General features: G+C 40.4%; 1 protein-coding gene and 1 long non-coding RNA gene across 2 annotated transcripts; both read right to left on the bottom strand.

The window, feature by feature from the left end:
- Positions 1-33180: 33180 nt before the first annotated feature.
- LOC142140350 (uncharacterized) lies at positions 33181-36346 on the bottom strand. Its single transcript, XR_012688426.1, has 3 exons — positions 36262-36346; positions 35019-35136; positions 33181-33271 (listed from the first exon to the last, which is right to left on the bottom strand). It is a non-coding gene; the product is annotated as an uncharacterized LOC142140350 (long non-coding RNA).
- A 13-nt stretch (positions 36347-36359) lies between these two features.
- On the bottom strand, positions 36360-42064 carry LOC142139912 (ciliary microtubule-associated protein 3-like; the record flags this gene model as incomplete). Its single annotated transcript, XM_075197776.1, has 4 exons — positions 41882-42064; positions 41374-41516; positions 37908-38006; positions 36360-36398 (listed from the first exon to the last, which is right to left on the bottom strand). Coding segments are annotated over exons 1-4 (297 nt in total), but the record flags the coding sequence as incomplete, so codon positions are not given.
- Between the last annotated feature and the right edge of the window lie 28779 nt (positions 42065-70843).

The raw sequence follows: 70843 nt of genomic DNA, 5'->3' as shown, positions 1-70843 counted from the left end.
AACTGACCCAGCAGTTAGAAAATTGGAAGTACTGGAACAGTATAAGAAGAATAGAACATTTTCACTGTTCATGCAGAACTGCATATGTTAGTAACTACTGTATTACAGCATGTACTATTACAGTTCTCTCTGGATCTATACTGTATCAAATCATGAACAAAATTTACATTTTGGGAGTCTCTTTACTTTTGGATTATTAAGGGGATTCTCCACTAAAGTGTGCTTTAATATTTAGTGTATGACGGCAAAAAATAAATCTACTCTCACGCTCCTGTCTACTGTAGCAGCCTAGCTCATCTTCACCCCATTGAGCCTGTCGCTGTAATCTGACAAGAACGTCATCAGGATCACTCAGCCCATTAGGCAGCCTTACCTAACAGAGTTGGAGGAACCCTACCAACAGCATAATCCGTCTCAGATGATTATTATGGCAATGATGGGCTGTCAATCCACTCTAACTTACAAAATAGACCATCTGCCTGTATATGACAGGACCTTGTTAAAATCCAACAGTCAGAGGTGGAGCATAGTGTCTGTAACCGAATACTGGGGTTGGTGAGCTCAGTTTTTCCACTCCAGGAACATCTACCTGGCCATTTTTGTTTTTCGAAATATAAAATTATAGAGATCTGTAATGCCTGAAGCCATTAAAATATGTGGACTTTGCTTAATAGTAGCAACCTCACCATATTTCCAAATTAATCTCAAAAATTCTGTATGGAAAGATTCTTCCTGGATTAGTTCAATTCCTTAGCAGTTCTGGATTGATGCTTCTACATGCGAGTAATTTGGTATTAAGAGATGAAAGGTAGCTGCGTGGCCTGACAGCCAAGATGGATGGTCAAGCTTTTTAATCACTCCGTCCTTGATCAACTTTTATTTACTCCCATTTGGTTCTTAAACAACGGAACAAGATCCCAATTATCACCATGGCTGCAATAAACACCAGAGCCACACTAGAACCGTTTGTTTTTTTATTTACTACCTTCAGAGGCTTTATTTGCTCGTTCAACGGTTTTGGCGCGAATACGCCGATCGAGCCTGAGGGAAAATTTATACTCTCCTTGCACTGCGACTAATATTCTATGATATCATCACAGCTGCATCCTTACCAACTAAATCATTGTTACATCCAGAAGGAGCTTGCAAAAGTGGAACGGAAGGAAGCCCGCTCTGGTCTAGGGCTCGCGGCTTCACATCTGGTGCCGCTGATCTGCCGTGCGGAGAGATTGAATCCTGCGCTGGTCTGAGAACAGGCGTTGGGGCTCCCCCTGAGACACTGTGTTTCACGGGCGGGTCTCCTGTGCGAGAGAACATCTGGCTGCAATCGGGTGCTATGATCTCTGGGGTCCCCGTTACATGTGCCTGGTGTGAAGAGCGCGGCACTTGGCTCCCCGACGGAGTGGTGGGTGCCCCTTGGACCCAGGACCTGACAGCACATTACCGCTTCCAGGAGCATATCTCAAATAACAGAAACACTAAGTTTTTTTAATCAAATCATTGAATCTCCTTCACTACCCCTACATTTCAACTTTGCTATTCTCAGAGTTTTACCCAAACAAGACAGGCAACTAGATGACCAATCTCCCTGCTCCAACATTGATTACAAAATCCTAACTAAAATACTAGCGGAAAGGTAAAAATTTATCTTGCCCTCTATCATACACACAGATCAATCAGGTTTCATTTGGGGCCGGAATTCTGTCATGAACATACGCAAAGTTCTGACGGTTTTGTCACACATTCAGCACACCAAATCTCCAGAGATCAGTATCCTTTTTTTCCCTAGACGCTGAAAAAGCTTTTGACTTAGTGACGTGGGATCACTTATACGAATCTCTGAGAAGATTTGGTTTTCCAGAAGCTTTTATATCAACCATTCAAACACTATACCATAATCCCCAGATGGAGATCATTTCAAATGGACACATATCTTCTCCCTTTAAAATACAATGAGGCACGCGCCAGGGGTGTCCCTTATCCCCACTACTCTTTACAATTGCGTTCGAGCCATTGGCTATAACCCTCAGGGAAGACCCTAATTATTCAGGTATACAAATTCATTCAGAGTCATGCAAATTAGCGATGTTTGCTGACGATATGCTATTAATGGTTACACGCCCAGAAAAATCTATCCCCACAATTGTAGAGACAATTGAAAACTTTGGATCCTTTGCAGGTTATAAAATTAACTTTCAAAAATCTGAAATACTCCCTATTTCGAACATTGCAATGATTCCAGACCAAATTAGAGCTATTTAAAATTTCCGTTTAGTTACACAAAAATTAAAATACTTGGGCATTTACATTCCATCATCTCTGAGTGACCTTTATAAATTCAACTATTCTCCCATTATTAAGAAAATAGAATTTATGCTAGTTAATTAGATAAACCTTCCTTTGTCGCTACTCGGTAGAAATGCTGTAATGAAGTCTGTCATGTTCCCCAAATTGACATACCCGATGCAGATGTTCCCTCTGTCTTACGAAAACTGATATACACAGATGCACCAAACTCTTTACTTCCTTTCTTTGGGGAGGTAAGCGACCCAGAATTCACAATGTTAAACTTAAACAAAATAAACAAAGAGGTGAGATTGGTTTCCCGGATGTGATGGTTTTATGCTCTCTGCTCTTTTCCGTTATGCTGTAGGTTGGGTATTGAGGCAAGAATTCTTTATTAATCTGCCTCTAGAAAAGGAATTAGTGCACCCATATTCACTGGCGACACTCCTCCACCTACTGAAAAAAATAATATCAGAAGAAATAATGCAAAACATCTTATTTGCAGATACCTACAAGGCATGGAATATTATCACGAAACACTTAAAACACCCTCTAATTACGACACACTGCGTTACTATTTGGGGCAACCCTGCGTTTTCTCCAGATCTAGAAAATGCTGAATTTTCCACTTGGAGAACCAAAGGTATCGCCTCAATAAAAGATGTATTCGACCCTGGAGGCATCCTACTCCCTTTCCAACAACTTAAAAATTTAACCTGCTCAATTCCCATTTTTTTATGTATTTGCAGTTACGCCATTACATCATGACACATACAGAGAACAAACTATCTCTCCCCGCAGCCAGCTCTCCAGAAGACCTTTTACATTTCTCCAAGAGACAAAAATTCCAAATTAGATTCCTCTATCAGGATCTACTACCATCAGATATACCCAAAATTTGGAATAAGACACATAGATCCTGGCTGAAGGATTCTCCTGAATTTAGTCCTGATATAGATCTACTCAAACATAACGAAAAAAATCTGAAATGGCTTCATTCTACAAGACTACAAGAGACCCATATAAAATTTCTTAATTGTACCTGTATATCACAAAATCAAAGGAGATGTTATGTTCCGGAAGAATCAGGGTTCTATCCCAAATGCAAACATACTTATGCATCTTTTTACCATAACATCTGGCAATGCAGAAAAATCCAGAAATTCTGGAATAAAATACTAAGCTTTTTATCTTCTGTCTTGGGTACTCCTCTTCCAACTGATAGAAAGGCCATTTTCTTATGTCAATTTGAAAATTGGGTACATCTTATTCCACCCAGAGAATCACAGGATGTTAAATCATTTATTACGGTCACCATCACAATAGCTAAACTAGTCATTTTTCGACATTGGATTAAAAAATCCCCCCGCTGGTAAAATCAAAAATCAAAATTACGCGCTGGTAAAATCAAGAGTTACAATGTTTAACTTTTCAAATTGATCTTTATTGTTCTTAAGACAACAAGATTTAAAAGTTATAAAGTGAACAATTATCAACATTTGTTAGGTTAAACAAGATACTGTTCAATCCTATGTAACATTCTTGTCAGTGAATATTTCTTGATTGGATATTGTCCTTCTTATTTTATTCTGTAATTGGACAACTTCTAATAAAAACTGTTATAATAATAAAAAAAAAGAGATGAAAGGTTGCCAGAGCTAATGAGTACAGGCCTGGACTGACATGTTGCCTATTCCTTCTGCACAGTCTTAATCATATGTTGTCTTTCCTCTGACCTTAGTCCTGACCACAGTCTATGCCTATAACATAAAAGTAAAATATTGTATTAATACAAAGGTGTAAGCCTCATACCCTTTTTCTGGTCCAGAGTTATAAAAGTTCAGAAGTACACTCTCTTCTTAAAAGAGGGTGCAGGAAATTGGGGTTTCAAAGTTTTTGTTTTTGTTTTTTTGTGTATAAATTGGATTGTTATATTTTTAAATGGCTATATTCTTTCCCTCTTCCTTCTCCTACCTCCCTATTGCCCTTCCTTTCATGGGTGGAGTACTGCTGGCTTTGGTTGCTCCATTGAACAAATGATTGCAAAAGATTGAGGGCAAATGTATTTTTGCTGAAAAGCAAAGGGGTAAGAAAAAGTAAGGTGGCAGGGGGCAAAATAATGTTTTAATGCGACTCTGAATGATCATCACTGTGACAGTAGTGCAAACTCTCGTAATGAGATTAATTTAATATGACTTACAGGGACCTCTGTTAGTGGTCCCTGCACTACTATAGATGCAGTGGCTGCAATGTTATTTTTGCGGACTGCAAGTTACTTGTTGGAAAAAAGGTTTCCAGAAGCCATAAGCAGGTTACACTAGTAGTTGGGGAGTATATTGATGAAGTGTGAAATATATAAGCATTAAACATGGTAAATGGTACATCTCTGAGAAGAAACATGTCATATGATTAAAGAGAACACTTGGAAGCTTAACGCAGAAAATATACTGTCAAAATGAATATTTTGAATGTCGATCTTGATCATGATTAATGTGAAGAGACCGAAGACCACAGTTGAGACTGTGCAGAAGATGGTGTCCTAGGAAATGGATTCCTGATGAACCATTTGTACATCTGCTCCATGTAACTGAACAGATACAAAAATGTCCTTTTCAAGGATGCAATGAGATATAATGCTGGAAGTTATAAAGTTGTCAGAAACCTGAGTCTTTGTGATCCTCATAATTCTATTTTCATAGTATTGTTTCTTTGGTAAGTAGTCCCAAATCTTCTTCCCTCCACACACACACGCACTATCCATGTGTTCTCTCCAGTCATTAAACTTTATTCTTTTAATTGAACGTGGTTATAAGGATTTTGTAGTAGCAGGCCTTTGTGAGTATTCCATTTTCTAATTAATTTTTTTTCAAAAAACATTAACTGTTGGTAACTCTAGAGGACTGACATTTGACACCTCTGTTCTAGATTCTGAGTATATATCACAGTGGGTCTTGTGAATTTACAACATATGACCCCATGTTTCTGTGATCCGCAGTAGCCAGGAAACTAAAGGTGACTAGAATCTGCCTAAAGGCCAGTGACCTTTGTACTTTTAATCATGCTGAACCCACACCTTGGGACTCCATACCACGGCCTGAGGCACATTCTTTGGGGGGGGGGGGGGTATTCGAAAGAAAGCACTTAACTCACCTATTCATCAAATCTTACAACAAAGCTTGTGAAAACTGAAAGAGATAAAACACTGGAGAAAAAGCTATATTGGCTTCCATTTAATGGCACACCTAATAGGGAGATTCAACTGGCCGCGATGTTCAGCTGTGCACATTGCTAGCTATTGCTGCAAGAGATCTTTGCTCATTTTTCCTTTCACCCCTATGGGATGCAAGGAAAAATTAGCGGAAATTTCAGCCTCAGCATTAGTTTCAATTCTCTCTTTGAAGTGTTCCGGAGCACACATCACGCTGAATTGAACCTCCCTCCTAATGTGAGGTTAGACCAGTAACAAGAGGCTAGGTTTACATTGGGACTTTCTATTAGTAGGTACTTCTGCATTAGGGCCAAAAAGCATAATAATACTTTTGTCTGTGTTGATAAGAGTTTGTAACTGCTTATCAAGATTTTGACTACCCAAAAAGGTATCTGCCATACTGCTTCAGGATGGTAGAGATTAGATCCCTTTGCATAGATCGCTGTGTCATAAGCAATATGTAAGTTGCAGACTTATGTAAGTATACAGAACTTAAAAGACCAGGACCTCATGAGTGTGGGAGATGGACCTGGGAGAGATGTTGGCTAATGATAATTGGGAAGAAATAAATGACAACACAGCAGCCAGTTCCATCTGTGAGAGTAAAAGAGATTTCTTATAATACCAGCTACATATGCACAATCAATACTGACAACTGCACATTCTGTTTAAATTACTGCAACCAGCACTTTGCTAAAGGTCAATTCAATTAGGAATAAGAGACTTCAATCTTGTTAATAGCAAAGATGGAATTTTGTTTCTCTGCTAGTGCTTCAAGAGTCTTGTTATGTTTGCCTGTTTATCAACTTCGGCTTCATCCTTCACGACTCTACATTCTCCAACCCATCGACTTTGACTTAGTCGCTCACAATTCTACCATCTCCAACCCATATATTTCAGCTTTGTCCCTCACGACCCATCGTCTTAGGACTAAGAGGCTTGGCTGGCCGTGGTGTTTATTTGATAGCTACTCCAGCTAAGTAGTTCTCTCCTGGGAGCAACTAGCACCATGACACTGGTCTGTTTATGGTACTATATCTCACTGAGACTAAACTGGATCAACCAAGATGTCTGACAGATGTTGGAAAGGTTGCCCCAAAATAGCTTAAGTCCTAAAAACTTTCAACCTTCTGGCAAGACATTTAAAACCTCATAACCTCATAACTACAGTACTACTTGTGGATGTTCCCACCTCCCCTCTCTAATTAGACATATTTGGGCAGCCTTCCAGCTGATGGCAGACTGGAAATTGCCCAGCGCTTCTGTGAGACAAACTATCATTAACAGAATTTGATATAGCTCTGAGTTCATTACATGTATTCTGTGTAACTCTTCCAAATCTTTTTACAAAACCTGGGAACCCTGCACCTCTTGCTTTATGGCTCACCCCCCATTTTTAATATAACCCTTAAAGTTCAATGGTCTCTTCCTGCTGGGTGCTCCCATTACAAGTGCATTTGTAGTATACCTTCTCCCTGACTCTTTCCTCTCCATCCTTTTTCTGAAAAATTGAAGTCATGCAAATCTAATGAGTTCTTCTAGACATATGTCCGCTTGTACTCAACGCTTTTGATGTACAATGTTTTTATGTATCACAAACATTTGGTCTACTGCATATGTTGTTCCCTGCTGATCTGCTTGTAAATAAAGTTTTAGACCAAAATCATCAAGTTTCAGATGCTTTTCCTGGGCTTCAATTATCTTTATTGTTTCATATTAGAAGAGAGAGGATTGTTAGTTATATATGAATAATCTGGATAATTGTGCGACTTTCATGGTGAATATAGAAGAGTTTGGCTCTCCACCAAAAACATACGTCTCAAAGTGCCATGCATGAAGTTGGCTCCACGCTTTATTGGCCCTACAGTATTTCTCGAGTCATCAATCCTTTATCTTTCAAGTTGCGGTTACCTGCTTCCCTTCGTATTTATAACTCTTTTCACGTTCCTTATTGAAACCATTAAGGATCAATTCTCTTCAGTATCGTCCTCCACTATCCCTAGGGTTCATCAGGAGGCGGAGTTCGAGCTTAAACAAATCTTGGATTTTAAGTATTATAAGGGTGGCCTGAAATATCTGGTAGATTGGAAGGGTTACGGCCCTGAAGAACGGTCATGGGTACGGTCCAAGCACCAAGGTTATTGGAGAGATTTCATAAAACATTTCCTTTAAAGCCTAATAATAAGCGTGCAGTGCCCACCTTTAAAGGGGGGGGGGTACTATCAAAGGCCGGGCGATCGAGCCATATACCTGATCCCTGGCACACTTACCTGCTTCTGCCGTCCTCTCGGTCCGGGCTGGGCGCCGCCATCTTTCCGGGTATGCGCATGCGCAGACCCGATCTGTCAATTCCTCTGTCCCTCTCCCTCTTGGTTGGAGTTTAGGCTCCAAAGTTTAAAAGGCACCTCCTCCCTGTCTTCAGTGCCTGATCTTCACGTTACCTTCCATGGGTTTCTGACTCCTGTACTTCTCCACGTCCGCAGAGCTGACATTCTACTCGCCGTATCGCCTCTCTATTCCAGAGAACCTGCTGACTACTGAACTGTATTCCTGCCGCCATCCTAGTGGTAATCAGTCGTCAGCAGAGCTGACACTCTTCAGCGCTTCTCTTATGTTCCTGCATAGCCCGCTGGCTACATGCTGCAACATATCATCACTATTCCTGAGTAACCTGCTGACTACTGTATTGTATTCCTGCCGCCATCCATGGGGTAAGCAGTCATTCGCAGAGCTGACACTCTACAGCGCTTCTCCTCTGTTCCTGCATAACCCGCTGGCTACACGCTGCTACATATCATCGCTATTTGTGAGTAGCCTGCTGACTACTAAACTGTATTCCTGCCACCATCCCGGTGGTGATCAGTCATCTGCAGAGCTGACACTCTCCTCTTGGCTGCTTACTCATGAGGCTTCTCTTCCCAATATCTTGACTAGTCTTTTCCAGTAAGGGCCACAACCTGCAAGGAGGTGCAGCTAAGTGCAAACCGCCTTGCAGCTGGTCCCTGGTGAATACCTCCTCCTTGTTAAACTCCGCGCCTTACTGAGAGTTGTATTTAGTCTCCGGCTGGTTCTTGTTCATTACCATTCCTGCTGCAGAACCGTGACCCAGACCCGTTACACTTTGATGACCTTGTATGATACATATATCTGGTATGCTTAATATATACACCTTTAGGTTTTTGGGATTATTGACCTGGAAATTCTACACTATTAGGCGCCCTTGTTACCTTCTTCTCTTCTTTTTGTATCTTATAAATATATATAATATATATATATATATATATATATATATATATATATATATATATATATTGTGGCAAGAGCCCGCTGCTGCTGAAGCACACGCGAACAACTTCTTTCTTTTTATGTAGTTTTATTTGTCAAGATGGTAAATGTTTTGACACCGTATACTTTCACAGCAATTATGGAGACCCTAAACGCTAGCTATACATAGACCAGCTTTCTCTCAAGACCAGCCAGCTTCCCCAGCGTTGGTCTCCCTGAACAAGTGATATAAACAAGCTTTTATACTTTTGATACTCCTTCCCCAGCCTTAGCTTGATGGACAGGTGACAAACCCACCTTCTCTTTAAAAGGAAACGCCCATCACTGGCTCTGTTTGCACTTACAGACAGACACACCCTGTCTGTTTGCAGAGAGGAAGGATTTCAAATCATGTAAGTTAACCAAACTTAAACTATTGCTTTTCATACATAAGTCTTTACATTGAATCTAGGTGCGTTACTGCACAAATGTTTTACTCTATTTCCCTGCTTTCTCTGCATATTGCCAGCTAAATGCCTCCTTTTGTTACAATATATATATATATATATATATAAATATATATTCATATGTATGTGTATGTATGTATATATAAATAAATATATATATATATATATATATATATATATATATATATATATAAAATGTATTTATTTATTTATTTGCACACTATAGAATTCCACTCTGAAGCTACATTTTACAACCAAATATGGCCAGTATCAAACATATCAACAAGTCCATAGATTCATTACACCTGTGTACACCCTGCGTCTGTACCGCAGCACACGTGAAGTGGTCAAAACTGTGTTGTATCATGAAATGTAAGCACATGTACATATATGTACTTAATATATATGTACTTATTTATTGGCGTGTTATGTACACATTTATTTTATGTTGTTTCATATATCTTTATGTGTATTTAATTTTCTTCTGCTACTGCCTTATTATCTACTATATAAAAGCCTAGTGGCGTGTGTCTGTGTGTGGGAAAAAAAACCAAGCTGCAGCGCCACTTGCTGGGCGAAGTTATACACTGACCTACTAAATTCTTTGTGTGTGTGAAAAAAAAAACTCAGAAAGGGCTGAAATTTGGTATACTAAGATGTTTTTAATTTGTTAATTTAATTTGTTAATTGTTAAAAGTGTTTATAAAGATTTTTAAGGAGAAGTGACAGTTGGGAGTGGTTGGTGTCTGCCGGGGGTGACAGTGGGGAGTGGTTGGTGGTTGCCGGGGTGACAGAGCGAGAGGAGTGTGATACTCAGGACCGCTGAGAGAGATCCCTGTGTCTGGATAGACATCTGGATAGATGTGGCGATAAAGATGAAGGATGAGGTGATGGAGAAAAATGATGAGGTGGTGACATGTGGACAAAACCACGTTAAAAAAGGGCGCTTACGTCGGGAAGTAACGCTCTTCCCCTGAGGAGGCCTGGGCTATGGTCCAAATGCATGACAAGAACCTTTTTAACACCTTAAGTAGCTTGATTTGACTTGAATGCATGAGTATCATGCACGGGTTAACTTGTATAAATATAAAAGCCTAGTGGCGTGTGTCTGTGTGTGGAAAAAAAAACCAAGCTGCAGCGCCACCTGCTGGGCGAAGTTATACACTGACCTACTCAATTCTTAGTGTGTGTGGAAAAAAAAACTCAGAAAGGGCTGAAATTTGCTGCAGCGCCACCTGCTGGGCGGAGTTATACACTGACCTACTAAATTCTTAGTGTGTGTGGAAAAAAAACTCAGAAAGGACTTAAATTTGGTATACTAAGATGTTTTTAATTTGTTAATTTAATTTGTTAATTGTTAAAAGTGTTTATAAAGATTTTAAAAATATATATATATATATATATTTCTTGAAGGAGAAGTGACAGTTGGGAGTGGTTGGTGGTTGCCGGGGGTGACAGTGGGGAGTGGTTGGTGGTTGCTGGGGGTGACAGAGCGAGAGGAGTGTGATACTCAGGACTGCTGAGAGAGATCTCTGTGTCTGGATAGACATCTGGATAGATGTGGCGATAAAGATGAAGGATGAGGTGATGGAGAAAAATTATGAAGTGGTGACATGTGGACAAAACCACGTTAAAAAAGGGCGCTTACGTCGGGAAGTAACGATCTTCCCCTGAGGAGGCCTGGCCTAGCCCCAAATTATTATTATTATTATTATTATTAATATTTATTTATAAGGCACCACAAGGCGTCCGGAGCGCCGTACAGAGACAAACAAAATTACAATACAATGGGAGACAGCACAGTACAGTAAACACAGCAACTCAGTAAGCTCAATGCACAGCTAGAGAGGACAGGGAAGGGGGAGGAAGGATCCGCAAACGACGAGGCCCAAGAAGGAGGGCGTGGAAGACAGGGAGACCCCCAGGGGGGAGGAGGGAGCGAGAGTGGACGTGGGGTGGAGGAGGGACCCTTGAGGAGGAGGGCTAAGTAGCTGGAGAGCAGAGTTAGAAGTGGTGGAAACAGGAGGAGAGATTACCCTGCTCAGAGGAGCATACAATCTAAGGGGAGGGGTGGACAGACAGAGAGACGCAGGGGAGAGAGGGAGAGTAGTGGGACAGAGGCAGAAGATAAGGTAGGAAGTTAAGTGGGAGACAGAAAGGCTTTAAGAAAAAGGTAGGTTTTTAGGGCCCGTTTGAAACTGGACAGATTAGGGGAAGTTCTGATGGAGGGAGGGAGCTTGTTCCAGTGGAGGGGGCAGCGCGGGCGAAGTCTTGGATACGCGCATGGGAGGAGGTTATAAGGGGGGAAGAGAGGCGACGGTCAGAGGCAGAACGGAGAGGGCGGGATGGAGCATGAATAGAGAGGAGGGTGGAGATGTAGGGCGCAGTGGAGTTGGCGAGGGCCTTGTAGGTGAGTGTGAGGAGCTTAAAGAGGATTCTGAAGGGGAATGGGAGCCAGTGAAGGGCTAGGTAGAGGGGGGAGAATGCATGACAAGAACCTTTTTAACACCTTAAGTAGCTTGATTTGGCTAGAATGCATGAGTATCATGCACGAGTTAACTTGTTATAAATATATACACTAATGACTCCTGGGCTACTAGCAATTACTCATCTTGCACCCTGTTGGAAATCACGTGTACAGTGTACAGTTGTGAACAGAGTTGCCAGAAGTACACTATAAACAAAGCAGAAGCAAGAAATGAATGTCGGTGATGGTATTTCCTGTTTCTGGATATATGTTTGTGTTTACTGAGGTTCAGCCCTTTATTTAACTAATGTTTGCATATTGCTGCAGGGACGGCAGATATCTGTACAGTGTGTATGGCGTCAACATAGTTTGAGACAATGGGTATAATAGACGAAAATCACAGATCTGACGGTAAATCATGTAAGATATGTATAGTGTGTACGCATGAATGGACATGCTGATTGGGACTTTCAGTTATTGGTAAAATCGATAATGATATTGCATTGGGAGAATATTTCTGTAGTGTATATCCAGATTGACTGTCATAGTTTTGAATTGTTGCAGGTGAATTATAAAGCATCACCTCTTCAATAAGGAATGAAAATGAGATATATTTTCTGAGAAGTGATACAGGAATCAGCCTAAACACTGCAACAAGGAATCAGCTATATTATTTGAATGCAATTCTCTGTTACCATAAAACCATTAAATAATAAACATTTATGTTACTCTCATTGTGTAGACAAGGATTCTGAATGAAAGGTAAGGTTACACAACTGTTAAGGTGGAAAGGGCCCCTCATATTATATTTTACTCGTTTTACTAGTTTTTCTGTAAACAATGTATTCTGCGTACATGGGGGGCAGTTGTGACGTATTTCTCACTTTTCATTTTCCTTACATGCTGAGTGAACCAGTTAGTGCTGTACGCTTCATGTTAGGGAAGATGGGAGGGAGATGCAGGTGGTTGGAGGGAGGCGTTAACTATGCACTCCCTGGCCACACCCTCTCCGGTTGGGCGACACTTCTCTCAATAGACCCTTTAGACTTATCAGCTCCAGCCCAATGTGACCCTTAAACTGGCCCTGCCCGTAGCAGCCATACCCTCTGCAGTGGCATTAGTTCAACCACTGCTAATACCATTTATGAATCAAGCAAAAGTGTCCATGGTCAGGGACCTAAAATAGAATAATTAATACTGTTAATTTAAGTTGTTTAGATAACAGTAGATTAGCTGCAGTAACTTTCAATAGTGCTCAAAACAGAAAGACTGGTGTGTATATAACAAAGTCTTCAACTGTAACCACTTCCTTCAAATTTGTGTTAGGTTCCTAAACAGAGTTGATAGATTAGATAGATATGTATGTGTAAATGTTACTATTAGTTCCTTTATATAATGCAACAATTTAGCTCTAGTGGCCCTTTAAGTCTAGCTGACACCATGACAACAGCATTAGAACCTCAGTCATCATCACTGCATGGCAGGTGGTCAAGGTGACGTCAGTTGTATATATTCAAACTGGCCGTGAGCTCTGGTGGCAGACAGCTCACACATCACTGTGACTGGCGAACCTTGAGATTCATTGCTATACTGATCGATTTATTATCTGCGTATTGTATACTACATAACTTATTTTATACACACATTTATATATATATTTATTTAGATTTTATTACATAGTATTTGTATTTAGATCAGTTATCTGTAGTATAACATTTATAAGAAACATTGTAGTTTCATTTAGTTTAGTTGTTAAGTCTTTAGTCTTGTATAGTATTGTGTACCTTCCTGATTTTCCCTTAATTTCTCAGTTTATTGCCCATTTTAACCCACAACTTCTTTTTAAAAAATTTCTTTGACCTCGTTCTTTGCTGGGTGTGACGGAGTTGCTGAGAATGGACAAGAGGTAAGTGCAATGAGTCAGTTACTACAAATTGTAGGTTATGGGGGGGAGTAGTAAAAGGGGTCACGGTGGTAAGAGACTTAAAACATTGTGATGGTAGCTGTGAGTATAGTTGTGTGAAATATTATGCAGACACACAATGAGACTGATTCATTATGCAAAGTAAAGCAAAATAAATGACATCTTTGCACCTTGGAAAAACCATGTTGCATTGGAGGGGGATGTAAACGTAAAACATGGGTACAAATTTATAATTAGGGTAGGCCATTTCCTAGATCAACTTTAAATGTCAGTGTAAAAATAAAGCTATCAAGTATTTGTGTGCTACATGAAATAACAGCCAGTATTTTTCTTCCCCTTGCATTTTAACATGGTTTTGCCAAGGTCCAAAGTTACTCAATTTTTGCTTTACTTTCCTTAATGAATCAGGCCCAATATCACTAACTGGGTGATAGTTGTGAAATAAAGTTTGGTATAGACAGATATAGATCAAATATTCTTCATAAAAATGTAAGTATATATAAAACATGCATCCATGCACTCAGTCTGCCTATATGACCCTCAAAATGTGTCCATATGCAGAAATTAGCTCTCATTTTGTGGGATAAAATATTTAGATAAGAGTGAAAGGAAGAAGCATACACATTTATGGGGGAATTACCTGACTTGCGGGTGGCTGCAGAGTTTCTTTCCACCTGTAAAACTATTGGATATTTATGGGTTCTCAGGGGGTGCCAGTAATTGGGAGTTGCTGCTATACTTTCACTGGGACATCTTTATAACCATCCAGGTGCATTTGCTGTTGGTATGTGCATTATATGCCCCAATACCCATGTGATATAAATACACAAAAATAACACATGAAATACTGACAGTCTAGTGCCCTCTCACTCTCATTAATCATTTACAACATTAATAAAACTGGAACAAGTAGTACTTTGGGACGAAAATGTTAAAATTAAAGGAGAAGGTTTTAAAGGTTTAGTAGCAGAATTGTGAAATTAAATTTTTACTGAGGATGGAACAAGTCGTATTCTGGTAGAACAAGTGAAAAGTTAAAATTAAAGGAGGAGGCTCTAAAATGTTAGTAGCAGGATTTTGAAGAAACATTTTTATTCTTCTCACCATGTGTATTTCCATGGTACAATGCTGCAATGTTGCTCCATGTCCAATTTACATCTGCAGTTCACAAAAGCAGCATGTGGCCCTCATGTGCTGGGTTAGGAGATAGGTGCAATTCTGCATAAAAGCATTGAATTACAGGGTGCATTTATGATGTTAAATCACTTCCCTTGTAATTAATTTGTAAATAAGTATTCATTCATTATTACTCTATATAAAAGAGAAGAATTTATCATAACAGGACAACAGAAGACAACCAGAACCCTGCAAAGAGAAGAAAACTACAGGGAGACCAGAGCCCACATTGCTCCGCTGACCATTCTCCTAGCCTGGGACAAGTGGAGAAAGCTGCACTTTACATATTGCTGGGTATGACTTATTGTCTTAACATGTATTAATATTTATTAACAAAACAAACATTTATTAGGACCATAATAGACACTTGGCAAACAATAAGTTTGTATATGTACAATGCATCCAGACTGATGCTATGGTACATGGGAAATCTGGCAGAAAAATGTTAGCAGTAGGAAAAGCACCGATGGGGGGATATTTATGTATTAATTTGCAAAAACAACTAATTTTAAAGTGTGAAGTAGAACGTGTACAACTATCAGCTTATCACACAATATCGCCTTAGGTAATGACAGACGCTGTTTTTAAGAACCAAATGCACCTCTAATGAGAGTGCCCCATATTCGGGTTGCAGTACACAAGTCCCTTTATAAACCATGGTGTCCATCATCTGTATGCGTCATTCAAGGGATTTCAATGGGAACATTCTGGAAATGCTTCTATATCTAATATCTTGTCTGTGGCAAATTGAGATTTTTTCTTCCAAATCACATTATATATTTCATAATGAAATATTTTGATTGGAAGCCAAATTCAAGACAATGGAGTCCACAAAGCTTCTTGTTTAGAAGGAGAAACATTTCAACTATTTTTTATATTTTAGTATAATGGTGAACATGGAGAAATGATACAAAGGGTCACAATACATGTAGAGGGGAAACAGCAAAACAGAATTGTCAACATAAATGATGAAATATAAAAACAATAGCTATATCTTCAAATAATATCACACTTTCCAAAAATAATACCAGAAGAAATGATTTGTTGGGTCAGTCCATTAGGCGCATTAAGTACTTGTAAGTAAAAATAAATATAATTATCTATCTCGAGATCCAACGTTCCTAAAGTCAAATTTGGCTGAGAGGGGGTCTTGGTGCTTAAGGACAATCATTGGATGGGGTATCTAGTGTTTATATTTCTGGGCCCAGGATAAAAGTTTGCAGTGCAGAGAGGGGACAAACATCACTATATTCTTGTGGTGTATGTATGCAATTAAAGGAGGTATTTGACCCAATAAATACCATTACAAGTAAGAGGCTGCTAGTTCCTTTGAGACACCTGTCCCTGCTGTGTTGTGGTATAACAGATGAAAGAGCCCATTTAATCCATTCTGGGCTATCCTGCATGGAGCCCATAGTCCTTAGTCAGCACTGTCCTGCTACCCTGCAGTCTTGATTCACAGTAGGCGGTCAGAAAGGATTCAGTCAGCACAACCAGTAAAGAGGTGCGGCAGCAGCTACACAATCACAAGAAGCATGAGTGGCTCAAGGTGCCTGTAAAGCAGCCTGGTGGTGACAGCTATACCCTCCTACAACTGAGGATATCACGTTGGTATCTAGTTAGCACTCAAAGTTGGTGAGTTTCTGTTTTGGCCAATTCGTGCCAGTCAGAGTAGTGAGTGATAACTAGCTTCTGACAACCAGCAAAACCCTATAAAGTAAGGTGGCAGAGTAAACCCATCACATCCCAATGTGATTTCAACTTTAGTATGTCAAAATTCCTTTGGAAGGTTTTGTCTAATATGCAACATTACTAAACTTATAACATATTGAATACAATTTTATAGGTAACTGTGTAGAAAAGCAGATGTCCATATCAATCATTGAGATGCTCTCATTTTCTATTAGTTTATAGATGAAATGAAATGTCTGAATGGCAGCTATGGGCAACACCAACTCTTCTTCACAGTTACCTGCAAAAAGTTGATATAAATATTCCCCACTATATCATATAACGTCTGAACTTTTCCTACTTATCATTGTAGAGGCACCTGCCATCTACAGCTTTCTGGAAATGGATTCATGCCTGAGAATGTCGGACAAGGTATTTCTTTCAATGTTACTTAAGCATTTACTGTTTTCTTATATTTGTACTCAATAGTGTGTAATATATAGTGATCAGTCTGGTATTACCTTTCACCAGGGTAGTGCAAACAGAAATAGTGAAAGGTAATGTCTGATTGTTTGGTGGTGGTGTCCCCAAATCCTACAACCATGCTCCCAATTCTTGGAAACACACCCTTTTACTGAAGGAAATGAAACAGAGCCAGCGGACAATAGGTCTGATAGAGTATGTACACATGCATTTCTCCATTCTGACTATGTAACTGGTATTTGTATTCTAGTACTTACTGGCAATGGTGTTGGTGTACTTCCAGAGAGCCGGCCTATCTGTGAAGGAATACACCGGTGTCAATTTTTACTCCGCACTGTAAGTATTAACCTTCGCTAACAAGTCATATACAACTGAAATATGCCCCAGAAGAACATGTTAGCCTGGGTCATGGATTATATAGTCACCAAGCAAATAATTTACTGTATGTCCAAACAATAAAGGATATTGTGTTTGAACTAAACTAAAGAGCACAAATGACACAGGAACTATGGGTGTGATTTCAGGGCACAGCAATGTACAGACTATTTAAAATATAATGAGAAAGATTTCCCTTCACTCTACCTAATTTGCTATAAAAGAAATATAGATAGCTTTCAGTCCTATGGGACAGCAGTCTGGGGAATATTTAATATTGAAAAGCTTATCATAGCTAGAAGTCTAATCTTTTATCTCAGTTTATTGTGGCAATTTACATATACTTATCTCAGTGCTTCAACATTAATTTATCACCATGGCAGCTGAGAGATACTCAGCTGTGATAGAGAGTGGTAAAAGTTACTTATCGTAGATACCCCTGTTCTCTGCTGAGCACATATGGGGTGCCCAGCACACGCGTGTAACTAGGAAACATGGTTTAACAAAAAACCTCACCACATACCATCCAGGAACGCAATAAGCATATCTATAGCTAATAAAGCAAACTCCCGGCTTTTGCCCCTTCTCCTCTGTCCTTCCCAATCTCCCACCCTTTTGCTAAACAACCCTCTCCTCATTTTATTGATAACCCCCCTACCCTTTCTTGCTTCGCTCATGCAATCATATATCATAACAATCACACAGACAAACAATTGTACTCCTAACTTAATGTATTTTGAGTTCGATCCATAAGTTTGTTATAGCCACTAGTGAGCTACATAGTGAGGATAATTCACTAGGCTTTCCATATATTTAGTGTTTAGTTCTGACCCTGTATATGTTCAATTGTTTGGTTTGTTGTTATCTTTCTGTCTGTTATTTTTGTACTCAATATTGTTAGGATAACAATAAAAATGTAAATAAAGAGATGAAGAAATATACACTCTTATATATGAAATATGCTATATTATATCTACTCCCCCTCGCAATAAAGTATTATATATTTCTGGCGCCAGAACAATAGCCCATAACAATTCTCAGTAAAAGTTTATTTGATAATGATATTTTTCAATGCATTCTTTCTGTTAATGCCGTCCTGAGTTGCTCTAACAGAACAGGAATCATGTTGGATACTTGGATACATTATAAATTATAAATTAGACTATCGCTGGAGTGGTTATTGTTGGTGGAAATCTCATTAATACATTAAGCAGAGTAAAAAGATCTCTTCAGAGCATTTCCACCAGAAAAGGGCTCTACCTCTCTGTCTCTTCCACACCACAGTCTATTCATAGCCTGCACTTAATAGAAAAGGAACTGTGAAATATCATCATCATCATCAGTTATAAATATATGGCAGTTCTTCTATAAGCTTAGCAATTAAAACATGTTATGGTCTTCTGTTTCTGTAGGTTGCTTGCAAATAAAATGGAGGAGGAAGAGCGCTGGTACCACACAATCTGTTCCTATGCTGAACGACTTATACCATTGAAGATGTTCCTGAAGAATACTGACGCCTTGTGGAACAGAATGCAGCTCCGAACACTTGTAACTCTGGAGCAATGTGAAGAGGTGTGTAAAATAGTACGAGAAGTAGAAGTAGAAGAAATTCATGGACCACTATGGGGTTTAGCGGAAAAACACCTCTTGTATGCACTGTACTGTGTAATGTATTTGGGTTCTCCTGACACAGTTATAGTATATAGGATTAGCTGGCACAGTGGTGGATTAATTGTAATACCTACGTAGTAGTGCTTAATATCAAGCCAACATAAGTGTGAGTTCTCTCACTTTCTAAATTGTTATTGACCTTGCTCAATTAGAATGCCATGAAGAGCACACATTATGTGACACAGAAAGCTGTGCAGGAAGTGTTTCTAAGAAAAGACTAGGACACAGCAGAGATTGAGGCGGCTGTAGTAGAGAACCAGGAGGTAGCAGTAATGTGACGATATTGTACTGTATATTTACTGATGAACATTGACAGTTGACAGTTAAATAGCTACCGATGGGCATTGAGTGGTAAATAATTACTGATGGACCTTTGAGTGGTAAATAATAAATTGTGAATATTTGAGGTAAAAACAACTACATATGAGCATGAAGAAAAGTGGGATACTGATCTTTCTAGGGGATTCTCTGCAAGTGAAAACAGTAAACTACCCAACATTAAGGAACTATAAACAAAATGAAATTGTTCCTATGTAGGTCAGGGTGTCTCTTAGTATTTCCTAGTACCATGCTCTGAATATCTAAAGGGTAAAGCATTGACTCACAGGGCTGTGCATATTGTCACTTGGAAAAAGGTCAAACATTTTTCAGGGATATTAAATTAAAAAGGGAATATTTTCCTCATTGTGCATGGAAAGCTTTTTTCAACATTTTTCTATTGTCAATATGAAGTAAAAGCATTGTATTCCAGAGCAATGGTGGTCAACAAAAATGTGATTCCCAATAGTATGTTTTGCATATGTGTCAGTCCCGGAAAACAGTTTATGAACCCCACAAGATGTGCACCTCTATTCTAGAGCATGGATGTCCAACTAGCAGACTGTGAGCCAAAAGAATCACAGTTTTTTTGTTTTGTTTCTTATTAGGTGATGAGAGCCGAAGACCACTGGGCTTGGCAAAGAGAACATAAAAACCATCATGGCGAAGCGATAAGGAGACATGCCAGAAAACCGTGTCATCTCTGTAACCCACCTCAGCCCTTCAATTTCCTTTCTGCTTACTGTAGAGTATCACATTATTACAAAATCATAACAAAATATTTCAGCAACACCAATCAAAAATAATCAAAATTAATTCATCAGAAAATTATTATTAGAAATAGAGTATAAAGCTAAACATGTAGACACAGATACAACATTATAAGAGTAAATACATCCTAGAGAGACTGAGAGAAGTGTGTTAAAATTAAATAGTCATACACAATGCCCAGCGGTGATTGCAGGGACTTTTCTAGATTTTTCAGATGTATTTTTGGCCAAACGATTAAACTAAATGACTCTTATTTCACAAATACTCAGCTATAATAAGATCATATATGATAGGAACAATGTAAATCCATTATATAGGATAGATAATATATTATAGTAAAATATGGCATGCAGTACAGCAGAAAAAAGATGATTAAAATAGCAAGTAGCAACTGAAGTAGACTATATTCATATCTTTAATGAATTGATAGAAACAAAGTTATACGTAGCTGTAATATTAGTTTATGTTAGGATACATCAGAAGAAGACAATGTAAGTAGATTGAACTAAACAGAATAAAATATATTAGAGTATTAAAGCAGCCAATAAGAAGATCAATCAGGCTACTTGAAGATAAAATATTGTATTGCATAAAGCACTATGGGAAGATGTGAGAGCACTGAACAGATTACAATAATGTCAGATATAATAACATTTTAGTAAAAACTATGATAAAATTTAGCAAAGATTGAATAAAAAAGAAATAGACTCTTAGAAGATAAAGAATAATGTTAGGTAGGATAGGTTAGGGCCCTGCTGCAAGAGTCTACCTTGACGTGGTGGCAGGCTTAATAATCTTTTGGTCAAAAATATGCAATTGTGTGGTAATGGTGCATCTCTTCAACTCTTTTCACCTAGTCGAATAAAAGTAGCATATGGATCACATCAACATAAATATGGTAGAAAAACAACTAGCACCAGCATAGTACCTTTCTCCAGAAACACTTGCTCACATTCTTATGTATTCCTGGGTGACCTTCATCACTGAATGCTATTGCTTGCATATATTCTCTTAAACTATGCTTGTTTACTAAGAATACTTAAGTAATTTTGTAATTACATGTCTCCATAATGTAAATCACTTTGCTTTAATAAAAAAAATCATAGAAAATAAACTATTTCCATTTTCTCATACTTGCTTCCTTATGCCTTTCAGTATTGATTTTAGAGATCTGAGCAGACCCCTGTATTTTGGCTTTGGTTTTGGTTCTAAAAGCATGTTATTGTTTTGGCTTTGGCTTTGGCTATAAAACTATTTTCTTGTTTTGGTTTTGCTTTTGCCCAAAAATTCTCATGTCTTTTGAATTGGAGAATAAATAGGGATTTAAATAAAATGTACTAATGGGCATTTGGTTAACAGTGGTCATCTATCTCACTGGTGACAATGCCATTAGCCTTATTATCATCCTCATCCCAGATGTCTAGATCAATTAATTTGTCATTTTAGAAAAGAAGATAGACCAAGTAGGACAGCAGTGGCAATAATTAGATGGACAGTGACATCACTACTGTGCATCTGTAGACCAAGGCTATAATGTAAAATACTGCAAAAAGGCATTGTCCTTGGGCCCTCCCACCTGGGCGTGATATATATGTTCAACAGTTACATGATCAACATTTATATGGTAGACACCCCAATATAGACAGGGGTGTAAAGTCGACAATAACGATTTTGACAGTATTATTAGGTCGAAAGTTCAAATGTAGACATCATTATTAGGTTGACAATAGTATTCCTAACCCTATAATACTGTTGACATTTGAATTGTCAACCTAATAATACTGTGGACACCTGAATTGTCGACCTAATATTGTTGACTTCTGAAAATTGACCAAATGAATGCTTAGCTGTTGACAGCGTAGCATTTAACAGAAGATGATAAAGCAAGACAAAAATGTAAAATAGAGCAAACTGGACTTGTCCTTGGGCCCAAGCACCCTCCCACCCATATGTTAAAAAGGACTTGCATAGTATAACAAACCAAGTGCTTCAGCGACAGGGAATGCCAGTTTTGTGGCTGAAGTGCTTGATTTGTTTGAGCCCCACAAAAGAGAACATATTGGTTGTTGGTTGCTAAACTGGAGACTAGATAGGGATTTTAACAATTTACTAATGGACATTTGCCTAACTGTGATCAACTTCTTCTTCTTTCTAACTGCATTTGCCTGAGTGACTAAGGAATGTTAGAAGGTACTGGGTAGGCTTCCCTGACTTAGAAATGCACCCATGGGTGGCCAGCCAGAGTGAAGTGGGTAGAATTGGGCCAGAAATCCCGGTATCTTCACAACTGATATCAAGATCATCCTCACACAATATTAGTTCACCCCATATGGATACTAACTTTAGAACGGTATTCCTTATACAATTTGTAGTTAATTTTAAAATTCTACATTTTTGGGAAGTTGTCTCCTTCGACTATCACTCACAATATTCCCGGCTGTGCTAAACACTCTTTACGAGTACACACTGGAGGGTGGACAGCTTAAATATACAATAGCTAGTTTGTATAAGGGGCTCGAAATTGCCCTTTTTTTCCTCCCAGAACTCAAAAGGACTGTCTGAGATGCTAATTTGCACATTACTATTAAATTAATCCTCCACCATTCTACTAATACAAGGTGTATCAGATGGAAACATGGCAGGGGTATCAATATATTTTGGCATTTTTTTTAAGCCTCACCTGATGTCATATCAACCTTTTACTTTGGTGTGCTGTGTTGACTCATCATCATTGTGACTCTGAGAAAAGGGAAGTTTTTTTCTGGCAGTACTATTTGCAGGAGAAGCTGGAGCAGAGGACGTATCATGTGCGACTTGAGCCAACAGTGTGCTCCCCAAGGAGCTGTTTGCAACTGTGAACATTTGTGTCAGTTGTAAAGAAAGACATTACATATGGCTTAAACCTAGAATTAAGCACGGTTTCCAAAATGTAGTGATCCATGCGTTCCACTGCGGAGGTAAGTGAAAGATCTCTCTCCCTCTAGAAATCTTGTGGATAAACAAAGGCTGCTTATAAACAAAGGACTAGGAATCTTGTGGATAAACAAAGGCTGCTTATAAACAAAGGACTAGGAATCTTGTGGATAAACAAAGGCTGCTTATAAACAAAGGACTTCAGTAGTACTGAAGTCCTTTGTTTATAAGCAGCCTTTGTTTATCCACAAGATTCCTAGAGGGCTGCGTGATTGTGTAATCAGTGGCTAGTAAACCGTTAATGTGAGGACACTGTGTATATATAAAGGACGTGTATGTTAGGTATTGTGTGTAATATAGCTGCTGCATAATGTTCTATTTAATACAGAAAAGCATGTACTTCCTGAACAGTTAGTTCCCTTTGAGTGAGGTGTGGGATGATAGAGGAGTGTCTCTTACTGTGCTGATAACGTGGCACATACACTTGTGAATCTGTGAGTGTTGGCAGTGCATCAATGAGCTCCATTCAATTCTAGAACATTTCTGTACAAGTGCAGATCATGAAGGTTACAGTTTTATTTCCTATAAATTGGTATTCTAAGTATTTGTTTACTCTGCCTGACTTGTCCTGAAGTTTGAGTTGTATGCTCTTCTGAATAGTGTACCACAGTGTCTGAAAAAGTTAGTGTTATTTGATGTTAGTGTTAGCGATTGATTTAGCATAATGGTCTATTATAACAGTCTATCCTGCACACAGAGTGACGTTGGGTCAGCTGACAAGTTTTTTTATTAAAGAAATTTACCAGTAGCTGCTGCATTTCCCAACCTAGGCTTATACTCGAGTCAATAAGGTTTCCCAATTTTTTGTGGTAAAATTAGGTGCCTCGGCTTATATTCGGGTCGGCATATACTCGGATATATACGGTATATTCATTTTCTAATATAATGTGATATCACAAACACAAGAAAAGGGTCAAGCGCTGGTAGGAGATATAAATGATTACTCCTATGCAGGATATAGTAATATGCTATCAGTATACCTGCAGCTATCTGAATAAACAAGTACTGGGCTTGTAAACAGAAACTAATTTTTAAAAACAAAATAGTAGCGCTGGTATAACTATAGATACACATGTTTTTTTTAAATGGTATTATTTAAATATCACTTATTGCAACTAGCATCTAAAACAATTCAAAAAGAAATGTTAAAACAAAGATTAATGTTATTCCATTCTTATGCTCTGTATCTTGAAAAAAGCATAATTTTAATATATTACCCTACACAATTGTCTGTCCTAATCATATGGATGCCTGTGGCACAATCCTATTGGTCATACAGACATAAATATGACATTACGTCACCCAATAAGATAAAAATTAACATAATAAAAAGGACACAAGTAGGCAACTGGATGCAGAAATACATCATACAGGAGTATATTGATCTGTATTCTTACCTCTACCACATCATACAGCAGAAACCGTGAATGTCCCAGCCCTATATAGAGACTATAAATTCTGCAAAATGCAATATAAAAAAAACAGTACAGAGGCAAACACAGAACTGGAAGACTGTATGATCGTTACTTGCTCATATGGAACATGGCCTGTTTGGTTGCAAAACGTGATTCTTGTGAAACTTCTCAGCAATTTCATTGATTTCTACAACCAACAATAACCCACTATCTTTATTTTTATTTCTTAATCTCAGAATTATAACGTCTCTCATTCTTTCTCTAAGTGCAGATATAAACACAGAAAAGAATAAAAAATATTTCTTTTATTTTTTAATAAACAATTATTAAATTGTCCCCATATTATATACAATTAGAAAGCAAGGATTGTGGCATTTCTTGGCTACGGCATGATGAAAAATATGCTTTACTAGACCAGAGCTTAACAGATTCCTACTTTTCTAGCTTAATTAATAACTGCTGAACTGCTTACTTGCAACTTAAGTACAAACGATTATCAAGTTACGTCTATATTTTATTCTACGTTACTTCAGATTACTGTACTGATATTTATTGTACATCAGTCATCAAATATTTAAATATCACTGTTACTGTGTTAAACGTTTTCATCACCACTGCTTGGAAGGACACTTAATAGTTTAGAAAATATGCTTTATAAGTTCATACATTTATATTTCAACCATTCAAACAATACAGGAAGACATTCATGAGAATACGAGGGTGACAGAATTTCTTGGGTTGCATTATGCATGATGAGAGGTAGGTGAGAGACAGGGTTCTGGTGTTTTTGAAATGAAACCCTGCTGTAAGAAGCCCTGTCACCTCAGGGTTGTTGTTAATACAACAACCCCAAAGTGTTCCTTTGGGGTAAATTAGATCTGCCAGTTTCCAATCTCATTGTGCTGTCATCATTCCCCAGTGTGAAACAACAATTTTTCTGGTGTTGAAAGTTGTCACGGCTATGGATAGTTTATGGATCCCTTTTGCCACTACTTAGATGTTATTAGCAGTGGATGGTGGAGGATGAACGCACACAACTTGAATAACGGAACTGGCGACTAGCTTGGCAATATATTCTTAACAACAGTCCAGCAACTAATAATCAGCAGAGTAATAAGAATAGCCGTGCCAAACATAGAACCACAGATGACAAGGTAACTTGATTGTAGTTCAGTAGAGCATACAGGCAGCCGAGTAGAGAGGTAGTTGAGCCAATCAATATGAGTGCAGGTGTAATAGGCAACTCACGAGACAGTTCAGTGTGCAGATGTAGAAGTCCAGTACACAGGTAACAGCCATAGGAGATTCAGTAAGCAGTGTGGAACTACAAGTACCAGGTATGGTGGTAGTAGATGTAGAAGTCCAGCACACAGGTAACAGCAGTAGGAGATTCAGTAAGCAGTGTGGAACTACAAGTACCAGGTATGATGGTTGTAGATGTAAAAGTCCAGCACACAGGTAACAGCAGCAGGAGATTCAGTAAACAGTGTGGAACTACAAGTACCAGGTATGGTGGTTGTAGATGTAGAAGTCCAGCACACAGGTAACAGCAGTAGGAGATTTAGCCTAGACCAAGGTAGACTGAGTAACACGAAGATCAGGCAATAAGCCCATAACCTTGGGAGGTTAATATAGTGCTCCAAGACCAATAAGGTTTAGGGAGTGGTCCAGATCACAGTAGCTGGGAACACCTGTGAAAGTAAGGTCTGAAGGAGTAGCAAGCAGAATCATGGTTCTTAAAGGGAAAGTCACAGAGCCGGGACCTGATTAAGGGAGCGGTGTGTGACAAAAGTCTTATCTAGCAGCACTATCTATTTAATATTTTGCACTACCAGTGCTTTGGGGTGTCCCATATTCCCCAGTGTGAAACCACACTTTTCCTGGTGTTGAAAGTCTAATCTAGCAGCACTATCTATGTAATATTTTGCACTACAAGTGCATTGGGCTCATTATGATGGATTCACAGCAGTCCACATATGAGCAGGATCAGCAAGCAGGTGCTGGCACCAGTCCTGATGGTAGTCTTCCCTGTACGTCATCTGGTAAAGCCTATGTAAAAGTACATAGTCTTTTTAAATCAGGAAAAAAAGCACACCTCAAAAAAAATGCTACCGTGTTGAAGTGAAAAAGAACTGTAATTGATCAAAAGTTAACTGCCGATAAAAAAAATATTGCCAAAATGCCATTCTACACACGCAGTGGCAAAGAAAGAATGAGGCCTTCGGCTTTCCCTATTAGTGACAGATCGAAAACTGTTACTGAGCCTTCTTCTTGTACGGTCACTCGTGACCAAGCAAGACCAAGTAATTTTGAGTCCAAAAGTGGTGCACAACTACTATTACGTGTGAAAGCCGAGCTGCAAGATAACAGTAAGATATTAGAGGAAAATAAATGCTCAGAATCAGAAATGACACCAATCCCTGTGGAGAGTCCATACACTAGTGATATGTGTAATCATGAGCATTCTGATAGTGTACCCATAAAGAAGGGCCCTTTCAGCTTTTCTGCTGATGTGTGCCTGAACAGTCCGAGTGTAGCCGGTGTTACACTAATTGAGGATGCCACTTTGGAATTAGAAGAGGACGAGGGGGGGATTTGTGTAGGCGATGAGGGCGCTAATGAGGATGTTGATGAGGATGAGGTTGTTTGTGTCTGCACCAGTGGCAGCAGTTCTGGCACGTAGCAATAAAAGGGCCATTGTCATGCCTGGGCACAAAACAAAAAAACCCACTTCTTATGTGTGGAATTATTGCTACCCAAATCCTGACAACAGTTGTATAGCCATTTGTAGTGTATGTCAAGCCACAGTCAGTCGAGGGAGGGACCTTAACCATCTTGGAACCTCATCCATGTTACAAGTGGAAGTGGTCAAACCAAAGACTATATGACTGTGACAGCCCACTGAGTTGGTCATTTACCTTCACCAGCAGGAACAGCAGCAGCATGTACACCACTACGTAACATTTGTCACAGGCAGGACACTCTTTGTGTCACCAGCTTCACTAACAGGCATACGGCTGATAATTTGTTACGAAAATTAAGAGATGTGATTGATACATGGCTTATACCACTTGGACTCTCCCCAGGATATGTCATTTCTGATAACGCCAATAATATAGTGCGAGCATTACAGCTGGTTGAATTCCATCACATTCCATGGTTTGCTCACACCATAAACTTGGTGGTGCAGAGCTTCCTAAGAAATAACTGTGAGGTGCAGGATATGCTTTCGGTGGCCCGTAGAATTTCAGGGCATTTCAGGCATTCTGCCACAGCATGTAGGAGATTGCAGCAGCTCCAAGAACAGTTTAACTTGCCCTGCCACCAAGTTAAGCAAGAGGTGTTAACTAGGTGGAATTCCACCCTGTACATGCTTCAGAGGATGGAGGAACAGCGCAAAGCCATACAAGCGTATTGCACAAGTCATGACATTGGGAAAGGAAGGGGAATGTATTTCACTCTTGCACAGTGGGGAACCCTTTCTGAGCTGTGCAAGGTGCTGAAACCATTTTAAGTTGTGACGTGTGAAGTGAGTGCAGACTCTGCTAGCTTGAGCCAAGTAATTCCCTTAATTCGACTATTGGAAAAGCAGCTTGAGAAACTGAAGGAGGAGATGAAAGAAAGCAATTCCGCAAAGTATGTTGGCCTTGTAGATCAAGTACTTAATTCACTTCGCAATGATCCAAGAGTAATTAAAATCTTGAACTCGGATCACTACGTTTTGGCGATTGTGCTTGATCGAAGGTTTAAGACATACATTGATTCTTTGCTTCAAAATGAGCGAGATGTGAACCTTTGCAAGGAGCTATTGGTCAGCAAGTAGTCCGCTGAACTGGGCTTTGGCTTGACGACAGGCCGTCTTCTTTGTGCATTTCTATTTTATTGTACAGTCTATGCAGGCCATCTTCTTTTCTACTTAACTACAAGTGGATGGGGGCGGTGGGGTGGCTGATACAGACAATCACCAAACTACCTTTGTCCATTTCTATTTTTATTGTACAGTCTATGCTGGCCATCTTCTTTTCTATTTAACTACAAGTGGACGGGGGAGGGGGGGCTGATACAGACAGTCACCAAACTAGCTTTGTCCATTTCTATTTTTATTGTACAGTTTATGCTGGCCATCTTCTTTTCTATTTAACTACAAGTGGAGGAGGGGGGGGGGGGGCTATACAGACTGACACCAAACTACTATTGTCAATTTCTATTTTTATTGTACAGTCTATACCGGCTATTTTTTTTTCTATTTAACTACAAGTGGAGGGGGGGGGGGGGGTGGGCTCATACAGACTGACACCAAACTGCCTTTCAACATTTCTATTTTTATTGTACAGTCTATACCGGCTGTTTTTTTTCTATTTAACTGCAAGTGGAGGTGGGGCTGATGCAGACAGAAACTAAACTGCCTTTGTCCATTTATTTTTATATTTAACTATAAGTGTAGGGTGTAATATACACCCAAAGACGATGGCTGCATTGCCAATAGGCTTGTAACAATCCTGTCCAGGTTTGCTACTTTCCCTGTCTACTCTGTTCTCCTGTGGATCACATGACTCACTTTCAGGGCGGGTCATTCAAACCTGCTCTATTTAAACTCAGCACTGACACCTGCTCAATGTCAGTGCAACTTGTTTGCTAGCCTGACTCCATGGACGCCTGTGTATTCCTGAACTCTCCTGTTGGATTCCCTGTGGGTGAACCTGCTTCATCAACCAAGTGCTGGTAGCACTATCTATGTACAGAACTTTGCTGGTCTCTTTCCTTGTCATGTCTTGTCACAGCTAATCAACATCTATGCTGCATACTGACTACTGCCAAATACAAAACCATTGCCACGCCCTGCCGTGACTAACTTACATATTCTGACGTGCACAGAACCCTGCTAGTAGTCAGCCGTGGACTCCTTCTGTGCTCAGTGGAAGCAATACATATTCTATGTGTTTTATTGATACTTGCATTTATGTCCCATATATATATATATATATATATATATATATATATTCCTTGTGATTTGCAGTACTGCCGTGTTTAATGCTTAACCATTGTATTGTTATATATAACAATCTGCTTATCTCTAACATTTCATTACTATTTGCTGCATTGTTTATTATGTGTTGATATGTACTATGCTCATATTCATTGAAGTACTTTAAGCAGACCCATTGCCTTGTGTTCTTATTCTCTAAGCATCATATGATCCTGACTCGGCTAAGTCACGTGCCCAGGCCTTCGTGGGAACCGCCCACTAGGCCTGATATTATTCCAGTCCATAACAAGGCTAAGATGGAGAGGAAGACAATCAGGATTGTGTGTAGAATTAAGGACGGCCTACCAGGGATTAAACTTTTTTTTTGATAATTTATTAGCTTTAGAATTACCTTACTTATCCAAGAAACAGGTGGAGCACTAAATTAGGTTATTTTAGCCCCCAAAAAATTGATTTTTAAACAAAATTGCAAAACAAAACCAAAACATGCAAGGGCGGTTTTGCCAAAACCAAAACACGAAGGTAATCTAGATCCAAAACCAAAACCAAAACATGGGGGTTAGTGACCATCTCTAATAGAAATACAACCTTTCGATCACAATTCACCCACACAGTTGTCAACATTCAGTTTTTAGACATTTTAACTGGGTTTGGGATTGATGGAAAAGGGAGTAAATCAGGGGAGGAGATAGACACATATGGGAATAAGGGAGGGAAGGGGGTGATTTGGGGAGACAGGAAGTTCAAGATGTTGAGTTTTCAAATGGTTCCTGGGAGAGTAGTGTTATGAAATTAGCACCAAAGGCTCTGAAAGGCAGCTAACCAATCAAATAAGTCATTAAATAAGCTATTTAAATATTCCATAGAGGAGAAATACCATCTGTGATTATCAAAGACTCTACTGGGAGGGGGGAGGGGACCGCTTTTTCTATTCTCTGGCGATTAATATATTAGCTGCATTACTTATATGAGTGATGAGTCTGTCCCCATGTTTAGTATGTGAAGAAATTATTTATTTAAGAGTAGAAAGGCAGGGTCAGCAGGTATCTGGAAATCTGGTATTTGATAGATTAAATTGATAACCATCTCTCAGAATTGGGCTATCTGAGGGCATTTTCACCAGATGTCAAACAAAAATGCTGATATCCCCAAAACCTCTCCAGCAAAGGTCAGAGGACAGGGGATACATCTTCCGCAATCTACTTGGAACAAAGTACCATGCGGTATATATTTTATATGCATTTTCTTTCAGAGCTACATTAATAGAGGATTTAGCCATCCTGTGTTTGATTACATCCCAGTCCTTTACCTCTAAAGTGGTGTTCAGATCTCTTTCCCATTTGGGTGAGTTTCCAAATTTTGTGCGTCCTGGTGAAGTACAGAGAATGAAAATGAAACCATTGAGATTTACAGTATAAATACAGGTGCACTCAATTTAAGCTAATTCTGTTAGTTTATGTGATCTTATCTGCATCTGAATAAAAAAATATAATTTGTATGTATTGGAAATACGCTGATTGCGCTAAATCAAATGTCTCACATTAATCTGTAAAGTGGGGGGGGGGTGCAAAATCTTTTGAGATATGAAGAAACCGGTTAATACCTGAAACGGGGTGCTACTGGACTAAGAACTTTTTATTCATCACCCATTTCTCACAGTTTAATGTACTTGTTAATCCTTGGCCCAGTCTAAGTATATCCTCCAGAGCATCGGTGTATTATTATTTCATGTTATTAGGTACATTTTGCCCTTGCTATTACCTGCAATATTGTATATATTAGAAATAGAAAGAATATTGCTCTATTGTGTGCAAATAACAGGACAGCAGAAGTCATTTTGCTTGTATTAGCTAAGGTAATTACCATTTGTCACAGAACAATGTCTGAGTGACTTGACATAGCTAGCTGGCAGCCCACATTAATTAGATAGCTCAACAGGTAATCTGAGAGGTAATTAGGTTATACCTTCTAGATGATATGCAGTGTGCCTCCACAGTAATACACTGGCTGAAATAACATTGGGAAATGTATTAACATGTATCAATATAAATGTTATTGTATCAAAATGTATCACAGACTCAGATTGTGTAATGTTGCAGATACAATATGTCAAATGTAATGTTGTTTCACGCAAGCGTGAAGCGTTTAATGTGTCCAGCCAAATGGCTAATTGAGTCAAGCCATTCCATTGTATAATCAAGGTAACAGACACTGTATGTCTAAGTTTTAAAATGTCCACTGAGAGACCCCTGCTGCAAGGGGGAGGACTGAGACAGTGGACCCTACTCCCTGTGTATACAGCAAAGAATATAAGGAGAGCAGAATGCCAAGAGAGCTATTCTAGCTTGGAAGATCCTGGTGTACAAAACATCAGCAAAAAGGACTCTGGGCAGGCATTGAAGTGCTGCTGGAGGAAACCCTACCAGGACAGGGTCTGTGTGAGACAGCAACCCAAGCTGGGTGACATGGTAACTGTCTATCTAAACGGAAGGTGGTCACACTGCAAGAGGCTGCTGGAGGGCACATGCTATCATTTACCCTGTACCTTGTGAACATCTTGTGGTGTTGTGCTGTCGTAATAAAGCCTTATTTTGTATATACTCTGGTCTACCCGAGTGAGTTGAATCCCACAGAGTAACTGCCATCCCAGCTAAGGGTGGTATCCTCCCACCTGCTTTAAGCCATTGGTGTAAAAAGCTGGTGGCATTACCTGGGGGAAACATTGGGTGGTGCCAGATTGAGGTAAGTGGTGAAGGGTATGGTGAGAGCTTCTAGTGAGAATTAGATTTGTCCCAGACAGTCAGTGTTAATTTAGCTGTCGGATTGTCGTTAGCCGAGATCGGTCAGAGATTTCTAGTGAGTCAAGGTAGGTAGCAGAGAAACATTGGAAGAAGGTACAGCAGTCGATGCAGGACATTCATTTTTATGGCATTAATTCTGACTCCGAGAGATCAACATAGGGTGCCAGGTTTTCAAATCTCTTTCAATCGAGTCAATCAGTGGAAGATAATTTGAGTGGAATAGTTGATTAAAATGTTTAGTTATAGAGATGCTTAGGTACTGGATTGCATTAGGCCTTCAGAGAACACAAAAAGTGATCTCTAATTGTTTTTTAGTCTGGGTAGATAGGTGAAATGCCAAAACTTCTTATTTGCTATTGTTGACCTAGTAACTGGAGAGAGTGCCAAAAATGTGTGAGGGAAGTATGTGTGCTGGTAAAAGAAAGCATTACATTGTCTGCGAAAAGCGGGACTTTGTAATTGTGGTGGCCTATTTGAATCCCTTTGATATCTGGGTTGGCACGTATTCTAGATACTAAAAACTCAATACAGAAGGCCTATATCAGTAGGGAAATGGGACATATCTGTCTTGTGCCATTTTTTATATTAAATTTTGGGGAGATTAGACTGTTGGAAGAGAACTAGGAGGAAGGATTATAATATAGTGCCTGTATAGCGTGTAGGAAAGTTCCATGAAGGACAAATGTTGTTAAGGTCTGATGTATGAAAGGCAAAGATAGACTGTTGAATGCCTTGTTGGTAGGTCTAATATTGTTTTAAGTGTACATTGTCCTAACCAAAGCGAGAGGGACACCATGTAATTTCCTGCTTTAGGCATCTCAGTGACAGGAAATGTAACAATGAAATCTTCAATCATCAAACGTTGGAAAGAGGATGTGTTGAGCTGCAGACACAGGCAAGTATACAATAACTATTAACATTTATTGACTTTTAGCCACAATCTGGTTAGTCCTCATAGAGTCTCAGATATGCCACTTTCTCTCTGTTCTTCCTTAGTAGCTTGTCTGTTATCAGCTGGAAAGGAGAATGAGAAAAACAAAGTGAAAAACTTTTAACCAAGAAACAGTGTAACCAGTGTAAATTCATTGTTATAGACAACAATATTTCATTATTCACTGCCAAGCACTAGTGAACACTCCATGCTTATTATGTTTAAACACCTAAGCACACCTAAACTCTCTGGTCACGAATGTCACACCCATGCCATAACCGGAACAGAGGAGGATGGCAACAGAAAGTGGGTACCACATCACAACATGGTTACCAAGTAAGTGACCGCACAACACCAGTACCAGAGGGGTTTCACATTAATACAGTTAAACAGCAATATAATCAAGCAGTGGGAATAGTCAATAGAATACTGGGTTGCATAGAAAAAGATACTACTAGCAGGAAGAGTGAGGTTATATTGCCAGGTTATAGGTCACTGGTAAGATATCACATCAGGTATTGTTTCCTGTTCTACAGGCTCTGTATCCAAATATAATAAAATATAAAATAAATCTAAGAAGTGCTACTAAAATGGTGTATAGGCAGCATAACAAAATTTACCAGGAAGGACATCAAGAGCTTAAAATGTGCATTTTAGAGGACTAGGGACAAATGTGATATGATAGTAACATTGAGTTATATCAAAAGTATTAATAGAGTTTTTTGAAAAATAATGGGGTTTCTAGAACAAGGGCGCACACACTAAATTTGAGGGAGGAAGACTGATAGACAACATAAGAAAGAACTTTATTACAGAAAGGATGATAGATCTAAGGAATAGTATCCCAGCATTTGTGGTAGGAACTCATGTAGTAGAAGAATTCAAGAATGCATGAGGCAAACCAATAGTATTAAGATTTAGATCTAAAGTATTTAAAAATAAAGAAACATACATAAATAAAAAGAAATTAATGAAAAACACACAAAAAAGGTGCAGACCAAATTCTGTTTCTATGTACAGCTGCACTCCGCTTTACACCACAAGAATAAAGTCTTGCTATAAATCTACAATGGGTGAGCGTTAACATGTTAACATTAATTGATATCACATTGGGGCAGCCATGTTTGGAACATGTCTACTTTTATATCCTCTCATAAGCTTACAAGTCTGAACATATATTAATAATTGATTAATAGGCAACTAAACTGTGTGAAACAAATGGCAGTAGGGTACTAGTTAATAGAATGTATCCACAATTTATCAACAAAATATCGGTGGAGCAGTTGAGCGATACTCAGCTACCTGCGTGATTCTGGCCTGGAGCTGCAAAGATTAATTTACCTGTTCGCCAGGTAAGTCTGAGGGAATATGTACATTTGTGACCTGGCTGGTCGGTTCAAACATGCGCAGTGGAACTGAAAGCCTGCACCGTGTCTTTCAGTTCCACACAAAAGGAATTCATTGAAAAATAATAGAATGACATATGTAATATGGCAATAACAGGTAATATGGAAGAACATGTACTGCTGTGATGTTTGTTAAATAAGCTTTACTGTGTTGTTGCATGGGGAAGCATAACTCCAGTGAAATCCGGCGGATTTTATCACCAGTGGTGACCCCTTGATATAGGGCGAAGTCCTATGGGCGATGAAAACATTGCCATAGGGCTTTCTGCCTTATTATAAATGTGCCCCATAACCTCAGGGCCAGTGAACCTTGATGTGTTTGTAGAGAAGTTCTTGTACAAATTAGCTGAGTATAGTTATGAAACAAATTGCTGCAGTGGCAACTTATTTTATACTGGAGAAAATAGTGAATTATAATTCTTACCTCTACCCTTACAGTCCTCTTGTTAGGAGTTGCCACTGCTGCCCAGTCAGGGGATCCGAACCTCCCCGGCCAAGTTACCCTCCTACCCTGTTCTGCGTTCAGATTGTATGGTCCAGGGCTATGGAGATGTAAATTAGTATTTGTTAAAATAATATTTGGATAAAAATGTTCTATTGGATATTATAAGGATATTAGGACACATTAAAGAGTTTTGTAATGAGGATGCAGTTACAGCAATTTTACAAAACACTGAGATAAAATGGTATATTATTGTTTGTCAGAACTAAAGAAAGCCTTATAACAGTGTTCCTAATACTGAAAATATTTGTGACATTTGTCTTTACGCTCATTATAATTTTTGACATCACTAATAGCCACACAGTTGTACAATAAATACAATTTATTGTACATTCTACTCATGTATAATAAATGTATGTAAGACTAGTTTGTAATAATGACAAATATACAATAAAACTTTGCTAAATTTAATTTGGAACTGATTCTCTTTTTTAAAAAAGATACTTTTTCCTTAGAATAATGTTGTTGCTTTTTTACTGATGCCCAAGAAAATATTTCTTGTTTGGGTCGTAATAGAGAGCTATGACCTAAATGTAATAACTGAGACAGCCACAGTCTATTAAGTATGTCAGTGGTAAAAAAATACACTCACTAAGGAGTAATGCAGTAATAGCAATATGATAGTAAATTATAATAGGCAATGGGGGTATACTTAGCAACAAAATGCAGAAGTGCAGTATCCTATAGTTACCAATCAACAATGGGTTTTTGAATGATCTATTGCACATTGAGATCAAATGTCTCAATTTGCACATTTGCATTCTGCCAAATGATCCTGATTGTATTACAAGTTACTCAGCAGTTGCGGACGAGTGACACACAGCTGCATGATGTTTTCTAGTTTATTCTACATATATGTTTATAGGGGCATATTCAATTGTTGGCGAAAATGCCAAAAGTCTCGCGGTGCGCGCAATATTACCGTCATTACGGTTATAGTGCGCGTAAATACCATTATTACAGTAGTTTTCTCGTTGGATTTTAGCTCGCAGCTCCCTGAGCCGCGAGCTGAAATCCAGCTTACTATTACCGTAATAACGGTAATAGTTTTAATGCTGCGGGGATTCAAAAGAATTGAATATGCCCCATATAATGCTGTAAAATATATTTTAACAAGTTAATAAAACTGATCACCTTAGTCAGTACTAACTGAAACAGATATTACCTGGGAGGTAGTACTGACAGCTCATTGATCTTCCGTGAGAAGCGCACAGTACTGGTGTTAAATGGAGCAATACTGGGTAATACTGTGCGTTTATTATTACAGTCAGACTGATAATCCGCTGGACCAGCAGTAACCATCTGGAAAACACAAGTTTCACAGATAATCTGAATAAGTACAAGCATGAAATATCCAGTTGTATGCAAAAGTATTAACACCCCTGGTCAAACTGCATGTTTCACTGAATCTGTAAGTGAAAACAAGTAAACATAACCTCTGTATGGTAAAACCTCACACATGACATATTTCTACACATTAATGCAGTTTATTATTTATTTGCTAAATTTAGCAGTTTGAAAAACTAATGCAATGAATGTGGAATGTGAAAAAGTGGCGACACCCTTCCAGTTGATTCATTAATACTCTAAGGGGCACATTCAATTGACGGCGGGATCGCCGAAAATACCGCGCTCCAAAAATATTACTGTTAATACGGTAATCCTGCGCGTAAAAACCATTAATACGGTAATTTACTCGCTGGATTTCAGCTCGCAGCTCAGGGAGCTGTTGAATAAATACACTTCTGTCAAGGCTTTGTGCCTACTACAAGAACACAAACATGCGCTCATATGCGCAGCTGACTAGGGAACGGAAAATAAGGATAAATGACTGTTACAAAGCTGGGAAATGCTAAAAACTATATCTACATGCCTCTAGCTTCCAATTCTAACTGTTAGGTTTATCATACAGAATAGAAAATTGAACTGGAACCTTTGAAGTTAAGGCAAAACCTGGAGGACCCAGAAAAGTCTGATACCCATAACCGACTTATCACTAGAAAGGACCTGCAGAAGTCTTAAGAAGGCACAGAAGTAGTGCTCCACAGTATAACGTTTTACAATTTAATTGCAAAAGTCAACACTGAAGTATGCAGAACAACACTTACATAAGCTAGACACATTTTGGAATAAAGTGCTATAGGCTGATTAAACAAATACAGTTTGGCCTGTCAAGCTCTGTCAAAATTGTCCGGTTTCCACCTGTTTGTGACATTATATTCTGATATCTATATTCATCTTCTAATATAATATAATATCATATACTATAAAACACACAGTGTCAAGGGGTGGGGATTAGGGGCTCTTACCAAAGATGAAGAATTGGCAGATGAGTTATTCCATATGCTTTATTCACTCAAAGCAAGCAATTTGGCTGGTACATTACAACACACAAGTTATCAGAAATACGAAGAAAACAAGTTATCAGAAATACGAAGAAAACAACAACCAAGAAGTATACAAGATACCATAATGCCTAATGCTATATGTGTGGCATATCTTTAATAAGCGTAATATGTTTGATAATGTCCAGGTTTATATGTGGATGCCTTTGTAAACAAATAAATTAAGTTACTTCCTCTGACTCACTGCTTAGCTTGGGGTTATCTTCCTTGTGTGTCATATAGAATAATATTTTAGAGACTGTCACCCTGTGGCTATATTGATATAATCTGGGACTGTTCAATAATTAGTTGAAAGTAAAACAATGTTTTGGATGTGTGGATAATTTATAGTGAAAGTAACCACATAGCTCAGAGCTACTAACAGTGACAGCTATACTGGATATATACACTACCACAGAAGTATTACCTTACTATCTGGGGGGAAGCGGGGTGCAGTCCTGGCTCCCAAACAGTACCCCTTCTTACTCAGCGGTTTCCTCTGCTGAAGGTGCTTCAGGTTGGTAAACTGGTAACACAACAAATTAATAGTTCAGTCAAGGAAGAAAAAAACCATATTACACTGGTCTCTAAGTCATCTGGTATATTAAAAAGCACCTGAAATATATAAGATGAAGGTGAAACTGTTTTGTGAATACATACACATGTTGTTGTTTTTTAAAATGGTATTATTTAAATATCACTTAGTGCAACTACTATCTAAAACAATTCAAAAGAAATGTTAAAACAACAAAGATTAATGTTATTCCATTCTTATGCTCTGTATCTTGAAAAAAGCATCATGGTAATACAAGCTTTATATATGAGGGTGCACCTTCTACAGTGATTGATTGATTGAATATTTATTGTACTAATAATCTACTTTAGACTCTATAATAATACCACTGGCCTTTTTGGGTTTACCCAGTGCGGTACACAATTATCTAGTACCCTACACAATTGTCTGTCCTAATTATGTGGATGCCTGTGGCACAATCTTATTGGTCATACAGAAATAAATATGACATTACGTCACCCAATAAGATAAAAATAAACAGAATAAAAAGGACACAAGTAGACAGCTGGATGCATAAGTACATTATAGTGGAGCAGGGGCGCACGCAGGGTTTTTAAGTGTGGGTCCCCCCCCCCCAAAAAAAAACCCCAAAAAAGTGCAGCAGCTCCGTTTCCGCAGCTCTGTACTATCCAGCAGCCGCGGCGCTGTCAAAGAAACGTCCGCGGCGGTGCTGTTTACAATACAGCACCGCAGCGGATGCTTCTTTGACTGCGCCACGGCTGCTGTATAGTACAGGGGCACTTCTTTAGCGGAGAGGAAGGGTTTCTGGAGACCCAAAACCCCCCCCCTGCGTGCGCCACTGGGGAGTATAGTGATCTGCAAGAAGGTTCCTTTCAGTTAAAATTGCTACTCTACTCTATTATCCCAATAGTTTAGATTGACAGAAGATAGATTACAATATGTATTTTCCTGCTAATGCCTCATTTAGGTGTTTTTATGTTTCTATGTGACTTTCTGACAGTGTTTTTTATTTTCTCCAAGATCCGGGTATTTTTGCCATCCAAATGAATCCAGTATGATGTTCTAGATATTGGTAAGTATTGATGTAATTAAAATGTACTATTTCACTGATTTTAGAACTACATGTTCCAAATTCTCCAAGTCATTACTGTTTTTGAATATAATTTTTTTAAGTAGCAGAGCCCAATAGCAGATACTTGTGTAATATTCTGTACTGCATAGACTGGTGTAGTAAGTGTATTATACTGCAATCCAACCACCGGTGGGAGAGCAAACTGTTCTGATAGTCGCCTCATTCTGCATTTGGACACAATTTTTGTATGTTTCTGCGGTGGAATTTGGGCTTAAGTGTTCCCGTTCTTACCTCTACCAAGTAATACAGCAGAAACCGTCTCCCAGCCCTACATACAGACTATAAATTCAGCAAAATGCAATATAAAAAAAACAGTACAGAGGCAAACACAAAACTGGAAGACTGTATAATCGTTACTTTGCACATAGGAACATGGCAGAGGTTAACAGATTCCTACTTTTCTAGCTTTATTAATAACTGCTGAACTGCTTACTTGCACCTTAGGTACAAACGATTATCTAGTTACGTCTGTATTTTGTTCTACGTTACTTCAGATTACTGTACTGATATTTATTGTACATCAGTCATCAAATATTTTATTTATCACTGTTACTGTGTTAAACGTTTTCATCACCACTGCTTGGAAGACCACTTAATAGTTTAGAAAATATGCTTTATAACTTCATACATTTATATTTCAACCATTCAAGCCATAGGGGCAGACATTTCATGAGAAAACGAGGGTGACAAAATATCTTGGGTTGCATTATGCAAGATGAGATGTAGGTGAGAGACAGGATACTGGTGTTTTTGAAATGAAACCCTGCTGTAAGAAGCCCTGTCGCCTCAGGGTTGTTGTTAATACAACAACAACCCCAAAGGTTTCCTTTGGGCTAAATTTGACCTGCCAGTTTCCAATCTCACTGTGCTGTCATCATGATCTTGCTTTGATAAGAATGCAATTGCGTAAATAAAACAGCACCACTCATTTTAGTCTTTAGTCTGCTGTCATTTGTCCTGACACACGTTCTCCCCACATATAGGGAAAATTGGAAGAAAATCAGGGGCAGTGATGGGTTGGTGATCCAGACTAATTGGGGCCCAGTGAAGTGGTGCTGCCCTGGCGACCTTGTCAAAATAACAAGAAAATCCAATTAGAAGTTGTTGCTTCATGTGGTATGAAACAGCTGATCCAAGTCAGCTCGGACAGGAGCTGCAACAAAGTAAGGAGTGGAGACGGTGTGCTGGGATCGGAGGTAAGTGACTGCTGGGCACATCCATATCATCTTACTGCGCACATCATCTTACGAAGACATCATGCTGGGTATGACCAGGAAAGTTTTCTGGATATATACAGGGCATCTTTCTGGACACATACATGACATCTTGCTAAGGAAATTAGAAGTCATCTTGCTGGTAAAGTATAGGGCATCTTGCGTGTTATATTGGGACATCTTGTTGGGTTTAGGGTGGTTTATTATATCATGTTGGAAATTTTATTATTGGCCTCCATATGGTAGCATTGAGCTTTATATCATGGCCATGAAGCTGTATATTGTGGGCACTGAACTGTATATATGATGGACATTGGGATTGTAAACTAAGTATTTATTCATTCACCATATGGTGCACTGTAGAACACTAAGTATGTCCTTATATATTTTCTATATATGGTAGTATGGAAGCACAGTGGTTAACATTGCTGCCTCACATCCTGGGGTCATGGGTTTGATTCCAACTTTACAGTTGAAAAGAATGAAACCATAGGTGCATCTTTAATTACACATTTGTCACACCTTATAGGATATTTTATTTGGGACAGTTTAGTATTACTGAAGATTGCTTGAAGTGCCCAAATGTTGCACACAGCAAATCCAAATACACCTGCTAAGCTATGTCCTGAAAATGCTGACATGAAATTTATGTCCAAATAACTGCGCTACCCTGAAGATGAACCTTTTTTCCAATCTTGCAACAAGATTCAAAATTTTTAAATGTCTGTTGCTATTATAGATGGGTCTCTTGATGCACATACTTGTAATATATATCCATAATGTTATATTATACACCATTTAAAAAAAAAAACAACAACATCAGTATAAGCCTGTACTAGGACAGACAGAGGGGACTTTTAACACCAAAATGTAACAAATAAATACAATCTATACAATATATCTATAAATATCATCTGGGGAAGTTAAACACTTTTCAATATCCAAAATCTGTCTGCCCTATTTCAACCCTGCTCCAGATTTTATAAAGGATCCCCAAAATGTTTCCACTCACCTCCTCAATGTTGTAGCGCCCGGGTCCCACATTTGGAGCTCCTCTAATAGGGGCCAATTCAATACCCAGGCGGTCTGGGGCACAGGAATTAGGGAAACATTTCCTGTCCTGTCTGCTCTCAAAACAAATTCTTCGCAAATATTCTGAAGATTTTGAAAAAGAAGAATTAAATCTGAAAACAATCCTATATAATACCTACAGAAAATACTGCAAATTAAAACAGAGAAATTGTTGTTTTTTTATATAGACTGAGCACAATGTAGTATTGCAAACTAGGCTCAGTTTTTATTATAATTATAATTCAGGTCTATTATTTCGAATAATTTGCTTTAAAAAATAGCTTCTACTAATCTGTGATACAAAGAAGATCAAGGATTCAATTTTCCAGTCTCTCGTAGTATTTTAACTGATGTTAGGCTTATGCTAAGATAAAAATACAGTGCATAAGGTATAGTTATGACAGTCTTGTCTTATATTCTCCTTGGGAAATATCAGTTTCATGTCTTACCTGGTTTGCGCTCCATGCTCTTCTGTTTTGTGTACTTGAATGCTCTGGCTATGTTGTGTGATGTCACAATGCTGTCTAGTGCTCTGGGCACAACTCATGGTAGTTTTCACTGGGTCCCTCTGCTGGGTATATATCATACTGCAGCCAAATACCTCGGCTGGTCTGTAAAGAAGGAGTCTGGGAAGTAGTGTCTAAGAAATGGCAACTACTAATGTGCACATATACTATTGTTTGTTTAGGCTTTGTGGATGCAAAAAAACTGCATTGTTCACTATCTATACAATCAAAACCTATGCTTTCACTGCAACAGTATTATAGTAATGTAAATGACTTCCCAGCTGCTCACAGAATGTCACTATATATATATATATATATATATATATATATATATATATATATATATATATATATACACACACACACATATACACACATATAACACACAGCTAACCAATTAATTAAGCCATTAAATAAGATATTTAAATATTCCATATAGGAGAAATACAATCTGTGATTTATCAAAGCCTCTCTACTGGGAGGGGGGAGGAGACCGCTTTTTCCAATCTCTGGCGATTAAAATATTAGCTGCATTACTTATGTGATACCCCAAAACCTGAGTACCCTGGGGTGTATTTATATCTAAATATATGTGTGTACTCCTGGCTGTGTTCATATACATGCCTGTTTATATGTGGTCACATTTGTAAATTGTTATAGGTGTTTATAAAGATTTAAAAAGAAAAAAAAGATTTCTTGAGGGAGAAGTGACAGTTGAGAGTGGTTGGTGGTTGCCGGGAGTGACAGGGAGAGAGGAGTGTGATACTCAGGACCACTGAGCATAGTTGCCAATTCCGCTTATAACAAGCGGAATTGAGCTTCTTTTTTTGTGAAGTTGCAGGTTTTATTTCACTGCCGCGGGTAGTTTGTTTTTGGGCTTGGAGACGTTCTCCAAGTCCACAGGCTGCATAATCTTTTGTGGGCGGGTTGTGCAGTGAATTCCTCCAATGAAGTGGCGCTTTGTGGGTGGGCAGATCAGAGGAGGGACCTACTGAAATAAGTGCTGTGACAGACACACGATCGCTGCACTTATAGCAGGTAACACTGCTATATAACACCCTCCCCTCCCATTCAGTAAGCTGCTGGTGTCAGAAGACTGCTTTCAGAGCCCTATTTTATACTATCATGGGGCTGTGTGGTATAGACATACCAGTGTCCTAAATTACAGCATTTGCCTTTTCATTTGCCATATCAGTGTATAAATGTGTCCTCTTGTGTTTATAAAGGTTTTCTAAATGGAGATGCAGTGTAGAACTTAGTGTTATAGAAAAGGATGGTAAGTTGGGCTTTTTGGGCTTTTTAGGAGTGGTTTGGGCTTGTTTTTCATTTCAGAGTTGGCAACCCTGCCACTGAGAGAGATCCCTGTGTCTGGATAAACTGAGAGCAAAAAAAAAAAGGGACAGAATGAAAATCGTACAAAGTGATATATAAGCATATTAAAAGTGAAGAAAGTGTAAGAAGAGAAGAAGTGAGCAAAAGAGAGGCGTGAATAAAATGGAAAGTGCTGAAAATTACTAAGCAGAAGAGAGATCTGTAAAATCCCATTAAGAGACTGTGCTATGTACTGAGGACAGTGTGAGAGGAGAGAGACAAGTTGGTGTTGTAAAATAAGTTAAGCAGACACAGATCACTATAACTCCCACCATTACATCACTACAACTGAAAATATCAGCAGTTACTTAGACACATGTTTCTGATCCCTATATACTTCAATTGCTTACTAAAAAAGAATCCGTTTTTCAGGAAAACTACAGAAATAGTGTTTTGCCAAAATCTTTTTTTGAAGGGCTACAACCACTTAATAAAGTGACTCTTTATAAAGTCCAATGGGATAGAAAAAGAAATTTATGGCCCCAATCACGTGCACCACTTCTACAAATAGTTATTGAAATATTTGATGTAGGTCTTAAAGTTGTGTTAGAAATTAAGTTATATATTAATGTTTTATATATATATATATATATATATATATATATATATATATATATATATGAAGGTTAATAATTTATTCTGCCAGAAACACCCATAGACAAAGAATTCCAATAAGATATCAGTGTTAGTAGTACGGCAAATTTAAAGGTTCGTCAATTGTAAATAGTTTTAAAGTAATAAGATATTGTTTAAAAGTAATTGTGCGCTTCTAAAATAAAATCAGAATAATTCTTAACAATAAAAGGAAATTAGTTTAGAATACACTTGTGTCATTTTAAATATCTGTGGATAAATCTCCTTACCTCTCTGGTGCATAGAAAATCTGAAGTGTTGAAACCTGAAAGAGAACTATCTGATACTGGTAAGGTGCAATTTCGACGTATTACTCTAAATAACACCACACAGGTTATTACACTTATATGAGTGATGAGTCTGTCCCCATGTTTAGTATGTGAAGAAATTATGTATTTCAGAGTAGAAAGACAGGGTCAGCAGGTATCTGGAAATCTGGTATTTGATAGATTAAATTAATAACCATCTCTCAGAATTGGGCTATATGGGCATTTTCACCAGATGTGAAACAAAAATGCTGATATCCCCAAAAATCTCAAAAAATCCCATTGCATAGATTACTAGGAGTCTCCCTCTATATAACTCTCATAAAGTCTCCTCTTGATAGAGATATGAGGGGTGCTATCTAATGGCAACAAAATGCGGTAACTATAAATAGAAAGATTAAAAGTTTGTGTTTGGAAAGATGCACTTCAACTTTAAAGAGTGGTAGGGAATGTTAAGCACTGTACCATATTCAAGGTTATAAAACTTTACTTTTATTGACCAAATAAATAAAATGAAAATAGCAAAATATAAAATGGTGAATAATGTGTATGAAGTGTAAGTGATATAAAATGCACTGAAAGCACTTTCTATCCAGAGAATAGATCTAAAAATAAATTGGTAGAAATTTCCATATGATATTGGGTTCTATATAACAGCGTAAACTACTACAAATCCCCAGATTGTTCAATTATAGTCCTCTCAAAACAGTAACTTGGTAAAAATACCATATTTATATCGTAGGAGATAACGAGTCTAACAGTAATTGAGACCAATCAAGGATTGTAGGAGATCAGAATCTGTGACACAATATATCTAAATATAATAACAGGTAAGCATCTTTCTATGCATTCTGAACATAACAGATGAACAGTGTCTGTGCTGTATAACATTTACATAAAGTATACTGAAACTGTCTATTGTTCACACCGCTTCCTAAAATAAAATAAGTAATAACTTCTATATGACGGGTTGCCGTGAACAGGACCAGTAATACCGTCACGGGCAAAGTCATAAATCCATTTTTGTAACAAATGAGGGGAGAGGGATTGAGCGAAGATTTTATAATAGCGGCCTGACAATTTTGAGGGTTTCAAACCTAGGTGTAGTTCTTCTTTCATAATGGCACTATATTACAATTTGTGCTAGCTGATTGAGTAATTTGAGGCACATTACAAGACTCTCGGAATTGTTGAGTTTGGGGTTTGACCGTTGTTGAAATCAGATGTTGTACAAAAAAAGGGAGATAGAATACTAACTGTTGGAGGAACATCTTATATACAAAACTAAGTAATTCTACCTAAAATATGAAAATAAAAGGGACTTTCTGTAAACCTATACCTCTGCCATTGGTCTTGGATATGAAATAATAGACACATACATAAAAACTAAATTTTATTGGTTTTGATTAAAATCCTTAAAAGCGAAATATTAAAGCAATGAAGGAGATGTGGAAAGTTCAGGAGTATGTAGTCACTTTCAAAAATTATAGTCTTAATGCCGTTTTCAGGATTCAATTAATAATATAAAGCTCAGTTCAGATAATGCTGATCTTGTTGTGTATATAGCCTTCAGTGCAAAAGGTAACAATATTATTACAGCTGTTAATACAAATGTAACATTTATATATCCAAACTGCATGTCAGTTATGCAGCTGCAATGAGAAGCAGGGACGCCATCAGGGGGGTACAGGGGGTACTGTAGTACTTGGCCCGGGCTCACCAGGGGCCCGGTACAATAGCGCAACACAAACTTACCTGGGGGCCCGCTGTCTTGCAGTCTGCTGGTCTCCGCTACTCTGCGCTGATGTCTTCAGCCTGGCTGTCACCATGACAGCCAGGCACCAGAATGCGATCGCAGGGGTGGAGGAATCATTCCCCTGCGATCATGTGATCTGGCTGTCACAGATGGTAATGAACCATCATGATCTAAGTCAGATAGCGTGAATCCTAAATTGTTTTCTCCTGAAGTTAATTGTTCCACATCTCTAAAAACCTAATGTACGTTTCACTAAGTGATTCATCTTAGAAGCTTAGGGCCTGAGTCATTAAGGAAAGTAAGGCAAACAAAAGGAGTAAGTGTTCTTCAGGACAAACCATTTTACAATGCAAGGGGTGCAAATTAGTTTATTATTAAATACTGGCTGTTTTCTCATGTAGCACACAAATACCTGATAGCTTTATTTTTACACTGAAATTTAAAGTTGATCTAGGACATGCCCTACCCCAACTATAAATCTGTCCCCACATTTTAAATCTACCTCCCGCTCCAATACAACATGGTTTTGCCCACGTGCAAAGTTACTCCTTTTTTCTGCTTTGCTCTCCTGACCCTCTGGTCCAAGCCAACCAAGAACTAGAATCACCCAGCAGAGAAACTCTAGGCTAAAGAGCAAAAGAGCTATACATACAGAGCTATAGTCACTCAGCAAAAGAGCTTCAAACTATGAAGCAAAAGGGCTATAAACCCAGAGCTATAATCACTAAGCGAAAAGATCTCTTCTTTCAATAGAAATCTGTTTGCGAATGGTATCTATTTGCATTGGCTCAGACTCCTCAATTTGTTGTGTTGCATGAGTTCCAGAGTAATTTGATATTGCTGGTTCTGGATAATTAGGCCGAGTCCACAAGGAACCCCATCTATCTTGTTTCCTCTACATTTGACGAGCATCAATACGAATACAATGTTTAACAAAGGCTTCAAATTCAGTGGGTGCATCAGCTCTAGATAATTCATCTTTAATGAACTCAGATAACCCCTTTCGATAAACAGACAGCTTAGCTGCCGAATTCCAATCAGTGTTTAAAATCCATCTTAGGAAATCAGAGGTGTATTCAGCCACTGAACGTCTTCCCTGACACATTTTTAATAAAACTGACTCAGCAGTAGCACTTCGATTTGGATCATCAAATATCTGGTTCATTGCATCCATAAAATTAGAAAGATCTTGTAATATGGGACTTTTTGCTTCTATCAAAGGAGAAGCCCATGCCAAGGCATCATCTTTCAACAATAAAAGAATACAACGTACTTTCTGTACATCAGTCAAAAAATAAGTAGGATGTAAATCAAAATGCATATTACATTGATTAATAAAACCTCTGTATTTTTTACGATCACCTGAGAATCGAGCCGGAGGTAGTGGGAGTGTGGGCTGATGTACTGCAGCTGAAGGTGCTAAAGCATTAACTTCTTGAAGCCGCACCTGTAGTTCTGTAATAACTCCATTTTGTAGCGCTATTTGATCTTTGAGTTCATGAACATTTATTTGCAACTCAGTTACGTGTTGATCTTGCAGTTGAAAATTATTTGTACACTGGGTCTCCAGTTCTTGAAATTTTGCATGAAATTCCTGTAGTTGTCTTGAAGCAGAATGCATGTGGAAACTCAGATCTGAAAGTCGCTGTAAAGCAGATGGTTCTGACCCGGCGGGCTCCGTCATTTTGGGCACGAGTATCCTGTCACACTTCTGGTATCAGGGCCATCTTAACATCATTATGGGCCCCCGGGCAAAGCAGTGCACCAGGGCCCCTACATATATATATATATATATATATATATATATATATATATATATATATATATATATGTAGGGGCCCTGGTATATAGGTATATATATATATATATATATATATATATATATATATATAGCTATAGACATATAGAGATAGATAGATGTACTTGCTCAGTGACCCTTGAAGGTTTTTTTTGCAGGTTTTTTCTTTTGCAGGATTATTTATTCTAATTAAGAGCCCTGCCTATGGGGCCCCCTTGCCCGTGGGACCCCCGGGCACCTGCCCATCATGCCCAATGGAAAAGGTGGCCCTGTCTGGTATCACAAACGGAACCCAATAGCCAGGTATTTTTGAATTCAACAGGATTTATTTTGGTATACAAATAAATCTCTAGTGTCCAAATAAAGTCCAAAGTCACAAAAGTATAAAGGTCTGGTGGAAGTATCAAGTACTTGTAGTCCAAATCACAAGGAGGCAAGGTTCTGTGGAAGCATCTGGTTCAGATACAAACACAATACTCGTGCAAAGGCTTCATAACAGGAAGTGCCTTTTCTAGGCCCAAACAGGAAATGGGATCCAAGATGGAATCTTCATGAGACAGTCCCGGCCATCTTGGATAAGGGCTATTGTAAGGGCAAGTTCATAACAGAGATCCAAGATGGAAACTTCATGAGGCAATCACGGCCATCTTGAATGAGGGCAAAACTAAGGGCAAGTACATAACACCAAAAGTAATCTGGAAAATTCTGCTGCTCAGGCTAAAAGATTGTATGATAAGAAAGGGTGTCCTGCTCCTCAACTTCTTCCAGGGGATAAGGTCTGCTTATCCACTAAAAATATCAGTTTAAAGGTTCCTAGTATGAAACTAGCACCCAAGTTTATCGTTTCCTACCGAATCTCCGAGATGATCAATCCAGCAGCTTTCAGATTAGAACTTCCATCCTCACTACGGATTCCCAAAGTGTTTCATGTCTCTCTGCTAAAACCGGTGGTACAAAATGAATTTTCAAATGTCACAGCTTCCCCGCCTCTGGCTACTTCTCAAGATCAAACTGCGTATGAGTTCAAAAACTATTGGACTCTCGTAGATCCAGAGGTTCACGGCAATTTCTAGTCGATTGGAAAGGCTATGGGCCTGAGGAACGTTCCTGGGCTAAAGCTTCAGACATTTATGCCATAGCCAGATTAAGGGGGGGGGCACAGGGGGCACGTGCCCCGGGCCCCCCTCTCTCCGAGGTGGCGGCGCCGGCGGGAGGAAGGGGGGGTTCGGGGCTCCCTTCGTTGGTGGGGGGAGCCGGGTAGTAAAAAAAAAAAAAAATACACTACTCACCTCTCCCTCCTCTCTGCACTGTTGATACTGAATGACAGGTGTGACGTCATCAAGTCACGCCTGTCATTCAGTGAGGAGCAGCGCGGAGAGGACCAGGAAAGAAAAAAGAAGACAGAAGAGAGGAGAAGAATGAAGCTAACAGAAAGGTAAGTAAAAAAAAAGGGAATAACGCAGAAAGGCACAGTATGGAGGAAATAGGACAGAAGAGAGGCACAGTATGGAGGAAATAGGAAAGAAGAGAGGCACAGTATGGAGGTAAAAGGGGGAGAAGAGAGGCACAGTATGGAGGAAAAAGGAAAGAAGAGAGGCACAGTATGGAGGAAAAAGGAAAGAAGAGAGGCACAGTATGGAGGAAAAAGGAAAGAAAAGAGGCACAGTATGGAGGTAAAAGGAAAGAAGAGAGGCACAGTATGGAGGTAAAAGGAAAGAAGAGAGGCACAGTATGGAGGTAAAAGGGGAGGAGAGGCACAGTATGGAGGTAAAAGGGGGAGAAGAGAGGCACAGTATGGAGGAAAAAGGAAAGAAGAGAGGCACAGTATGGAGGAAAAAGGAAAGAAGAGAGGCACAGTATGGAGGAAAAAGGAAAGAAAAGAGGCACAGTATGGAGGTAAAAGGAAAGAAGAGAGGCACAGTATGGAGGTAAAAGGAAAGAAGAGAGGCACAGTATGGAGGTAAAAGGGGAGGAGAGGCACAGTATGGAGGTAAAAGGGGGAGAAGAGAGGCACAGTATGGAGGAAAAATTGAAAGAAGAGAGGCACAGTATGGAGAAAAAAGGGGGAGAAGAGAGGCACAGTATGGAGGAAAAAGGGGGAGAAGAGAGGCACAGTATGGAGGAAAAAGGGGGAGAAGAGAGGCACAGTATGGAGGAAAAAGGGGGAGAAGAGAGGCACAGTATGGAGGAAAAAGGGGGAGAAGAGAGGCACAGTATGGAGGAAAAATTGAAAGAAGAGAGGCACAGTATGGAGAAAAAAAGGGGGAGGAGAGAGGCACAGTATGGAGGAAAAAGGGGGAGAAGAGAGGCACAGTATGGAGGAAAAAGGGGGAGAAGAGAGGCACAGTATGGAGGAAAAAGGGGGAGAAGAGAGGCACAGTATGGAGGAAAAAGGGGGAGAAGAGGCACAGTATGGAGGTAAAAGGGGGAGAAGAGGCACAGTATGGAGAAAAAAAGGGGGAGAAGAGAGGCACAGTATGGAGGAAAAAGGGGGAGAAGAGAGGCACAGTATGGAGGAAAAAGGGGGAGAAGAAAGGCACCGTATGGAGGAAAAAGGGGGAGAAGAGAGGCACACTATGGGGGAAAAAGGGGGAGAAGAGAGGCACAGTAAGGAAAAAGGGGGAGAGGCACAGCATGAGAAAAAAGGGGGGGAAAAGCACAGTATAAGAAAAAAGGGTGAGAGACACAGCATGAGGAAAAAGGGGGGGGGAGACACAAAAAGGGTGGTTTGGGGAGAATGAGGTCCCTTTATTAAATGTGCCTATGAATTATTTAATGGCAGTGACGGTTGCGGGAAATAGGTATATTTCTGAAATGTAAATACTATTAATTTATTGCTGGGGCTGTTTGTAGGGAGGGAAATAGGTTTATTTATTAAATGTGAATACTATTATTTTAATGCTGGGGCTGGAGGAAGGCCTAATTATTAATCATGGGTGGTACTGATTTAACGCCGGGGGTGGCTGTAATTTTCTAAATGTACCCATTTTTTTTTACAAATAGGGCCCCTAACATTCCAGTATCCAGACAAGCCGCAACTAAAGAAACCTGCAGCACAGGTGGTGAAAGTGAGAAGAACAGGTAGGAGAGAGCAGCAAAGTCTGTGAAATGTTGTGATTCTAGTGGGACAATCCCAATTTTTGGTGACCGTTCAATGGTGTACACAACAATGCAGTTTTTTTTGTCTGTAGGAGGGTGGCCTGGCCATGCCCAGTGATGCATTATCAATGGTATTTTAATTTGCGGTATAATTGCTAGTTTTAATGTGCATTATAAATTTTATTTTTAAAGTGCGGTATCATTGCTAGTTTTAGTGTGCGGTATCATTGCTAGTTTTAGTGTACATTATCAATGGTATTTTTAATGTGTGATATCATTGCTAGTTTTAATGTGTGGTGTCAATACCCATTTTAATGTGGTGTTTTGATGATTGTTTTAATGTACAGTATTTTAGTTTGTGGAAGCAATGATTTTTCTTATGCAGACAACCTAAGCGAGCCCTTTGGGTGAGCTGTAAGTGTCATACTGTGGGCTGTAGGTGATGTAATGCAGGATGTGTCACTATGCCCTTAATTTTAGATCTTAGGGGCCCCCCTGTCTTAAGTGCCCCGGGCCCCCCGAAGCCTTAATCCAGCTCTGATTCATGCCCCTTGTTTACTCAAACAGTTTCAGAAAAGATTCCCTAAAAAATTATCGTAGGTGTCCAGAGTCCACCCTTTAAGAGGGGGGTACTGTAACAATCCTGTCCAGGTTTGCTACTTTCCCTGTCTGCTCTGTTCTCCTGTGGATCACATGATTCACTTTTAGGGTGGGTCATTCAAACCTGCTCTATTTAAACTCAGCACTGACACCTGCTCATTGTCAGTGCAATTTGTTTGCTAGCCTGCCTCCATGTACTCCTGTGTATTCTATGACCCTTGTGCATTCCTGAACTCTCCTGTTGGATTCCCTGTGGGTGAACCTGCTTCATCAACCTTTGGGACTCTCCTGTTTGCAAGTATCTTTACGCATCATTTTACAAGACTTTGTTTATTATGCCAAATGTGCAGATTCTCATCATTGTGATATACTGAACTGCCATCTCGTCTATACTACGGTCAAGAACTTATTTGATACCTTCTGGACTGTTCCGCTGATGCTGCTATTTCTACACTCTGCGGTGATCAGACTCTTACCTTGCATATATGTTGTAGTGCTAATCTCTACTAATTACTGGACCCTTGTGGTATCCTGAAACATCGTTACTCACCATCTCTGTGTACAGAACTTTCATGTCTTGTCACAGCTAATCAACATATATGCTGCATAATGACTACTGCCAAATACAAAACCATTGCCACGCCCTGCCGTGACTAACTTAGATATTCTGACGTGCACAGAACCCTGCTAGTAGTCAGCCGTGGACTCCTTCTGTGCTCAGTGGAAGCAATACATATTCTATGTGTTTTCTTGCTACTTGCATTTATGTCCCATATATATATATATATATATATATATATATATATATATATATAATCCTTGTGATTTGCAGTACTGCCGTGTTTAATGCTTAACCATTTTATTGTTATATATAACAATCTGCTTATCTCTAACATTTCATTACTATTTGCTGCATTGTTTATTATGTGTTGATATGTACTACGCTCATATTCATTGAAGTATTTTAAGCAGACCCATTATCAAAAAAACAGTTTAATCCCTGGTAGGCCGTCCTTAATTCTACACACAATCCTGATTGTCTTCCTCTCCATCTTAGCCTTGTTATGGACTGGAATAATATCAGGCCTAGTGGGCGGTTCCCACGAAGGCCTGGGCACGTGACTTAGCCGAGTCAGGATCATATGATGCTTAGAGAATAAGAACACAAGGCAATAGAGTTTGACTACTTTTATTGATATGTTCCGAAGAGTTTTCGATGAACCAGGTCGGGTTTCCTCTGCGGCTTCCAGTCTCCTGAATCTCCGGCAAGGTTCCATGTCTGTCGGCCAGTATGCGGTACAATTCCGCACTCTCTCTTCTGAGCTTCGGTGGAATAATGATGCCCTCATTGCCACATTCTGGCAGGGTCTTACGAACTTCCCTCGGAGCTGGACTCTCGTATATCTCTATGTATCAGGGTTGATCATCGCTTAAGGGAGAGAACTTCAGAGAGACCCTCTACGAGATGTACTTGTCACGGGCACTAGGAGTCTTTGCCCAGGATATCACCAGATGTTGTCTTACTAGAGAAGTGTATGCACACAGTGCTCTTCTGGTAGCAGGGTGACTAGCGGAACAGGAGAATCAGCAGATGGTGAGAGGATGCTCAAGGAAAGTCTATGACTAGCAGTAACAGGTTATGAGTTAAACAATATGAAAATGAGGATCTAGATGGACGTGAAGACGTGAGGAAAGTCAGTGGTCTGCGTACAGCAAGTTGTACCACTGCTATAGTGAGGGGAATGTCCAGGGATAGATAGGAGGTAGTGAAGTCAGTGGTCTGCATACAGCAAGTTGTACCACTGCTTGTAATGATGGGACAGGTTCCAGGTGCAAGTAGGTAACGGGGAAGTCAGTGGTCTGCGTATAGCAAGTTGTACCACTGCTTATAGTGAGGAAACTTGTAACTGGTGCCAATAGGTAACAGGGAGTCAGTGGTCTGCGTTCAGCAAGTTGTACCACTGCATATATAGGTGAGGATAGGCACTAGGGTAGATGAATGGAGCATCAAAGGTAACACGGAGAGCACAAGGAACTTGATTCCAATGGTATATATAATACAATAGCAAATGACTAGCGCTGCTTGGAGATACAAAGTCACTACTGAGATCCAGGACATATGAGACAAAGTCAATAGCATCTATAACTTTGTGAGATAGAGGACTCCGTAGATGAGCAGAACACAGTCCAAGCGGATATGCAATAAGCTGGTAAAGTCAATAAAAGATAAGCATACCGCGGTTCAGTTGAGCAGGCTGTCACGAGAGAAACACAGGGATAGCTGAGCGGCTGAACGCCGACACGAGTAGAGACCACAGGAGAGTGGTAGCGGTAATCCAAGTCTGTGAAGCACACAGACAGAGAACATCACACGAGAGGAGCAATGATGATTCTTGCGGAGGTCAGCAGGAATAGTAGACACGATGAAACACAGGAGAGTTGAAGCGGTCAGGCAACCGGCCATGAAGTAGACAGGAATCAGCTAGGACTGAAGACACGATGAAACACAGGAGAGTTGACGCGGTCTGGAAACCGGTAATGCAGTAGCGAGGAATCAGCTGGAGCTGAAGACACGATGAAACACAGGAGAGTTGAAGCGGTCTGGAAACCGGTAATGTAGTAGCGAGGAATCAGCTGGAGCTGAAGACACAAGGAAACACAGGAACACCTTTAGAGACTCACAGGGAATGAGACTCCAAGATCAGGCCACGAGGTATTGACCACAGGTGCTTTAAATAGGGAGTGTTGCCTGATCAGCCAATTAACTAAAAGCAACAGGTCTGAAGAGTTCGTAGAGGCTGCGCATGCGCAGACCATCAGGATGGCGGACGGCCACGGTTCCTAACAATGGGAGAAGAGGCACTCACAGTCCGGTGAGTGACAGTACTCCTCGACTGGCCCCCCAATTTCAAAATTCCCTATCTTCCACGGAAGAGCCTATGCAGCTTGGCCGTTCAAGATTGACGCCTGAAGAACACGAGAGACGGTTCAAGCAAAAATTATGTTTATACTGCGGAAAGGCTGGTCATATATTAAGTCTTTGCCCTAAGAGACCGGGAAACACCTCCTCCTAGACGGTAAGAGGGAGGCCGCCCTAGGAGTTGCCGTTTCCACTCCCTATTCTACCCCTAATTTCGAGTTCCTGATACCCGTCCAGCTTATTACCACTAAAGGAACCCAGCGAACCTTTGCCTTTGTGGATTCCGGTCCCACAGGGAATTTCATCTCGGCCTCTCATGCCTCACAGCTCCAATTGTCCATTCAAGATCTGCCTCAACCGCTTACACTCACAGCCGTGGATGGTAACCGCGTCAGCAACGGGATCATCTCCAGCATCACGGGTGTGGTTCAGCTATTGGTAGGAGCCTTACATCAAGAGTGGATCCAATTCCTTGTGCTACCACAATCTGTGAATCCTTTAATTCTGGGCCTCTCTTGGCTTCGAGCCCATTCTCCTCAATTTAACTGGGTCCAAGCCGAAGTAATCTCCTGGGGTCCGCATTGTCATAACAAGTGCTTCTCCTCCCCTCGTCCATGAGTCTGCTTAACTCGCACTGTTCCGGAAGAGATTACCCTTCCGTCGGCCTATCAGGCCTTCAAAGATGTTTTTCCAAGAAGAGATCTGAGATCCTGCCGCCTCATCACCCTTGGGATTGCCCGATTGCACTGATTCCGGGCAAACAGATTCCCCGTGGTAGGACTTATCTCTTATCGTTACCTGAAAGTCAAGCTATGTCACAATACATTTCCGAGAGTTTATCCCGGGGATTCATCCGAAAATCCTCGTCTCCAGCTGTCGCAGGATTCTTCTTCGTTAAAAAGAAGGATGGGGGCCTTCGCCCCTGTATCGATTACCGACAAAATTACCATCAAGAATCGCTGTCCATTACCCCTCATTTCCAATCTGTTTGATAAAATCAGTGGAGCACAAGTCTTTTCCAAACTGGACTTACGAGGCGCCTACAATCTAGTACGTATTCGTCAAGGAGACAAATGGAAGACTGCGTTCAATACGCGAGACGGACACTTCAAATACCTTGTGATGCCCTTTGGGCTTTGCAACGCCCCCCGCAGTCTTCCAGTCCTTTGTCAACGAGGTCTTCCAAGGTGTCTTATATCGTTTTGTTGCTGTCTACTTGGACGATATCCTAATATTCTCACAAGATTTAAATTCCCATTGGGGTCATGTGAAGGAGGTCTTATCACGTTTACGCACCCACCAACTGTACTGAAAAAACTGAAAAATGTATCTTCGAGGTCAAACAGATTCCTTTTCTTGGATACATCGTTTCAGGCTCTGGATTGCGCATGGATCCACAGAAGGTATCAGCCATTACTAGTTGGCCTCGTCCCCAGGGAACCAAAGCCATCCAGAGGTTTATTGGGTTTACCACCTACTACAGGCAGTTCATCAAGAACATTTCCTCTGTAATCGCTCCAATAACTGCCCTGACACGAAAATCGGCCGATCCTAAAAATTGGCCTCCTGCCGCCTTAGAAGCCCCCGTTCTCTCTCAACCGGACCAACTAAGACCCTTTTTTCTTGAAGTTGATGCATCCGCCGTTGGTATAGGGGCAGTCCTGTTCCAGAAATCCAAACTTAGCCCACATCTCCCCTGTGGGTTCTTCTCTAAAAAGTTTCTGAGTCATGAAAAGATTTACAGCATCGGCGACAAGGAGCTCCTCGCGATCAAATCTGCCCTGGAGGAGTGCCGTCATCTCCTGGAAGGCTCCCGCCATCCTGTGACAGTCTTAACGGACCACAAGAATCTGCTCTACATTAGTGAAGCACGGCGTCTTAACCCATGCCAGGCTCGATGGGCATCCTTATTTTCCCATTTTAATCTAGTCTTGACATACTATCCTGGGTCCAAAAATGTGCGGGCAGATGCTCTCTCTCGTTCATTTGACAATTCTGACTTATGTTGTCCCACGGAGCCTCTTCCCATCATCTCTCCAACCAGCATCATTGCCTTTACCGGAGCCTCTGCTAGAACACTCCCCAGAGGTTGTTCCTACTTGGAAACAAATTACGACCCAAAGCTCTACGATGGGCACACTCCTCTAAATTATCTGGACATGCTGGTGTCAAGAAGACATAGGAATTCCTAGGCAATGATTCTGGTGGCCAACCTTACATTCCGATGTGAGTTTGTGGCTTCCTGTACTACTTGTGCCCGTTGTAAGAATCCGAGGTCAGCACCTTCTGGTCTTTTGCAACCACTTCCTATTCCTGATATTCCATGGCAAAGCATATCGATGGATTTCATCACCGATCTCCCTATTATTGACGGGTTTACTACTGTTTGGGTTGTGGTGGACAGATTCTCAAAGATGGCCCACTTCGTGCCCTTGGTTGCTCTTCCATCTGCATCTCAATTTGCTACTATCTTCATCAAAGAGATCTTTAGACTCCATGGCTGTCCTCGTGAAATCATCTCGGATCGTGGAGTCCAATTTGTGTCACAGTTCTGGAAGGCATTTTGCAAGACACTCGGTTCTGAACTCAAATATTCTTCTGGCTATCATCCTCAAACCAATGGCCAGACAGAGCGCGTTAAACAAGACCTGGAGGTCTTCCTACGATGTTTTTCATCAGAGAACCAATCCAAATGGTCTAGTCTTCTACCCTGGGCAGAATTCGCGCATAACTTTCACCATCACGAATCCTCAGGTTTCTCTCCCTTCTATGTCGTTTATGGAACCCAACCCACCCTTCCTAACTTCTCCAGTTGTATTCCATCTCCAGTTTCTGCTGCTGATACTCTGACTCGGGACTTCTCTCGCATTTGGGCAAATACCAAAGACAAGCTCCAGGAGACTTCCCAACGTTATAAGCAAGCTGCTGATCGTCATAGAAGGAATATTCCCTTGCTTCAGATCCATGACAAGGTCTGGTTGTCTACTTGCAACCTCAAACTCCGAGTACCCTCTCAGAAGTTGGCTCCACATTATATTGGCCCTTTCCCTATTACACATGTCATCAACCCGGTAACTTATAGACTCCGGCTGCCTCCTTCTCTAAGGATTCACAATGTGTTTCATGTTTCCCTCCTCAAACCATTAATTCTTAATAAGTTTTATCGCTTGCCCTGTCATCCTGCTCCTATTCGGACTGCTGTGGGCGAAGAATTTGAAGTCAGCCGCATCGTAGATTTCCGTATCCTCCACGGACGGCATCAATTCTTGGTTCACTGGAAAGGTTTCGGGCCAGAGGAGAGATCCTGGGTGAATAAAAAAGATCTCCACGCCCCACGTCTATTGAAACAATTTCTCAAAGGGAGATCTATCCGACAAATAGAGAGAGGAGGTACTGTCACGCGCCATCTCTGTGTCTCATCCTCCGCAAAGGGACGGGCGCTCTCCTCCGATATCAGACGGCCGGTTGCCACGTTAGACTCCGCGCCTCTTTGGTGAGTAGTGCCAAAACCAGTAAGAAATACTCTTGAATCGTGACACTTGTTATGTAAAATGGGATGTGTCATATACTGTACTTCAGATGGTGTGTTCTTAGACATACCAGAGAAGGTCGCGCATGAGGTACAGGATATATTGGACACCCCTCAAAGGTTAATGTTACACTCTACTGTTATAGAACACAGTCCATCTCAAGTAAAGGGGATGTTGCTGGAAATACCAGGTTCACTATGGACCAGAGATGGACAGGACACTGGACTAATGGCAAACATAGCCCCTGTCATGGTAAATCTAAAAAGTGGTAGGATAGCTCCAAAAATCCCACAGTATCCATTAAAACCGAACCGAAGGTGGAATTGGGGGTATATCCTGTTATTGAGAGGCTGTTGCAACAAGGGATTTTACTTCGTACATCCTGCACAGCAAATAGTCCCATTTTCACTGTGAAGAAGAGTGGGGGGAGGGGCTATAGATTAGTCCAGGACTTAAGGGGAATTAATAAAGTTGTTGAGAGCCAATTCCCCGTAGTGCCGAATCCAGCTGTCATCCTCATGCAGATTCCACCGTCTGCTAGTCATTTTACTGTCATTGACCTATGTTCTGCTTTCTTCTCAGTCCCTCTTCACCCTGACTGCCAATACCTTTTTGCATTCTCCTACCGGGGAGTGCAATACACATGGACCAGAATTCCCCAGGGGGTCATTGACAGCCCCAGTATTTTCTCCCAAGCCTTACATGACTGTTTGCAATCCTTTCAACCCCGCAATGGGTCTGTTCTAATTCAATATGTGGACGATTTGTTGCTGTGCTCTGATTCTTTTATGTCATGTTTACATGATACTAAATTGTTGTTGCTCCATCTCTCACAAACAGGGCACAAGGTGGCAAAGGATAAATTACAGCCATGTCAGACTAAGGTCAATTACTTAGAACACTGCCTCACCAAGGGGCTAAGACACCTGACAACCGGCAGGATTGAGGCTATACAACATATGACTCTGCTGCAGAGCCAGAAGTAGATTCGTACCTTCCTAGGGATGTGTGGATACTGTAGATCCTGGATCCCAGGTTTTTCTATTCTGGCATTACCATTGCAGGAACTAGTCTCTTCCTCAAAACCAGAACATGTGGTACACACAGAAGAGTCAGAGCAAGCGTTCTTTAATCTAAAAGATAGTCTGACTAGAGCACCTGCATTGGGAATACCTGATTATGAAAAGCCTTTTGAGCTGTACTGTACGGAAGCTGATGGTTGTGCAGCAGGTGTCCTCACATAGAAACATGGTTATGCTAGCAGACCGGTAGCATACTACAGTGCACAATTGGACACTGTGGAGAGATCACTCCCAACATGTCTCAGAAGTGTAGCAGCAATTGCTCTTCTGGTAAGTAAGAGCGAGGACGTAGTACTAGGACATAATTCAACTGTCTATACACCCCATGATGTATCAGCTCTGTTAAATTCAGCTCAAACCAGACATGTTTCTTCAGCTAGATTCACAAAGTGGGAACTAGCTCTGATGACACCCTCAAACATCACCATCAAATGATGTAGCACCTTAAATCCAGCTACATACCTTCCATATGTGTCTCTAGAGACACAAAGGGTGGGAGGTGAGGAGACCCTGGTTGATGATGAATTTGGCAAAAGTACTGATACGCCAGATTGTATGGAACACCTGAACCAGACCTTTACTGCAAGGCCCAACATACGTGACACCCCCTTAGAAAATGTAGATTTTTACGTTTTATACAGATGGGAGTTGTCATAGACAGACAGAGACGGGAGAGCTATGTACTGGTTACGCTGTTGTAGACGATCAGGATGTGGTAGAAGCTGAACCCCTTGGCCCACCTCACTCAGCCCAAGTGGCGGAACTAGTAGCATTAAGGAGAGCATGTGAGTTGGCATAGGGTAAATCTGCCAATATATATACGGACTCTAGGTACGCCTTTGGGGTAGTGCATGATTTTGGGGCCCTTTGGCATCTTAGAAACTTTACGACAGCAGCAGGTACGCCAGTGGCACACTCACAACACATAAAAGGACTTCTGACAGCGATACAGTTACCCAGAACAGTAGCCGTCATAAAGTGCAAAGCCCATACCTTTGAAGAAGACCCGGTGTCATTGGGAAATAACAGGGCGGACAAAGCTGCTAAATGGGCAGCAGGGCAACCTATGACTGTATCGACCGAGACTATGATGGTTTTTCAGACATTAGACATGCAGAAATTATTTGAAATGCAAGATTTGTGTTCCCTGCAGTAAAAGGCGGTCTGGAAGGCGAAGGGATGTGGTCAAGAGTCCTCAGGACTCTGGAGGGATGGACAAGGTAAGCCTGTAGCTCCTCGATATATTATCCAAGCCTGGCTGAAGCAGCACATGGTCTGACTCACCTGGGTAAAGAAGGTATGTGCAAACTGGTGAGAGCATACTGGTGTGCTCCTGGATTTTCCTCTCAGGCTGGTAAGAAAGCAATGTCATGTCTTACTTGTTTGAGGAAAAATGTCGGGAAAACTATTCCAACTGAGCCATCCCACATCCCTCCTACAGACGGACCTTTTCAGGTAATACAAATTGACTATATCCAATTACCACCGTGCAGGAATCTAAAGTATGTGTTAGCATGTATTGATGTGTTTTCCGGTTGGGTAGAAGCATATCCGGCAGCCACTAATACTGCTGTGTTCACTGCAAAGAAAATTGTAAAAGATTTTGTGTGTAGGTTCGGTATCCCTAGAATCATTGAAAGTGATAGGGGTACCCACTTTACTGGCGATATCTTCCAAAATATGTGTAAACTCATGGGAACCAGTAGCAGACTTCACACCCCTTACCGACCACAAGCCAGTGGTAAGGTGGAAAGAGTAAATGGTACTATTAAGAACAAGCTTGGTAAGGTAATGGCTGAAACTGGGTTGGCGTGGCCGGACTTTGCCACTAGTACTCCATAGCATCCGAACCACTCCTAGACCTCCTCTTAATCTGTCCCCCTTTGAGATACTGTTCGGCCGACAGCCTCATTTGATCGTGAGTCTGCAAGACAACTTAAAGTGTAATAATGAAGTGACTGTGCAATATCTTATAAAAATGAGCAGACAGCTGAAACAACAACAACAAAACCTCAAAATGCTGTCACCTGGTATTCCAGAAACAAACTGTCATGATGTTGAACCTGGGGACTATGTTATGATCCGCAATTTCTTATGTTCAGGTTGTTTAACAGACCGTTGGGAAGGCCCGTACCAAGTGATGCTGTCCAGTACCACATCACTGAAGGTTGCAGAGAGAGATACTTGGGTCCATTCCACCCACTGCAGGAGAGTCAGTAACCCGGAGAAGGTGCGAGATAAAACTGAGACCGACGACACAGATCTGTCACTCGTAAATCTGTTCCAGGAGACCTAAAGCCTGCAGTCAAGACACCTGAACCAGAGACGTTGCATCAGAACTATCCTTCCAGTGATGGAGTGGCGGTTTTTGTTTTTCTTTTGTTCCAGGATTTTCCTTGTTTTTACTTTTTCTAGGACATTCTATTTTTGTGAAGGAAGATGGAGGACAGAGGAAGGTTCTGGCAGTGATGCGGATTAAATGGAGATCGAGGAAAAATTACTAGAATACTCAGAGCAGCCCATTATCAAGCTTGGTCCAGGGGTTATGAAAAGGTCTGCTAGCTCAGGAACTCGGAGACAGGCTATTGTCTGATGAGTATTGTATCTGCAAGTTCTGTGACTCCCGATTTGAAGAGAGATGCATCCAGCGATACCAGTCCACCGGTAATCTGAATGTGGGCGGGCATCCTCTGGAGGATTATCACTCCTTGGTGGGTAAGGTCCTAAACCAAACCGAGTGCTGGGTGTGCTCTCACGTGCCGCAGGGGCAGCATAACATAGGACTAGTGCCATTCCCTTTAAACATCTCCGAAGTACTCGAATTGAGGGGTGGGAGGCCCATAGAGGGAAGGTACAATAACACTAGGTCCCCTAGTCTAACGCTTCGACAATACTCTGTAGACAGATCTTTGCTGTGCCTAAATATCTCTCATGCAAAGCATCTGGAGAATTGGGAAGCTGACCCATCAGATCAGACAATGGCTCGCCGCGCTCATTTTAGAGGGAGACTTACAAGGTCACCAATAGGCAGGAATGTTGATGGAAGTCACAAATTAGGGCATATAACCAAACATAAGAAAGTATCCATTGGAAAAGTCTCTATAGATAATTGTAAGAATGTCATCCATGCTGACACGTGTCTTGAGCAAATGGAGACACTAGGCTTGGGTAGTTTCATCAAAACTCTGTGTGATATAATTAATGGGCATACTGTTCCTTATGTTCTCCCTGATGATGTGTACTTTGTTTGTGGGAAAAAAGCTTATTCCTGGGTGACTCCGAGTTCAAAGGGTTTGTGTTTCTTAGCTAAACTGGTTCCTGAAATCATGACTATTACTCATGAGGAAATGGTTGGTATTCTTAAGACTACATCACCACCATACATACACACACAGTATGAACACCGTGGCAAGAGAAATATGATTCCTGGGGAGGAACCCATAGCTACAAAATTGATTAGTGAAACCGCTGGGTTTCAAGTTATGGTTGCTCTAGATCTCACCAGGACCACTCGGGGAACGTTAAACTTTAAATATATCCAAGTTCTAGCTAAATTAATAGACAATATCACCGAGATGTATGATGACACTTTCAGGTATACTGGAAGGGAGCTACAAGCGTACAAGAAGGAGTTGGTGCAACATAGACTGGTACTAAATTATCTCACCTCTATTACTGGTGGGTACTGTGTGACACTGGCCACCCAGTTTGGTGTCAAATGTTGCACATACATCACCAATAATACGGATGACCCTAAGGAGGTTATAGACCGAAATTCTGCAACTGAAATGGGAATTTTGAAGGAACCATAATTCTTCGTTATATGAGGTCGGGGAAAAGGTGGCAGGTTGGTTCTCGTGGTTGAACCCTGTGAAATGGTTCTCTGGTCTGGGGGAGTGGGTACAGGAAATGGTTGCTAGTGTAGGTAAGCTCCTTCTCCTTATACTGGGTGTCATCTTAGCAATTGGTTTATGCGTCAAATGTGTTCCTACTGTGTTGAAGTGTGGAAAACAGTCTTCTGGGAGTAACACTGAGAAAGAGACTGAAAGGGTGGTGAGAGATACCGGGATCATGGTCTGTGAAGATGTATTGTATAATCCTGAACTTGAAACGGTGATTAGGTGATAGTTTATTACATTATCAAAGGGTGGAGCTGTCGAAGTCAGCAAATTGGATAAAGTCATTTTAATTAAAATCGAGCAAACTTGGTTGTCTTTGTCTGAAAAGATGCGTAAAGCACACTACGACGTGGAAGGGAGTGCCCAGCCGCAACGCGTGGCAACAACAGAGTTTACGCTTTTACATACATTCGCACAAACACGCACATTTGTCAAATAGTACACATTAATCGTAGTTGCAACACATAGTTATTTATGTCGAAATATAGTAGTGTTTATGTGTAATGTTATAAGTTATATGCATATTAGTGATACATGTGGTTCAGGTTAAAAGAAATGTGTCATGTCTAATATCATATTAATCCCCTTTACATCAGCAGCTGTTCGGTGCATTCAGTGAAGAGATCGCACATTGCATACTCTAGTTATTGATGTTAGGGAATAAACCTTTAATATGATATTAACTGTCAAATGCTAATGGACTGATTGTAATTGGAGTGTGGCGGGAAGAACAGAGCAGTTTGGCGGGAAGAACAGAGCTCATCCCCTGGAGAGACCCCCACGTTTGGGATTCCTTAGATTGAATCAGCCTATGATGTGTAACCCCCTGGACCCTCCTGATGCCTGGACCAATAGAAGCAAGCTATACCATCTGCATTGTTTCACTGTATCTCTGTTTGCATATAAGCAGTAGCTCTCATGTAGTGTTCAGTCACCTTGACCACAGACTTCAGGACTGAAAGACTGTTCACTGGATCCAGAGCACCTGCAATAAGTAACGGCTGTACTTACTATTATTTTGCTTGATTATTCTGCTACTTTTTTAAAAATAAATATTTGTGCGTTGGTAACACAAATCGAGATTCGACAATCGTTATTGGATAGCGACAAAACGCTCATAACAGACAGATGAGACAAAGATCAACTTGTACCAGAGTGATGGGAAGAGAAGAGTATGGAGAAGGAAAGGAACTGCTCATGATCCAAAACATACCACCTCATCAGTGAAGCATGGTGGTGGTAGTGTCATGGCGTGGGCATGTATGGCTGCCAATGGAACTGGTTCCCTTGTATTTATTGATGATGTGACTGCTGACAAAAGCAGCAGGATGAATTCTGAAGTGTTTTGGGCAATATTATCTGCTCATATTCAGTCAAATACTTCAGAACTCATTGGACGGCGCTTCACAGTGCAGATAAACAATGACCCGAAGCATACTGCAAAAGCAACAAAAGAGATTTTTAAGGCTAACAAGTGGAATGTTATGCAATGGCCAAGTCAATCACCTGACCTGAATCTGATTGAGCATGAATTTCACTTGATGAAGACAAAACTGAAGGGAAAATGCCCCAAGAACAAGCAGGAACTGAAGACATTTGCAGTAGAGGCCTGGCAGAGCATTACCAGGGATGAAACCCAGCGTCTGGTGATGTCTATGCCTTCCAGACTTCAGGCTGTAATTGACTGCAAAGGATTTGCAGGAAAGTATTAAAAAGTGAAAGTTTGATGTAGGATTGTTTGGTTTGTCCCATTACTTTTGGTCCCTTAAAAAGTGGGAGGCACATATAGAAACCGTTGTAATTCCTACACTGTTTACCTGATTTGGATGTAAATTCCCTCAAATTAAAGCTGAAAGTCTGCAGTTAAAGCACATCCTGTTTGTTTCATTTCAAATCCATTGTGGTGGCATATAGAGCCCAAAATATGAGAATTGTGTTGATGTCCCAATATTTATGGACTTGACTGTATACATATATATATATATATATATATATATATATATTAGAAAGCAAATAAAAGATATATCTGGCGCTGATCACCACAGCATGACCACTTAAAAAATGGTATAATGGAATATGTATATATATTCACACAATTTATGACAATAAAGTCCCGTATCCACAATATATGAAAATCACTTGACTCTTGTAAGAGTGGCAGCCTCGATAGCCTGACGCCAGATGGTTAACCTGGACGAATTGGATTACTGCAACAGAAAAACAAGCAGGGCGCCTTTCAGTGGTATATTAGATATGAAACGTGGGATAGAGCAATAACATGCGTACCGTGAGGTAAATGGCGATGGGTCTTATTAGGAAATAGTGGAGTAGTCTTTGCTGTACTTGTAGTCCTCCAGAACTCCACCAGTCAGTACAAAGATGCGGAAAGAGCAAACATAGTATAACTTTGTAGTATTTTTTGGTAAGGGCAATATCACCAGTAACCCCACAATCCTATGGGGTGTGTGGGATTGGTATCCCAAAATTACCAATTTATATGACACCCATATAAGTGCAACACAGGAAAACATATAAGTCTGCGTACCATATATCCTGAAGTATCCCACTTCTGGAGAAAATTAAAACATGTGCAACACCAATGACTTCACAGTCACAACCTCATCCAGATGGCGAAATTGCATAAGATTGAAAAAAAGGAAGATATTTTGGTATGCATATGAAAATTTTAATAAAATATAATAAAAGCACTCACATGAGGTACTGGACAACACACTGGATACAGCTCAACGCGTTTCGTCTTGCACAACTCAAGACTTCATCAGGGGCAGGGTTTAATGCTATTAGGAGTTGTGGCCTGTGACACATAAAGATCATATGTGCAGCCTTGTAGTTATATGGTATATGCCTGGAAATTGAAGGACTTCTGGATACAGATCAATTATACAGATAAGCTTCAAAAATTGTATATTTGATACGCTGTTATACGAAAGTGGGGATGGTGTGTAATGTTCACCATTTTTGAGATGCATTTTCTCTGAAACCACCTGGATATTGATAAGCTCTACAAGATTATATATTTGGTACGGAGACTCAAGTGAGTGTAGTGCACTGTGTGCCTATATTTGAAAACACATCTTTTTGGTGCATCTATTCCTTCTGGTCCAATCATTTCTCTATGGTGTTATTTGGTGTTTGAGTGTATTGATACATCACACCATTTATTGGATATATTTATTCACACAGTATTTAATCACTGTGTTACTTAAATACTACACTATTGTGCACCTTGTCCTTCTGTTTCCTTTTTTAGATTCTCCCAATTACACCGACTGCTATCTTTTTGAAGAACTGGCAGCCGCCTGCACATTGGAAGTGTATACGAGAACTTTATTTGAACTATTATTATTATATTAATATTTATATTCCTATTAATTGATTTTTGCACCTTTCTGTATTAATATTGTTACATATATCTATATCTATCTATCTATATATATATATATATATATATATATATATATATATATATATATATATATATATATATATATATATATCCCCAACTTTTTGCAAACAATACCTTCTAGACTTTCACCATACGTGGTTAATGTTCCCCGTTCTGCTGGCATTTCTTCAACGTGTCGGTCTTCTGTAAATAATAATACATTATAAAGAGATTATTTACATATCATTATAAATATATATATGTTATTTTCTGTAAAATAATGGACATAGTTGTTATGAAGTATTGCATGTTATTAACACCAAAAGAATACAAGCTAAAATGAGATGTTTTCTGGGGTGAGCTGGTTCTTCTTCTTCTGTTTTGAATGAAAAAACATATTTTTTTAACATATAACTAAATAATAACAACATTTTTTAAAGACTTGTTAAATTAAATATACCTTGTTGCAGGATAGTGTAGGGTTCCAGAGTGTCCACTCCTTCCACAAGATCAGCCCTGACAATCTGATGCATTTTCTCCTCCCACAGTTTAAATTTGATCTGCAGGGGCTTGCCACCACCAGTGCCCCTGGCATGTCTTGATACTGTTGTCATCTTTGCTTTGGTCGTCCGCTTACAGTTCCGAAAGCGCTTCTGACACACTTCAACAGTTCTGGGGCGAACTCCGAAAGATAACACTTCTGATGCTATCCGGCTCTAAATCTTGGATTTCAGTTTGTGGAAGGGTTTTAGAGCATTTGCACCCTTGAGTGTTTCATAGTGCTGCAGTACCTGAGCGACAAGGACATTATTCTCCTCCTCCTTGAACTGCTTGGACCTTGATGCTACTGTCCTTTCATTGTCACCTTCCTCACTGTCATGCCTGCTATCTGCTTGTAGATGGTTGAATGCTGCTCACAAATTGCTGTCTTCTTCGCTCTTCTCGACGCTGTTCACGGTACTCTGACCATTCCTCTCCAGTACTAACACTTGATGCCTCTTGGGTGTCCTGTTGAAAGAGAGAATCCCTATGCTCCCTAGACATGGCTGCTCTTTAAAATGTTACTAATATTACAAAAATAAATTAGCTTAAAAATAAAATAACTACCTAAATACACTGATTAATTTTGTTAATTATAAGGGTGTGCACCGGGCACTTTTAGTGTTTTGGGTTTTGGGTTTTGGGTTCTGATTAGCTTGAGGTTTTTGGTTCTGATTTGTTTTGGCAAAAACCTGACGAAAGGTTTTGGTTCTGATTTAGGGTTTTGGGTTCTGATTTATTTTTAAAAAAAGCATAAAAAGCGCTAAAAATCTAAAAAGTTTTTGGTTTTTTTTTCACTCCTACGCTATTATTAACCTCAATAACATTCAATAACAATCATTTCCAGTCTATTCTGAACACCTCACACCTAACAATATTGTTTTTAGTCCAAAACGTTGCACCGAGGTAGCTTTCTGCACTGCGTAGTGGAGTGGTCCCGGTACCCAATTTGGTAGGGGCCACAATATCACCTTCAACTGGTCAGAATTCCAATGCACAGATGGCTGCTCCTCCATCCTCTGCAGCATATAGAGGGTGGAGTTCTAGCGCGTCCCTACCTCTTGTTTTTGATGATGACAGGGCATTTTCCTTTTTTTTATTTTGGCAGCAACAGTAACTGTAGTTTAATATGTGATACGCATCTATCTGGACTGCCTAGTGGAGTAGCCCCGCTACCCAATTTTTTACCGGGGCCACAATATCACCTTCAACTGGTCAGAATTCCAATGCACAGATGGCTGCTCCTCCATCCTCTGCAGCATATAGAGGGTGGAGTTCTAGCGTGTCACTACCTCTTGTTTTCGATGATGACAGGGCATTTATCTTATTTTTTTATTTGGCAGCAACAGTGAACGTACTTTTAATATCTGATACGCATCTATTTAGGCTTCGTAGTGGAGTGGCCCCGGTACCCAATTTGGTACCGGGGCCACAATATCACCTTCAACTGGTCAGAATTCCAATGCACAGATGGCGGACACCGGATGCACGTCTAACACCAACATAGCTGTTAAGGCCGCAGTTATCCGCTTTGCCATAGGATGACTACTGTCGTACTTTGTGCTCATGGAAAACGACTGTTAGACGGTCACATAATGCCAAAAAAAGATTTGCAAGATGTAATTGTCCTTGGGCCCTCCCACCCACCCTTATGTTGTTGAAATAGGACATGCGCACTTTAACAAACCAATCATTTCAGCGAAAGGGCCTACCAAACTGTGGCTGAAATCATGGGTTTGTTTGGACCCCCACACCAAAAAAGCTATTCATCTCTCCCTGTACAAACTAAAAAGGCTCTACTGAGGCAAGATGTCGTCCTCATCCTCTGATTCCTCTCCCCCTTCAGTGTGTACTTCCTCATCCTCACACATTATCAATTCGTCCCCGCTGGACTCCACAACCACAGGTCCCTCTGTAGTATCTGGAGGCCAGTGCTGTACTTGATTTAGGAATTGATAATTCATTTTTATGAACATCATTTTTTCAACGTTCTGCGGAAGCAACCTCCTTCGCCGCTCACTAAAAACTCTTTCCGAGTACACACTGGAGGGCGACCAACTCAGGTAAAATAGAGCCAGTTTGTACAGGGGGTTCCAAACTGCCTTTTTTTCCTGCCAGTAACAATATGGACTGTCTGACATGTCTATTTGGATGGTGTCAGCTAAATAATCCTTCACCATTTTTTCTATTGTGACAGCATCCAATGCAGCGACAGTAGACATGTCTGCAATAGTTGGCAGGTCCTTCAGTCCAGACCAGATGTTGTCTAAATCCCCGCTAGCGGGTCTTTTAGGAAAACTGAGCTTTTTCCTCGCAGCCACAGGTGTGGAAGAAAATGAAGGTGGAGCTGTTGGCATGTCACGGTCCTCTTCAGAGGACAATTTCCTGACCAGCAGGTCTTTGCACCTCTGTAGACTTGTGTCCGCCGGAAACAGAGACACAACATAAGCTTTAAACCGAGGATCGAGCACGGTGGCCAGAATGTATTCCTCTGACTTTAAAAGAGTGACCACCCTCGGATCCTGGCAAAGCGTATGAAGGGCTTCATCCACAAGAGCTACATGCTTGGTGGAATCGCAATGGTTTAGCAGCTCCTCCCTCACTTTCTCCAGCTGCTTCTACAACAGCCTGATCAGGGGAATCACCTGACTCAAGCTGGCAGTGTCGGAACTGACTTCTCGAGTGGCAAGTTCAAACGGCTGCAGAACCTTGCACAACACGGAAATCAGTCTCCACTGCGCTTGACTCAGGCTCATCCCCACTCCTTTTCCTATGTCATAGGTGGCTGTGTAGGCTTGAATGGCCTTTTGCTGCTCCTCCATCCTCTGCAGCATATAGAGGGTGGAGTTCCAGCGCGTCACAACCTCTTGTTTGAGGTGATGGCAGGGCAGGTTCAGACTTTTTTGATGTTGCTCGAGTCTGCGGTATGCACTGGCAGAATACCGAAAGTGTCCAGCAATTTTGCGGGCCACCGCAAGCATCTCCTGCACACCCCTGTGACTCTTCAGGTAATGCTGCACCACCAAATTAATGGTGTGGGCAAAACATGGGACGTGCTGGAAATTGCCCATATGTAATGCCCGCACAATGTTACTGGCGTTGTCTGACACCACAAATCCCTAGGAGAGTCTAAGTGGGGTAAGCCACTCCGAGATTATTTTCCTCAGTTTTTCTAAGAGGTAGTCAGCGTTGTGCCTCTTATTAAAACCTGTAATACACAACGTTGCCTGCCTTGGCATGAGCAGCCGTTGTGGAGATCCTGCTACTGATGCAGCTGCTGCTGTTGCTGTGGAAGGCAATGCATCTACCCAGTGTGCTGTCACAGTCATATAGTCCTTCGTTTGCCCTGTTCCACTTGTCCACATGTCCGTGGTTAAATGGACAGTGGGTACAACCGCATTTTTCAGAGCACTGAGGACACTTGTTCGTACTTCTCTGTACATCTTTGGTATCGCCTGCCTAGTGAAGTGGAATCTCGACGGGATTTGGTACCGGGGACACAATACCTCCATCAACCGTCTAAATCCCACTCCACTGATGGCGGACACCGGACGCACATCTAACACCAACATTGCTGTTATTGACGCAGTTATCCGCTTTGCCATAGGATGACTAGTGTCGTACTTGGTGCTCATGGCAAATGACTGTTGGACGGTCAATTGTTTGGTGAAAGACGTAGCGGTCTTACGACTTCCCCTCTGGGAAGATGACCGACTACCAGCAGCAACAGCAGCAGTGGCAGTAGTAGGCGTACCGCTGCAGGACTCCTCGGATGAATCCCGGATTGAAGAGGACTCAGTCTGGCTGGTGACATGGCCTGCAGGACTAAATCTTATGGAGATCGTGGAGGAAGTTGACGAGGAGGGTGTTGGTGGTGTGTATCCAACAGGACCAAGGGATTTAGGTGTCCCTGGACTGATGACGGTCCTAGCCCGAGTTCCTGAACTTTACACTGAACTATGAAGGTTATTCAGGTGACGTATAAGGGAGGATGTCCCTAGGTGG

Source organism: Mixophyes fleayi, chromosome 2 (genome assembly GCF_038048845.1).
Source record: "Mixophyes fleayi isolate aMixFle1 chromosome 2, aMixFle1.hap1, whole genome shotgun sequence".
In the NCBI taxonomy this organism is placed as follows: Eukaryota; Metazoa; Chordata; class Amphibia; order Anura; family Limnodynastidae; genus Mixophyes; species Mixophyes fleayi.
This window is presented reverse-complemented; position numbering and strand designations above follow the sequence as displayed.